Source organism: Chenopodium album, chromosome 23 (assembly GCF_948465745.1).
Source record: "Chenopodium album chromosome 23, dcCheAlbu1.1, whole genome shotgun sequence".
NCBI lineage: Eukaryota > Viridiplantae > Streptophyta > Magnoliopsida > Caryophyllales > Amaranthaceae > Chenopodium > Chenopodium album.
This window is the reverse complement of record NC_137856.1, coordinates 25,734,081-25,806,169: the sequence shown is the minus strand read 5'-3', so window position 1 is coordinate 25,806,169 and position 72,089 is coordinate 25,734,081. Positions and strand designations below refer to the sequence as shown.

The following is a 72,089-nucleotide window of genomic DNA, read 5'->3' as shown; positions in this document are numbered from 1 at the left end:
GTAAAGTCACCGGCAGCGAACACCTTGCTCCACTCACGGCGACCTATTTTCAAAAATCGTTTCTTTCGCCGGACTATGCAATTTGGTACATACGTGTGTATATCGTCAGGAGGATTAATAAGCTTCAACCTCTCCATGAGCCATATCTGCAAAATATGTATTACAATGTAAAATAATATTCTGTAGTTCTTGGTAAATTAATAATAGCATTTTTTTATACCTGTAATAAAATTGGAGAACCTCTTAAAGGTGCTCTTGAATTCTTTCTTAGTGCATCTAACCATAGCATAGTCTCTCCAACAATTAGTGGCATTGGATTTCTCCCAGATTCAACTTGTTCTATAACAGATACAATCATTGATTGGCCTTCATTATCATTACCACTAACTAAGAGCAATTGGTTAAATAAGCAATAAAGAAAAGCCCTTCTCTTATAGACACGGAAATCGGGATTGGGATTATCATAAAAATAATGTGCAAATTCTGTCAAATCAACTATGTTACCATGCACTATATGTTTTAAAGCCGTACCCCTCAAATCAAAAAAGTGTTCAAAATCCTTATAAAAATATTCATTGATTCTAGGCATTACCGCAAGATCTGTGGAATAATAACCCATAATGGCTCCAAATTCTTCCGGTAAAGGACATATTTCATCATGAAAAAATCTAAAACAATGAGTATCAATATCCCAATAGTCTATGGCAGAATAAATAAAGTCAATATCAAGACTCATCCCCTTGGAGGGCCTGCCCGGGGCACTCCTTGGAGGTCTTATGTTCTCCTTGAGCAGAGCTACGAGGAGGACCTGCTGCCGTTACTGGCGCCGGCTCCTGTCCGTTCTGAGGAGGCAGCGGTATGTTTTCATTTATTTAACTTATGTTTCTTTAGGTAGCCCCCAAGTATCTTTCTAATTTTCATTCTTAGCAGGCTTGTCCTAGGGAGTTCATCCCTCCGAGGATGTCTATACGCTACCAGGGTACGTATGGGCCGATCGAGGAGCTTATTCCGCCAGCTCCAGAGGGAGAGCAGTTTGTGGAGCGGTCTATTCCTCGTCACCAGACTCGAGTAAGTAGTTTTTTCCATACCATCCTTATGTTGGCTTTTTAATTGTTATTGACTTTGACTATTTTGGCAGTTCTCTCGTGAGGTGGTGACGGCTATGGCCAGGTGCATAGACGCCTTTCCCAGCCAGCTTGTGAGGTTGCGGAACCGTGCTACCTGTCGTAGCAATGACGCTGAGGAGGTATTACTTTTGCTTTTATTACTTTTGACTTTATTTTCGTTGCATTTGCTAACTTTGATTTACTTTTACAGGGGCAGCCTATTCCTTCTCCACGCACTCGATCGAGGCCCGAGCCTAGGAAGGAGACTACTAGGTCCGACTCGAGGCGTCGCCGGACTACTTCCGGTGGTCGAGGTGGTCGTTCTGAGGCCGCCGCTGTAGAGGATTCGGCGTCCTCACCTGAGGACGTTCCGACCGGGCCGACCGTTCGAGGTGGGATGGGTGGTGGGACATACGAGTTTGGCTCGTCGTCGCAGCAGCCTTTGCAACCCCAGCCTCTTTCCGTCGAGTTTTAGGGTGAGGTTAGGTGGCCTGGCCCTGAGCTGCAGTTAGCGTCGCCTGGTGGTTCAGGGGACGATGATGGACATACTCCGCGGAGTAGGACATTTTTTGATACATTCGGCATTCCTCGCGACTTGCAACCTCCGGCGCCATAGTTGTACCTGTGTTTATTTTTTGACTTTTGTAGGACTTTATCTATTGTGTTCATATGACTCATGTACTAGACACTTGTATATATATATGTATTTTATTATTTTATTTTATTATTTTATAACGAATGTGTTGTGCATGTAAGTGTGTGATGAAGTGTAATTTTTGCGAAATTTTTTCGTTATTTTAAATATTAGTGGAGGGTACCGACTCTCTCCCCCAAAAAAAGAAATGAAAAAAGGAAAATGAAGGAAGAAAATATGATAAGCTTAAAATTAATTAAGCTTTAATGTGATATAATGATAATAATAATAATAATAGTAGTAATAATAACGATAATAATAATAATAAAGATAATAATAAAAATAATAATAATATTAAGGGTATGAGAAGAGGAATAGAACAGTAAGTCAAGTCAAAGTCGAAATCAAATATGTAAAAACACGGTTTCCTACGCGCAATAGGTGTCGCTGCAAAGAAATAAACTGGCGCCGCGTAAATCATCCTGTTGCCACGCGACAGCCTTTGTCGCCACGCGACAATTTTGTCGCCTGGCGACAGACGCGCTTTCCTATTTCCTACAGGAATTGAAGCCCGTCATAAAAAAAGGTTATAAATAGCCCCCGAATCATCCGTTTACTGCATAATTTAACCAGCTTATTAATTAGTTAATTAAATAGAAATCATGCCTTTAGCTAAAAGAACTTTTTGTGGATACATGGATGAATGGTGTCGTCATTTAACTGCTAAAGACAAAAAAGCATTAGATATTTCTCATATGGGGGGTATGTTTGGAATCAAGGGGATGAGTCTTGATATTGACTTTATTTATTCTGCCATAGACTATTGGGATATTGATACTCATTGTTTTAGATTTTTTCATGATGAAATATGTCCTTTACCGGAAGAATTTGGAGCCATTATGGGTTATTATTCCACAGATCTTGCGGTAATGCCTAGAATCAATGAATATTTTTATAAGGATTTTGAACACTTTTTTGATTTGAGGGGTACGGCTTTAAAACATATAGTGCATGGTAACATAGTTGATTTGACAGAATTTGCACATTATTTTTATGATAATCCCAATCCCGATTTCCGTGTCTATAAGAGAAGGGCTTTTCTTTATTGCTTATTTAACCAATTGCTCTTAGTTAGTGGTAATGATAATGAAGGCCAATCAATGATTGTATCTGTTATAGAACAAGTTGAATCTGGGAGAAATCCAATGCCACTAATTGTTGGAGAGACTATGCTATGGTTAGATGCACTAAGAAAGAATTCAAGAGCACCTTTAAGAGGTTCTCCAATTTTATTACAGGTATAAAAAAATGCTATTATTAATTTACCAAGAACTACAGAATATTATTTTACATTGTAATACATATTTTGCAGATATGGCTCATGGAGAGGTTGAAGCTTATTAATCCTCCTGACGATATACACACGTATGTACCAAATTGCATAGTCCGGCGAAAGAAACGATTTTTGAAAATAGGTCGCCGTGAGTGGAGCAAGGTGTTCGCTGCCGGTGACTTTACCATAAACTGGATTGTTCCTTGGTGGAAGATTGAGGCGATGATTGGTTGTAGTAACCAAGCATATTGTCGTCTCCCGAGCTTGTCGAGATTAACTTTTTATTTTCCTTGTAGAGTTATGAGACAATATGGTCTTGCACAAACTATCCCTACAGGAGATCTCCGCCGTCCTTACGAATTTCATGTGTCACAAGAGATTGAGCGCTTTGATGGATACTGGAGTGGTAGGCCCCTATGGGAGGTGATTACCCATAAGGAACCACCTTGCTTGTCAAATAAAGTGAAGCAATGGCTTGATGGAAGATTCCAAAAATCTCAAGTCAAAATTGAGAAGACCAATGTGAAGATCGTCTAGGTGACAAAAAGGTCCCTGCTAAAGAACGTCTAGGGGAAAGAATTGAATTCAAGACTCCTATTATGCCTAGAAAGAAGAGTTCTAAGAAAAATCAAGGAAAAAGAAAAGTCGACTCTACTAAGAAGGAAGCTTGGGTAGAGAAGAAACATGGAGTCCTAGCGGAGGGAGAAACTATCTATACTAAAATAGAGTGTAGATCTTCTAATGGTTGTCTCCTAGCAAAGGTTATGGATCAGGAGGAAGAGAATGAAGACACAAATTGGAAAAGAATCAAGAAAGAGAAAAAAGATTAGAGCATTGCTTTTCCTTTGATTTATTAGACAAAGTTAATTTGTTTTAGTTAATTTTTCAGCTTTTATTTTATCAATAATGTACTTTCTTTATTAATTAATAAAATTTCAGCTTTTATTTCGATTAACTTTCAATTAAACCAATGAAAACAATTACAACATTTATTTTTCGGGGAATTAATTCGAATACGGAAGTCGAATAAATTTCCAGAATATGTGAAACTTGTCTAGACACTCGCAGAAAGCTGGCGCTGCTATCTGATGCACTGTCGCTGACGATTTGGCTCTGTCGCCTGGCGACAAAATTGTCGTCTGGCGACAAAGTCTATTTTCTGGCGCCGGTCTTGAAATTTTGCGGACATGCATTTTTTTCTTCGGGGATACTGAATTTAAAGAGATTAAAGTGGCCGCACCCTGTATGGGTTGCCTACGTATCCTTTGCTTAAGGAATCAGGCCAAACGTAGCTCTCTTGAGTGTTTCACTCAAGTACTTATGGGTAGTATTTCTTAAGTTGGTCAAGGTTTGTCATGTTTGAAAATTCATTGCCATCCATATCAGTTAGTTTAGCCGCGCCTCCTGACAGGATTGTTTTAACAATATATGGTCTAGACCAATTAGGTCGGAATTTGCCTCTTGGATCTAAAACGTTTTTTCTTAATGCTTTTAATACCAAGTCCCCAACCTTGATATTTCTAGTCTTAACCTTTTTATTGAAATGTCTAGCCATGCGGGTTTGATAACATTGGGTATGATGTAGAGCTTCTAGTCGTTTTTCATCGAGTAGGATTAACTCTTCATATCGTGCTCTAGTCCATTCAACTTCATCGAGTTTACTTTCTGACGCAATGCGTAAAGAAGGTATTTCTAACTCTACAGGTTGTACGGCATCCATTCCATATACTAAGTTGAATGGCGTATTTCCTGTTGACGTTCGGATTGATGTGCGATAACCCCACAGTGCGAAGTGAAGTTTGTCAAGCCAATCCTTATAATTTTCAGTCATTTTTTCAATGATCGTTTTCAAATTTTTATTAGCGGCCTCAACTGCTCCATTTGCTTGAGGTCTATAAGGGGAAGAATGGTGATGTTGAATACCATACTTTTGTAGCAATTCTTCACATTCTGCTTAAAAGTGAGTTCCATTGTCACTTATCATTTCATGTGGGACTCCGTATCGACAAATTATGTTTCTTTCGATAAAGAGTGCTACATGCTTGGCGGTGAGTTTGGCATATGATTGTGCTTCCACCCACTTTGTGAAGTAATCTATTGCAACTAAGATGTATTCATGACCTCCTGTTCCGGTAGGTGTGATCTTTCCAATTATGTCTATTCCCCATGTAGAGAAAGGCCATGGTGAAGTGTAGGTGTAGAGAAGAGATGGTGGGATATGTTGCAAATTTGCGTAAATTTGTTATTTTGGGCATCTTTTTACATATTGATGACAATCTTTATTCATGGTAGTCCAGTAATATCCTTCTCGCATTATCTTTTGGACTAGCATTTTGCCGTTAACATGTGTTCGGCATATACCTTCATGGATTACTCTCATAGCTCTTTGAGCATCTTTTTTGCCTACACATAATAAAGCTCGACCCTTAGGTACCCTTTTGTGTAGTTCATTTCCTATGAATACAAACTGGGAAGCTAAAAGTCTTAATGCTCTTTTCGCTCTTTTGTCAGCATGAGGAGGATATTCCCCTTTGGTGACATAATTTAATATATCTATGAACCATGGTTCCTCCTCTGGCTCCTCTTCTTGAATTATTTCTTCATCTTCTATAGCTTGGATATATGCTGGTTTGTGCCTTTTTTCTATGGTTAAAGGCATTTGCTCAATTTCCTTAGGTATTATAACCATTGAGGATAGTCTTGCCAAGGCATCGGCGAATTGGTTTTCTTCTCTAGGTAGGTAAGTGTATTCCACTTTTTCCAATTGATCGGTGAGAGTTTCCAAATACGTTTGGTAAGGAGCTAAGCTTTCACTCCTAACCTTCCATCTTTTGGAAATTTGATTAATAATTAGGGAGGAATCTCCGAATATCCGGAGTTTCTTTACGCCTAAGGCTAAAGCGGTTTCGAGGCCTACCACACATGCTTCATATTCGGCTGCGTTGTTGGTGACGTCGAAATCTAATTTGATGGATATAGGGACATGTTCTTCTTTTGGTGATACTAACAAGACTCCTACGCCGCATCCCTTTTGGTTTGAGGCTCCATCAAAATATAGAGTCCATGTATCATCCTCTGTCATCATTAAACTTTCATCTGGGAATTCATTCTCTTCTAAGGGTGTTGAATCTTCTTGGGAAATCTGCTAGAAAATCCGAGACGACTGATCCTTTAATTGCCTTTTGAGGCATAAACCTTATATCGAACTGGGCCAAATTTACTATCCATCTTGAGATACGCCCGTTAAGCGTAGATCTTTCGAATAGATATTTAAGGGGATCCATTCGTGAGACTACGTAAACGGTATGCACGAGCATGTAATGTCTCAATTTAGTTGTGGCCCACACCAACGCGAGACACAGCTTTTCCAATGGTGTGTAGCGTGTTTCGTACTCGAGCATTTTCTTACTTAAGTAGTAAATAGCATTTTCTTTGCTTTCTACCTCTTGTGCAAGCATAGCTCCCATTGTTTCCTTTGTGACAGTTAAGTATAGTCTTAAAGGTATTCCGGGGAGTGCTGGAGCTAATACGGGAGGATTCGAGAGATAGGCTTTGATCTTCTCAAAGGCTTTTTGACACTCATCGTCCCATATAATTGGTACATTTTTCTTAAGCTTTTTGAATATTGGTTCGCATATCGTGGTTAATTTGGATATGAATCTACTTATGTATTGCAACCGGCCAATAAATCATCGAATTTACTTTTCGGTTTTGGGCGGTGGCATGGACATGATTGCTTTAATTTTGGTGGGATCTATCTCTATTCCTCTAGAGCTTATGACATATCCCAAGAGTTTCCCTGAGGTAACTCCAAAAGCACATTTGGAGGGGTTTAATCTCATGTTGTATTTTCTTAATCTTTCAAAGAACTTCTTTAAGGCTATTGGGTGTCCTTGGCGGTCTTTTGATTTTACAATCATGTCATCCACATAGACCTCCACTTCTTTATGCATCATATCATGGAGTAGGGCAGTTGCTGCTCGTTGGTAAGTAGCACCCGCGTTTTTTAACCCGAATGGAATTACCGTGTAGCAATAAGTACCCCAAGGTGTTATGAATGTTGTCTTCTCCATATCTTCTTCGGCCATGAGGATTTGATTGTATCCTGCGTACCCATCCATAAATGAGAGAAGTGCATGGTTTGCTGTATTATCTACCAAAATATCGATGTGTGGTAAAGGGAAGTCGTCCTTTGGACTTGCCTTATTTAAATCTCGATAGTCGACACACATTCGAACTCTACCATCTTTTTTCGGAACCGGGACAACATTGGCGACCCATTCGGGGTATTTGGATACCCTGATAAAACCTGCAGTTATTTGTTTTTGTACTTCTTCTTTTATCTTAAGGGCCACGTCGGGTTTCATTCGACGTAACTTTTGTTTTACAGGTTTCATTCCTGGAATTAATGGTATGGTGTGTTGAGCTATTTCTCTATTAATGCCTGGAATATCTTCATATGACCAAGCAAATACATCGATAAATTCTTTAAGTAGATTAATTAAATCGGTTCTTTCTTCTTTGTTTAGTGTTAGCCCGATTTTAACTTCTCTTTTAATGGTTGGATCTTTTGAGATATCAACCGTTTCTATATATTCAATTATTGGTGTCTTATTTTCAAGTGTTTCCATTGCTTTAATTATTTCTTTATCATTTTCATCATTAGTTAAGCAATGCTCGTCATCTTTAGATAAAGAAAAACAAGAGGAATACGGGGAAGAAGACATATTATTAAATTCAAAAATCATTACATCAAACAAAGAAATGTCCGTCGGGACTTGATTGCTAACTATCCTAGGAGTAGAAATAGAAAATGAGGGTGCTACAACTAAAGACTTAGAAGACTCGATAGGGGAAGACTCTAATTCCGACTCTGTCTCAGACGATTCTTCGAACATTGGTCCTTGTCCTGTAGTTACTGAAATCTTCTTTCCATTCGTAGTGATTATCTTCACCGTCTTGCGCCATCCACGCTCTTGATCTTCTATTGGAGTGATAAGTTCGGAGGGGTCAAAATTTTCACTTTGGAGAACCGCTTGGATAAGTGAAGAATCATCCTCCGTGTATCTTGATTCATTCTTTTCCCTTCCAAAGAGGAGTCCCATGACATTAAAGTCGAAACAAGGAGATGCCTTTTCCTTATAGATTGGAGCTGGGATCTCGTCTAGGAAGTAACAATCCAAAAAGATTTCGAACCCAGGCTGCCTTATACCATTCACGACAAAGGGTTCAGGAAATTCATGACAAGGGTAGTCCTCTCCTTCTCTTATAAATTGTCCATTTAAGGTGATAGGATATTGATCCATGGGTATTTCCTTTTTTTTTGTGCGGGCATTTCTTCGTGCTCTCGATTTTTCCTGGGCCCGTTTAAGGTCTTCGCGAGTTGGTTCAAAACCAAGTCCGAAAGTATCCAATTTAGGGAGGCCAGGTAAGCCCATGTGTTTAGCTACTCCTTTCTTCTTTCCTAGAGTCATTCCAGGAAAGTGTCCTTGCTTTCTTAGGATAGCATTTGTTGTCATGTTTGAGTGGAGGTCATAATGAAGAGGGGTCCTTTCATCTTCCTCTATTAAGGAGACCTCTTCGCTAAAGCCCCACAAATCTTCATCATTTTCATCGTGTTCCACATTAATTAGTGGATTTTCTACTGTTTTGATCCTCATAGATGAAGCATCAATGGTAATTGGAATGCCTCCAACTATAGCCTTTACTTGTTGATGAAGAGACGAAGGGACGGCTTTTAAATCATGAAGCCAAGGGCGTCCCAATAGCAAGTTAAAAGATGCCTTGATATCTACTACTTGAAATGTAGTGGCATGCTCAATTGCACCCGCCGTTATATTCATGGTAATTGTCCCTAGTGCTTGACGACGCAAATTATCATAAGCTCTTATGCCCTGGGTTGACGGGGATAAATCCTCATCTCTTATTCCCAACATTCTTGCGGTTCTAAGTGGGCACACATTAATTGCTGAACCGTTATCCACAAGAGTCATAGGGACGTTCATTCTTTTGCATATGACTGTGAGGTTTAGAGATTTATTGTGTTTGTCACCTTCCGGTGGTAGATCTTTATCCGAAAAAGTGACTAAATTAATTGGACTTGGGAGGTCACTCGTGAGGAAGTTAGCAAGTCCCTCAGGAGTGGTGTCCGAATCTATGCCTACTTTAGCCAGCGCATCCATGACTGCAACTCTATGTTCTCGAGATGTGGCTAAGAGTTTCCATACATTCTGTTTCTGTCTGATCCCAACTCCTCCAGGAACTCGGACCGGAGATTCTGATACTCCTATCGGCAAGCTGAGAACCTACACAGTGAGAAGAAGTTAGCTAACCCCGGGGTGATCCAGGGATAACCACTCCGATGATAAAGTCAGAAAGTATTTGAGAAGAGAAGATAAGTAAGAGAGAGAAAATAGAAAGAGAGTAGAGAGAGAGTAGAGAGAGAGTAATTAATGCCCCCATTAATGAGGTCTTACCTACTATTTATAATAATTTACCTTGACAGGTGGCTCTCATCCATGCAGAGTCTTTTGCGCCAAGTGTTGAGCTTCTGTTGCCACGTGTTGAATTTCGGCGAGCCGACATGTCTTCATTCTGTGACATATCAGCATCTTCCTCATAATTACTAAAACTTGGTCATGTTTTCATGAGATATAGGATTTTTCATAAGATATCGGTCATGTCAAATATCATCCCATACAATTAGCCCCCCAAGTGAGGACGTATGATTATTCATCATCGTGCTCAGTTTATATCAATAGCGAGCTGATTCCGACGAAACAAACTTTGGGTTCCATATCTCATTCTTCAGAGTTTTCCTTGTGTTGTAAATTCTATTGTGGCAACGTTTCTTGTACTCTGTCAAGCACCACTTGTTAACAAAGTGTTACTACTGATCTTGTGGTCTTGGCTTTGTCACAATTCATCTTACTTGTTTGCTGGATTTATATCCAGACAAAATAGCTTGCACATATGTATTGTAGGTTTATATTTAAGCTCTATGTTCTTTTGCTGAGAAGTTTTATATTTGTATAAACTCCGTTTTCCCCCCCTAGTGACCTTGTGTGCCGATAGCAGACAAGGTCTACTTGTTACAAAATACCTGGGAGCGGAAAACTCCGTTTTCCCCCCCAAGTGACCTTGTGTGCCGATAGCAGACAAGGTCTACTTGTTACAAAATACCTGGGAGCGAAAAACTCCGTTTTCCCCCCCTAGTGACCTTGTGTGCTGATAGCAGACAAGGTCTACTTGTTACAAAATATCTGGGAGCGAAAAACTCCGTTTTCCCCCCCAAGTGACCTTGTGTGCCGATAGCAGACAAGGTCTACTTGTTACAAAATACCTGGGAGCGAAAAACTCCGTTTTCCCCCCCAAGTGACCTTGTGTGCCGATAGCAGACAAGGTCTACTTGTTACAAAATACCTGGGAGCGGAAAACTCCGTTTCCCCCCCCCCCCCCAAGTGACCTTGTGTGCCGATAGCAGACAAGGTCTACTTGTTACAAAATACCTGGGAGCGAAAAACTCCGTTTTCCCCCCCTAGTGACCTTGTGTGCTGATAGCAGACAAGGTCTACTTGTTACAAAATACCTGGGAGCGAAAAACTCCGTTTTCCCCCCCAAGTGACCTTGTGTGCCGATAGCAGACAAGGTCTACTTGTTACAAAATACCTGGGAGCGAAAAACTCCGTTTTCCCCCCCAAGTGACCTTGTGTGCCGATAGCAGACAAGGTCTACTTGTTACAAAATACCTGGGAGCGAAAAACTCCGTTTTCCCCCCCAAATGACCTTGTATGCCGATAGGCGTCAAGGTCAATTCATTATATGGATCCTAAGTGGTCGTTATGGTAGCGTGACCGTTTTTCTCTCTTTTTTTTTTTTTTTTTTTTTTTTTTTTTTTTTTTTTTTGCGTAGGCGGGAAAATTTTTACACGTGGCCCGAATCCTGCCGCTGCTTTTTGAAAAAGTTTGGTAATTAGCAGCCGTCGGATCCCTGAACCGCCTTTCACTTCAATTGGCGATTCGGTTTCCTTTTTAGATCAAAATTTCGTCATTTTGGCATTTCTTCTCATTCCTTCACATTTTTTTTTTTGCTCTCGAGAAAATTTTTCGACCAAAGTTCTTTCATCCCTTGTCTTCCTCACGCTTGGTGTGTGCATTCCGTTTCGTCAGGCGTACCTTCTCCTTCTTCGTCGCTTTTCTTATCAGTTAGAGGCACTAAATCAACGATTTTCACCAAAGGTATTTTCGTACCCTAACCCCTGAATTTTCATGCTATTTTTGTTTTTGTATGTTCAATTAAATGTCTGAAGATAGTATTGAAGAAAATTTTCCTAACCTTAGTACCGCTAGGCGTCGTCTAATTAGGCAATCTTTAGGCAAAGAAACCGGTAGTAATCAAGGTAATTCGTCCTCCCTTTCCGATAATATTGACTACCCTTTTGAGACGTTAACTTCTGAAGAAGAAAAACGCGCTTTTATGATACATAGAGCCATTGCCCACCGTGAAAGTGCCCTTCACCCTACTAACCCTGATATCCCTGCCGATACTGAAATTCTTGACGTTGAACCTGTTAGTGTCCGTTATCACTTACGAAGCTTTACTGGGAGACGATATTTTAATCAATACGGCACTAACGTTGGCAATATAGGTATAAACACTATGCCAAGGGTAAAGAGTACAAGTTATCAACCCCGAGCCGCCGCTCGTGAAGCCGCTGAGGCTGCCAAAGCAGCTAAAGCCGCTGAGGCCGCCAAGGCAGCGGAATCTATTAAAAGACCTGGACAAGGTCAGGTTGTAAGTTCTTCTGAAGAAGAACTTGAGGACGACATCCCTTTGACCCCTGAAGAAGGTCCGTCATCTCCTGTCCATGATTCTGCCGTCAACTCAGTTTTAAGAGACGACGACGCTCAGGAAGATAGCGTAAACAATGAGAGTAGGGATGACATTGTCGACTTAACGGCTGAAGTCATCCAGGAAGAGAGTTTGGATGAGGGGTATAGCTCTGAGACTGATAAGGCTGAGTTCCGACAACCCATTGTTCTTGCCAACGATGGAAAAGTTGCAAAGGAAAAGATAAGTGAAGCTTTTAGGAAAACGGCAATTACAAAGGACTATTGTCGTCGTGCGAAAAAGTTCTTTAACTTACCTGATGGGTACGAGTTGTCTCTCCCTCCATCTGGAGCTTCAGTGTTGGATTGCCCAGCCGGTTCCGTGGCTGTTTACATGAAGCATTTGGATTTCGGCCTCCGTTTTCCTCTGCATCCCTTTGTTGCTAAAATATTGAAGGCTTGGAATGTCTGCCTGGTTCAGTTAACCCCTCAAACTATCCGTGCCGTTATTGCTACAGTTTGGGTTATGCTATATCGGAACTTCCCTCTAACCCTTAATGTATTCAGACAGCTTATTACCCTAAAGAGAGATGGTCAATCAGATGGGTGGTGGTCTTTATACACCCAACCTCACAAATACACCGTCCATCCTAAGCTATCCAGCTGCAAAGGTTGGAAGGATAAGTTTTTCTTTATATCAGTCCCAGAGGATTTTCCTTTGAGGAGGACTTTTTTCAAGCCTCATCCCCATTTTGATTCTATCCCCGAGAGAGATCTCGGGAAGCATGAAGAAAGGGCTGTCAATCACTTTGACATCTCCGAACATGATGAAGGCGACGGCAAGGTCCGTCTTATTCCTGCGGTGTGGGTGCCGAATGTGAGTTACATTCTGGGCAACGCGCCGCTATCTCGCGTCGGTCTTTGTTGGACTGACCAGCATGGTATAGCTTATCCTTCTTGGTTTTATTATCCTCATTCACTAATTATTCATGTTTTTATTTTCATAATGAAAACGGCGTAGCTCACTTGCTTAGTGTTACCTTCCTTACCCTTTTATTATCATTGTATATTTTTTATTTATTCGCATTTAACTGATTTAATTTACATTCCCTTTCACTAGGTATTGATAAGTTGGACAACAGACAACTCGGCCTATCTTCTGACGGAACAAGGGTTATCAGGCGCTGCCCCAAAGCTTCCGACCCCTACGACACTCTTGCTTCCGTCTGTGGGCGTGCTCCAGTTATCAGTGCCAAGAGAAGAGCTGAGATTATGGCCGATGATAATGCTAAAAGAAGGAAGCTAACGCCTCTAGCCAATCGGCGTGGTGGCATTGCGGTCTCCAGTTCCAGGCAGCCTGAAGGTCGAGCCGAGAAGAAAAAGGATCAACCGGCGCCTGAGAAGAAAAAGGACCAATCGGTGCCTGAAAAGACCCCGGCTGCTAATAAAGCTAAAAGCCCTGAGGCCATTGTGAAGAAGGTTATTCAGGGTATTGAGGTCGAAGATCTCACTTCTGCTGAATCTCCACGTCAACCTCAGGCAACTACCGCAATTGCTCCTGCAACGGCTGGGTCGGATTCCAGCATTCCTGCCTTGACTTATCGGTCCAATCAATGGATTGAGCGGGTTTCCGGAAGATTTCCAGATGAGGTTCTGAAGGGGTTTGCTGTCCCTCCCGGCCATTCCGGCGACCGTTGGCAACCTGCTATGGATGTCGGCCGGAACGAGTCTATGATAATTGATGACCCAATGCAAGGTGGAAATCTCGGTTATCGGCTGTTGAGCAATTTGACTCTGCCAATGGACAGACCTGCTGGTCCAATCGGCCCCCTTGCTGCTACCCACATGCACAACTTAATGAAGGTATGTATACATATTATTGCTGTTTTTCTGTATATATACGTTTTTGCGTAGCATTCTCGGCTTCCCTGTCTCTTTTTTTTTTTTTTTTTTTTTTTTTTTTTTTTTTTTTTAATTATACATTTCTATAGGCCGTCATGTCTGGCACAGAGCTGGTTGAGATGTATCGTTACTATCAGGAGAAACATCATCAATCCTCTGCCAGCGAAAGTGCCATGCAGGAGGTCATCAAAAATGCTGAGAAGGCCCTTGATGACCTGAGGAAAATAAAAGAGAAGGACGACAATGAGATGTCGGAGTTGAGGGTCAAGGCTGAGAGGGTTGCCAATCTCGAGTTAGAGGTGCAAAGTTTGAAGACCCAGATTGCTGAGAAAAACAAGGCCGTTGAGCGGCTTCCCTCAGTCGAGAAGGATCTCCAGGATGCCAGGATTAAAATTACAGGCCTTGAAGAAAAGGTTCAAATGATGGAAGCCGACAAACCTGGTATCCGTCGGAGAGCGGTCGGCCGTTATCTAGCCTCTGATGAATTCTGTTCCAAACTCCAAGATCGTTTTGATGGAGGTTGGACCGCTGCTCAGAGATGCATCGCCCATGTCGCCGGTTGGAAGAAGGATGATTGGGCAAAGATTGAAAAGGCCTTCGGCGAGGAGGCCTTCAAGATCCCTTCCGGCTTTGAGGCGCAGCAGTTTTCTGATGAGGACTTGTATAACCTAGCGCCAACTGTTGATGACGGTCCCAGCAATCCTAGCATTTTGGACTCCCCAGTGCCTGAGAATGCTCAATCTTGAAGGGGCGGGCAGTCATCACCGAAATCCTCCTGCGGGTCTTGCGTCATCGGGCCTTACCAGCCGTAACTTTTTCTATTGTTTTTGTATGTATGAACATGTTTTGTCGGCATATACCCCTCTTTTGTGGTGATGCCTGTCGGCTGTTAATTTTATTTGTGTAAACTTATATTTTCTAGTTAACTGTCGGCATATAACTGTGCTGTTCTTGACTTATCATTTTCTATTTTGTCTGCTTTTTTTCTTAAAACAATGTTATGACTTAACCTAATGGCTTTAAAAACTTACCAGCATATTATGGATACCATTAACGCATACTTAACGCTCTGAGAACTCGCTTTAAAAGCTTATCAGCATATTATGGATATCATACCTAATGCTTTAAAAACTTACCAGCATACTATGGATACCACAAATTTTAAAAGCTTATCAGCATATTATGGATATCATACATGCTTTAAAAACTTACCAGCATACTATGGATATCACAAATTTTATGAATGCCTTTGGATATCACAAATTTTATGAATGCCTATATCATTCCTTGTCCCCCTCAGTGTTCATAGATCACGGTAGAGCTATGGACACTGAGCCGTGAACATAAAAGCTGATGGTTGTTGCTGGTTCAGATTATAACACTGGTCACCTACTGCTGTGTTGTTTTAGCCAGTTAGGTACCCTCTCGGCGATCATTTTCTGAGCTACACCTCATGTCGGCGTATACTCGAATTGATTTGGCCGGTAATTATATTTTGAACCAGCAACCTCATGAGTTAACATATACAACTGATCAGGTTGTATAGATGTTATCTTCATGGAAGCGGTTTTTAGCTGTCCGTCCCACTTAACGGTGTTCTGTTAAATGGAGGATGCCTCTTTCAACACGTATTGTCTGAATACTTCTTCATTCATTACCGATAACTTGTTCATTACACATAGTATTTTTTCAATACAGCCGAGTTCCATACATTCTTTAGAGGTGTCCCATCCAGGGTTTCTAGATAAAATGACCCTTGGATGACGACATCTCTTATTCGATAAGGCCCTTCCCAATTCGCGGTCAGCTTCCCGTCTTCATTACCCTTACCGGTTGCTGCAGTTCTTCGTAATACCAGATCTCCTTTATTCAACGATCTATGTGACACTCTTCTGTTGTAGGCCCGTGACATTCTTTCTTTAAATACAGCTGACTTAACTGCTGCTTTTTCTCTTAGCTCTGGCAAGAAGTCTAACTGTTGTCGTAGGAGTAAATCATTTTGATCTGCACAGTAATGCTGAATCCGGAATGTGGGCAGTCCGACTTCTGCTGGTATGACTGCCTCTGTTCCAAAAACCAGAGTATATGGGGATTCACCCGTGGCTTCTCTCGTCGTTGTTCGGTTGGCCCATAATATTTCTGGTATCAAATCTGCCCATAAGCCTTTTGCGTCTTCAATCTTTTTCTTAATAGCCGTTATTATCTGCTTATTCGCTGCTTCTGCCTGGTCGTTGGATTGTGGGTGGCATACTGCTGCATAAGCAAATTTTACCTTATACATCACTAAGAGATCCTTGACTGGTTTACAGTCAAATTGAGTTCCATGATCAAAAACCATCGCCATTGGCAACCCGAACCTTGTGAAGATGTTCTTCCATATAAACTTTTTTACCTCCGATGCCGTTATCTTCGTTACTGGTTCTGCTTCTATCCACTTAGTGAAGTAATCAATTCCCACTATCAGATATTTTCTTCCGCCTGTGGCCGATGGAAACGGGCCTATTATATCCATTCCCCACTGAGCAAAAGGGATTGGGTTCAGTATCGGAGTCAGATCGTTTGGGGGCAAGTTGATAACTGGAGCAAACCTTTGGCACTTCCCACATTTTTTAACATAAGCCCTTGTATCTGCGTTCATTGTCGGCCAGTAATATCCCCTTCTCATCGCTTCTCTGGACAAAGCTCTTGCTCCAAGGTGATTACCACAACTTCCCTCATGCAATTCCTCTATCAATCTTGCGGATTCAAAATCCGTTATGCACCTTTGCAACGGCAATGAGAACCCCCTTTTGTATAGCTGGCCTTGGTACATAACGAACCATACACTGTCCTTCTGCAACCTTCTCAGCTCCCCTTTATCCGTTGGCCCTACACCATGAACAATGTATGCCAGTATTCTATCGTACCACTGAGCCTTCACTTCAACACAATTGACATCTGCCGGCATCTCATCTATGCTTCTCTGCTTTAAAATTTCAACCATGACTGTTCTTTCCAAGTCGTTAAAGCTTGAACTTGCCAATCTTGCCAGCGCGTCTGCTTGAGCATTTTTCAGTCTCGGAACCAGTTGAATTTCAAAGTATTGCAACCGGGCTGCTAACTGTTTCATTTTCTCCAAATACCTCACCATTGCTGGCTCTCGAGTTTCATATTCCCCACTAAATTGGCTTGACACCAGCTGAGAATCAGTTGTTAAAACTAGACGTTTTGCCTCTGCCGCTATTGACAGCTGCATTCCGGCCACTGCAGCTTCATACTCGGCCTCATTATTTGTTGCCTTGAACTTGAATTTTATGGCGTATTCAAATATTTTTCCATCTGGGGCCGTTATCACAACCCCGGCTCCTGCCCCCGTTGTTGTAGCTGATCCATCCACTGATACCTGCCATGTCCCCAATTCCTCTTCTTCATCTGTGTATGTGGTTTCGACAATAAAATCTGATAATGCCTGAGCCTTAATTGATGTTCTAGGCTTGTAACTTATCTCATACTCCGACAACTCTACTGCCCATGCAAGCAACCTTCCAGACGTATCCATTTTTCGCAATGACTTCTCCAAGGGATGATTGGTGAGGACTTCTATCGGATGTGCGTCAAAGTAAGGTCTCAACTTCCTGGCCGCTATTAATACAGCTAAAGCCATCTTTTCTATAACTGGGTATCTTCGTATCGCCGCATTCAGAACATGGCTGACAAAGTAAATCGGCTGTTGATGTCTCTTCCTTTCGACCAACAAAACGGCCGCTACTGTTTTTGGTGATGCCGAGATGTATAACTGCAATATTTCTCCCTTCTCAGGCCTGGCAATTGTGGGAAGAGATTTGAGATGGTTCCTTACTACTTCCAAGGCATCACCTTGTTCTTTTCCCCACTCAAATGCCTTATTCTTTCTCAGCACCATAAAAAACGGAAGAGCCTTATCAGCTGATTTGCTGATGAATCTGGTTAACCCTGCCATCCTGCCCGTTAACCTCTGTATATCACGAAGGGTTCTTGGTTGTTTCATTTGAAGCACTGCATTCACCTTATCTGGATTCGCGTCTATCCCTCGTTCACTGACCATAAAGCCCAGAAACTTCCCCGATCTCACCCCAAAAACACATTTTTCCGGATTCAGTTTCATTTGATACTTTCTCAAGGTTTCAAATGTTTCCTTCAAATCGGCTACATGGTCTTCTCTATTCTTGCTCTTTACTATCGTATCATCTACATACACCTCAACATTCCGCCCTTTCTGTTTCTCGAAAATCTTATCTACCAACTTCTGATAAGTTGCCCCAGCATTTTTCAATCCGAACGGCATTGCCTTATAACAATACACACCTGCATCCGTTATGAAGGCCGTTTTGTTTCTGTCGGCTTTATGCATGCTGACCTGGTGATACCCTGAGAAAGCGTCCAGAAAACTAAGCATTGCATGACCGGAGGTCGAGTCTACCAGTCTATCGATCCGAGGTAATGGGTAGCAATCCTTAGGGCAAGCTTTGTTCAAGTCTGTAAAATCCACGCACATTCGCCATTTCCCTGTCGGCTTCCTCACCATAACTACATTTGCCAACCATTCTGGGTATGTGCAGGGCTCTATAAACCCTGCCGCCAAGAGCTTATTCACCTCGGCCTGGATCGCTTCTATTTTCTCAGTCGAGAAGTTGCGCTTCTTCTGCCTTATCGGCCTGAATTTTCTGTCAACATTCAGCTTATGTTCCATTACCTCAGGATGTATACCTGGCATCTCACTGGCCGAGAACGCAAAGACATCAGCGTTCTCGCGCAACAAACTTATCAGATTACACCTAGTCTCCACATCCATATCAGCCCCAACTTTCACTGTTCTACTGGGGTTGCCTGGCTGTAACTCAACCTGGACGGTTTCCCCTCCTGGCAACGGCCTGGGTGTTTCTTCGGGCCTTGCATCGAAGTTTTTCATGGCCAGATCTTGCACTGTCGGCTCACTCTCCTTTGTTGGGTTACATGGAACTGCAGTGTTTCCAACTGGGTTCTTCAACGCTGTTACATAACAGGCTTTCGACATAACCTGGCCTCCATATACCTTTTCCACGGCTCCCAGGTTTGACACATAGGCTATAGCCAAATGGTATGTCGATAGCACAGCCTGCATGTCATGAATTATCGGTCTGCCGATAATTGCATTATAAGCCGACTTGACGTCCACCACTAAAAACTCTGCCATCACATCCCTTGCTTGCGGCCCATCACCCATCCTTACAGGCAACACAATACTCCCCTCTGGCCTCACTGTCGACCCATTGAAACCAATCACGGGGTATGATACCGGTTTCAAGTATTGTCTTCCGATATTCATCTCATTAAAAGCTTGAACAAACAGGACGTTTGCCGAGCTACCCCCATCTACCAGTACTCTTTTGACATCAGCACCATTTATCCTGGTTATCAGGACTAACGGATCGTCATGCGGGAATACCACACCTCGTGCATCCTCTTCTGTAAATACAACTTGCGGTATTGACGCCGGCCGAGGACGATTGTCTACATCTAGAGCGCATACCAGATGTCGGTGCTCCGCCAAATGCTTCTTTGCTCCACTAATCGTTCCTCCATGAATCGGCCCGCCCGTTATCACATCTACTCTTCCTGTAGATAACGGCGGCACTCCCGTGTCCCCTTGTCGGACTATCCTCCCTTGAGTCCTTTCGGGCCTCGCTTCTATTTGTTGCCTCTCAGCTACTTGCGCTGGCTGTTGATTTCTGCCGGTATTCAACCGATACTGTGTTAAGTGCCCTTTTCTGATCAACTCCTCAATGTTATCCTTCAACTGGGTACATTCCTCTGTGTAATGCCCCACATCCCTATGAAACATACAATACTTCTTTACATCTCTGGACTTCGCCTTCATCGGAATCGGCCTTGACCAATCTTCTCTATTCTGATTCACCGAGTAGATTGCAGCCCTTGGTGCATTCAGGGGGGTGTAGGTGCTGTATCGCATTGGAAGTCTTGTCGGCCTGGTATCTTGCCGACTTCCTCCTCCCCTTCCTGGGGCAGGAGCTCTTGACCTGTTTCCTCCAGATGAAGTCCCTTCATACTGACTCGGTCCTTTTCCAGCCACCATACGCCTACTACTCGTCTTCATCAGCTCCTCGCTCTTTATGTAATCGTGAGCTTTGCTGAACGCTGCCGCCAATGTCGGCAGACTCTTCCTTGTAAGATATCTTTTGAAATCTGAATCGACTAACCCGTTCATCAAAGCCATCACAGCTATCTCCTGTTGTAACTTCGGAATAGAATTTGCTTCATTATTGAATCTCCTGATGTAATCCCTCAAAGATTCATCCGGTTTCTGCTCCACGGCCATCAATTCTTCAGAAGTTCTCTGCCTCACGCTATTACTGACGTATTGCCCTACAAACATCTCAGTCAGTTTTTCAAAGCTATCTACTGACCCAACTTCTAGGTTGTTAAACCAATCGGCTGCAGCCCCAATCAAGGTTGTCGGAAAGACCTTACACCAAACGGCATCTGAGTTTGTGTACAGCATCATGTGTCCTTCATAAGACGTTATGAATCTTGCCGGATCCCCTCTTCCATCATATCTACAAGTTGGCATTTTTACCTTCTCCATTGGTTGATCTAAGATCTGCTGGGCAAATGGGGATGCCCTTAACTGCACTACCGTGCGTACTGCTTGACCCACTACCTGCGAGCTCCTTTGTTGCTGTGTTCTCGTACTCACAACGCGACTCGAGGACTGCTCATCCTGCCGCAATGTTGTATGCGTCCTTACTGACGACTCATGCCGGGGTCTCCTTGACGAGTTCTCCAACTGATTATGTTGTTCTTCCTGGTGACGGTGCGATATTCCTCTATCGGCCTGAGCAGCTTCTCTTTCAGCCCGTGCGGCCTCAGCCTCCTTTCTCTTTTTACTCATTGCACTCATCACCCTTGCGGCTGTTTCCAATTCATCTGGAGTAAATGCCGCCATAGGATCCTCTGCCTCCCCTCCTCCTGTTGGGGGAGTTATCGGCATATGGAACTGATTACCCTCTAGGGTATGGGTTTCGTCTACTATCTCCACCTGAGGTTGTCCTACCCAATTGTTTCCAGCCATGATTATTATTGTTGTGTATGTATTTTGTGTGAGGTTCTTAGGCGATAGAAGTGATCAATTTTTTCCCCCTCCTTCTAGCGCCAAATTGTTTCTGTCTGATCCCAACTCCTCCAGGAACTCGGACCGGAGATTCTGATACTCCTATCGGCAAGCTGAAAACCTACACAGTGAGAAGAAGTTAGCTAACCCCGGGGTGATCCAGGGATAACCACTCCGATGATAAAGTCAGAAAGTATTTGAGAAGAGAAGATAAGTAAGAGAGAGAAAATAGAAAGAGAGTAGAGAGAGAGTAGAGAGAGAGTAATTAATGCCCCCATTAATGAGGTCTTACCTACTATTTATAATAATTTACCTTGACAGGTGGCTCTCATCCATGCAGAGTCTTTTGCGCCAAGTGTTGAGCTTCTGTTGCCACGTGTTGAATTTCGGCGAGCCGACATGTCTTCATTTTGTGACATATCAGCATCTTCCTCATAATTACTAAAACTTGGTCATGTTTTCATGAGATATAGGATTTTTCATAAGATATCGGTCATGTCAAATATCATCCCATACACATTCATTTCCACTTTAGTCTTTTTTAACTGTTTGACAACATCGTTGTCTTCTATAATAGGCACGGGAATTTGCTGAATAGAAGGTATGGGTTATGTTAAAATGGGAGGTTGTATTCTCCCGGATCTAGTGAGGACATCTATGGGCGAATCCTCCTCGTCCCAAATGTCACTTACTGGGTATATTGTTGATAGAGGAGTTTCTTCAATGTCTTTAAGGTAAACATCCTCATCGTCACTGTCCCATACTCCATTAATCATGGCATCTTGTGGAAGTTGAACTAATTTCTTCTCATCAATCAAACGTTGAACCAAATCCTTAAACTTGAAGCATTGCTCTATTGTATGTCCCCCTGATTGATGATATGCACAATAGTATTTGTCTGTTCTTTTCAGCGATTCAAATGGTCTTGGTTCGAGAGGTTGAATTTTTCCATTCTCGAAGAGCATCTTGAATATATTTGTGTATGATGTCCCAATTGGAGTATATTTCCTGTTATTCTTTTTGGGAGTGTCAATTACTTGGAGAGAAAAAGGTTTCTTTTGTTTAAGTGGGGGTTTACTTTTAAGTAACTCATTTTTCTCTTTTATAGGCTCAAAGGTTTGTGAGATTAGCTTTTTCAATTCCGACAATACTAATGTCAATGCCAATACTTCTTGCTTAGTTGCAGGTTCCTGACCAGGGAATTCGAGAGCATCTTCGAAGACTTCTTCTTCAATGGTCTCGATAGGCTCTATGAGGCTAGATGGATCCTCTTGGTTTTCTTCGTCGGAAATAGCCAAAGAATCTGATAGCGGTGCGGTATTGATATTTGGCTTCTTACTTGCAGGAGGTAATGGGAGCTTGTTACTATCGATCAAGTCTTGAATGGCTTCCTTTAGTCTCCAACAATTTTCTGTAGGATGACCCCTACCTTGGTGATATTTGCAATGTGCATTTGGGTTCCAGCTAGCCGTTCTCCTTTCAACAGGTGGGTCCCCAAATGGTCCAATAGGAGTTATAAGACCTTTTGCATGTAAGCGATCAAATGCGGTGTCATAACTCTTACCAATAGGAGTATAATTCTTCCTAAATGGTTTCTTTTGTCCTTGATTATTATTCATTGCCAATACTTCATTAAGAGGAAAAGTGCTAACATTATTTGAGCGGGTAGATTTGGATGAAGAAGGATTGTCGTTCTTCTTATTTTTCCAGCCACTACTTGAGTTGTTATTAGCAACTTTCTGTTTAGCAAGGTCATCTTCAATATTAATTCCAATATCATATACAGCTTTGAAAGTGTTTAAGTTGCTTTGGTATTTAAGGTGCTTAGAGTATTTTTCTTGAAGGTTCTTAATGAACATCCTCACGGATTCCTTTTCACTAGGCACTTCAACCATTTTTGCAGTAGTTTCCCTCCATTTATTGAAGAAGGAGGTGAAACCCTCATTTTCTTTTTGTTTTAGCATTTCTAATTCTCTATGATCGGTTTCAACTTGTATATTGCATTTATACCTTTCAATGAAAGCGCTCACAATAGATTCCCAACTAGAGGTCTTTTCTTTATCAAGTGAAAAGTACCACTGTTGACATACAGCTTCTAAGGATAATGAAAATACAGAATGAAATGCTTTTCTATCTATCCCCTTAATACTCATTACAGTTTCAAAAGCTCTTAAATGAAAATAAGGATTGTCCATAGCCTTGAACTTAGGGATGTCATTGGGATTGAACTTTTGTGGAAGAAGGTCCTTATCCACCGAGACCCCTTGGGAGCTAATCTCTTGAAATCTGAAGTCGTTGGACAGTTTGCCCAAGCTTTCTTGGATTAGGTCCATTTGTTTTTGTTTTTCAGGATTACTTATTTGCAGCGATAGGTTTTGCAACATCTCAGCCAAGTTGGCTACCTGTCCCTTGACTTCATTAAGTTCTTCTTGACTAGCCATTGCCTTCTTAGGTTTCCTTTTCCTACCGATTGGTTTGTCAAAAAGTAAAACTTGAACAAAAGTGTTGTCCTTGATTAAACGCCCTTCCTTTCTTGACCACGCGCTGTAATTTAAACCATATTTGTTTTAATATTTGACTCTAATTAACTTGACTTTATGTTCAAAAGATTAAAAGAAAAAATGGGGTATAAAAATGGGGTATATATTTTAAGGGAAATTGAAAATTGGAGGATTAATATCCGACTTACCCCCCCAAAAAAAATGACGGAAGACACGCATTCAAGACTCTCTAGACATGGTCATAATGTGACAAACATGTTATGTGTGTGCTTTATGTGTATGTGAGTGACATGCTTTGACTACTAGTGTATGACCATGGGACTTTTAAGTGCCTAAACTCAATTAAAGACTTAAACATGGTTTGAAATATTAACAAACTGATTAATCCGACTAGTAGACTGTTAATTAGACTCGTCGTGGTGACTCGAGCAAGAAAACTGGACTGTCGCTAAAACAACAGGACTGTCGCCACTGTTTAGAGCCTGTCGCCAGACGACAAAACTGTCGCCAGGCGACAGACACTAGACTGCAGCGTCACAATCCAAATTCCTGCGCCATTGCTGGAACATTAATCTGGACTGTTTTCAGTAATTTTACTTTAAATGGACATGCCTAAAGTCGTACTAAGTTGAATTGATTAATATATTAGCCTTTAATTAATTCAAAATTAATTAATTAATTAGACAAAGTCCTTTTAGTCATTAGTCAATTTATTTAGTCTTTAAAACACAAGTCAAACAAACGGTTAACACATATATAATATATACAAACAAAGTAGACAAGTAGTTCACATAGTCACAATATGATGAGTTTGCAACCTAACCATGGCTCTAGTTCTCTAAAGTTCGAGGATATGGGTTAAGTCAAAAAGGTCCATGGTTAAGAATCCATATGCATTACACACAAGCCTACCGAGAGGGTTGGAGCGAATGGACAGGATTCCGCGAGTTTGTGATGAAATCGAACTCGACGTCACGGTTTGGTGGATTCACAAACATTACACGTACCCAAATCTGAACTTTGCACATGATAGTGGAATATTCCATTGGGCAGGTGAAGCAGGAACCCCCAGAGGGTTATTTCCATATGTAGAACACATATGGGTTCAGAAAAGTGAGAAAATGACTCAATCAATAAGCAAAATCGAGCCAACAACACTAGAAATGGTCAAAGCAAGAAGACAGACCCGTGGCTCGGTATTGGAAGAACTTGGCGCCAGACTACAGGGACTGTCGCCGCAAAAAAGCTCATGTCGCCAAGCGACAGAACTGTCGCCAGGCGACAGAAACTTTTTACAGGCGACAAGCCCTGTTTTTTAGACGCTAGTTCCTACATGCCTTGGCAAGTTTCTGTGTTCTTGGAATTTTCCAGATTTCACATCATTTTTTCGATTCTAGTCATGAAAGATATTTCTCAAATTTCCTACGTGTAAAATTCCTATGGATTGACTCATGGGGTGCTCCCATGAGGACCTTTTAATGCATATGACAATAATGTTAATCAAATCACGCACATGAAATACTTAGAATTTTTCGAGTCTCATCCGCTCATTCTAAATAATTGCCAAAATTAAATAAATTTCAGGAATATAAATAGAAATCCTCCCCAGTGGAGTCGCCAAAAACTGTAGGGAATATTTCAAGCATTATGATAACCCCAAACTTGAACCCCACTGTGATCATACACTAAAGTACGGTGGCGTTCCAAAGGGAAAGACAAAGAGCAAAAAGAGTTGCCAACAAGTTTTAGGAACTTGTAAACCCAAAAGACAATCCAAAAGGACCATCAACTACTCCATAAGGTCTTGAACCAAACAGGATCCGGGGATGAGGGTACGAATCCAATCTACAAAAGAAAGGACCCGCCCTATAAAAATAGGCATCTACTTTGTTCTGCTCGTATTCATCCGCGCTTTTCGAATAACATACAAACATTATATTAAACCTACCCTGTTTATCTATGTTGGTTGAAATTAATGCACAAATAAGACTATTATTGGCGATCACTTGAGTTAAAATCACGTTAGCCTAAACCAAATTATTAATTATCTTATTAAGCGTGATTTCAAGTACAAATTCCCTTTAAACATGCATAAAAGGCGTGATCAAGCAATAACAATAAAATAATATCAAGTAACATAAGGATAAAGAATAATAATAATTATGATAATAACGATAATAGCATGATAAGGTGTAATAAATCTTGATAATGATAGCAAGATCCTAGGCATGATACTAATAAGATTAATAACACATCCTAGTATGTCACTAAACAATAAAGATCGAAGCTTTAAACCTAACATGGCACTAACATGATATTAGAAAGAGTAAAAGCACCCTAAACATGATACTAGAAAGCATTAAATAACATCCTAACATGATACTAGAAAGCATTAAAAGCATCCTAACATGATACTAGTAATTATAAACAATAATAAACATGCTTTCTACATTGAAAGAGAGTAATAAGATTACATACTTTGAAGCCTCGTACCTCTTTCTAATAACAAAATACACAAGTTAGTAAACTTCAACGAAAATAAATAAAGAACAATTAAAGAATTAAATTGAAATCAAATTCAATAAGGTTTTGACTAGTTTTGGACCAAACCCTCAAAAATTGTCAAACCTTGCACGTCTAGGGCGAAGGCAACTTCGAACTTGGCTAGATGACTCTAAGTCTAGTGAATGCGGAATATTGTTTAAAAAAAGCTAGTTTAGAAAAAGAGGGAGAAAGAAAGCATGTATTGCTCAAGAGAGAAAAGAGAGAATTAAGGAAGAGTTAATGAGAATTGATGATTCTGAAAACAGGGATTCGGACGATATTTATAATGAAAATAGTCCGGAATATCATAGAATTTGATAAGGAATAAAACTCCACGCTGTCACCAGGAATCAACTCTGTCGCGACGCGACAATGTCTGTCGCGAGGCGACAGACTTGTCGTTTGGCGACAGCCTGTATTAGCGCGTTTTTCTTCACGCGGAATCCGATCTTTAATCAACTTGATCTACGGAATCCGTACAGAAGATAAAATATATATTTTTAAGATAACAAAACAATATTTATTCCAAATTAAAATCTATTTTAAAATAATTAATTATTAAATCTAACAATATTAGAATTAAAAGAAAATTTCCAGAAACTTCTAGAAAACTATAATTAATCCTAATAATTTTAGGAATAATAATTGATATTGGGCCCTCCCCTAGATCATTGGGCCGTATTAAAATAATTAACCGGGCCCTAGTTTAGTGTTTTGGCCATAACTTCCTCAATATTCATCGGAATTGGGCTTATAATATATCGTTGGAAAGGTCTCTTCGAGCCCCATCCATCTATACTATTATTGGACCTTAATCATGGACCAAACTAAACTGGTTCGGCTATTTTCAAACAAATAAAGTCATTTTCAAAAACAGAGAGAAAAGAATTCAATTAAAACTTAACCGCAACACTTGGCTTTCAAATCACTTTCACCTAATTCGATAATAACACAACGTGCAAGGCATTCATCACTGGGTTTGGTTTTGGGGAGACACAAATGGGTGTCTACAATTGGGATCAATTAACATTGAATAAATGTTTTAAAGTTACCAATTTAATTCGCTTTTGGTACTTTAAATTTAATAAACATAATTGAATTTTGCGTTTACTTATAACTAACATATCGTTCTAATTTTATTATTATATATAATCTCCTCGATTGAAAATAAAGTTGAGAAACGTTCTCAAAAGTTTAAAGATAATCCATAAACCTATATTCCAATTTTGCTAAGATTGTTCTAAAAGGCAAGTTTTAAAAATTCATGTCACATGTCTAAGGTTGGTTTTATTCAAAATGTTTGAGTAAAATGCCAACACATCTTCATTTTGAAAAATGTTTCAAGGGATATAATGAGATGGGAGGTGCAAACCCTCTAAAAGGCAAGTATAAAAGTCCAATAAAATCTCTTATCTTCAATATGATTGAATACAAGAAAATAATTGGAAATCTCTATGATCAAAAGTTGATCAAATGACACTATTCTTCATCCACTTTATATTAAAGTTTAATACTTGATTAAACTCAAATATAAATAATGATAGAATAGACTTAGCAAAATCATGAAAAGTGCTTAAAGTAGTTGAGCAAGGTATCATTTTGAACCTAAGAGTAATGTTCTAAATGGCTCAAAGGGAAAGATTTAGGAATATATGAGGATTGCATTAAGAAGTTATAGGCCAAGAATTGCAAACAAGTTGTTACTTCTCAAACCTAGAAGTACTTACATGCTAAAAGTTGTTATGAACAACAAATGTTTCAAATTAAATGGACCAATTCCAATTGATTAGATACTACCTCATATAGTTGGAAGGTAAAAGAATGGAAATGTTCCAATTTAAGAATTATATTATAGAAATTGATTTAGCATATTGCTACTTCTTGGACATATAATGTCTTGTTTAGATCACTCATTGCACAATGTGATTGAACTAAAGGAAGAAGTTATTGCTAAAGGAGAAATAAATCTACAAGTTTAGAAGCAAATGTTGCTACTTCACAAGTAGAATCTACAAGTTTGGAAGCAAAAGTTGCAACTTTACAAGTAAAACCAGTATTTCACCACTAATAAATGGCTAGAATTAAATAAATGTTATTCATTCTTGCCATTATCAAAACACCATTCAATGTTAGTAATGACTAAGCATCGAAGATTCAAAAACGTGGAATAAATGTTATTCTATGCTTCTTTGAGTCATAATGTGTTGTGAATTACTAAATAGGTTTAAAATTCTATATGATAGAATTAATTAAACAATTTCTATATATATAAATTGTCTCTAAAATGTCAATTAATTCGAATGAAAATGAACATTGCATGCGAAAGATCCAAAGGGATGGACTTTCAATATCATTGGATTATGAATCCATTGATATATGTAATTATCATTCTAATTTGAAATTTTGACTAAGTCACCATTTAGAGAAATGATGATGTGAACTCAAGGTCGAATACATATCGATGTAAGAAAACCAAAGGTTCAAAGACTAGAGATGGACAATGAAACTTCATTTGTGATACGATCACTACTTGTGCTTGGTTGAAGCATAAAAGTGAAGATTTTGAAAAGTTCAAAATGTTCAGTATGAAGTTCAGTATCAACTTGACAAGAAAATGATTACATTACAATATGATTGTAATTGTGAAAATTTAAGTCAAGACACATGTACTTGGCAACACATTCGAAATATTGCGATATGATCGTAATAATGAGAATTTAAGCCAAGACATTGATAAACATCCAAGATTTATAAAATCGTTTTACAACAAACTCCGAAAGAAAACCTTGTGAAGTGTTTATGAAGGAAGCCATCAATCTATATGAGATATATTTTGATAATGGATATAAAATACCTATCTTCCAACCATTGTTCAAGGGATATACTTTTAAGATAAGCTACAAAACTAAACAAAAAATTACTTAGGTCAAAAAAAAAAAAAATCAGAATGTAGCAAAGGCTTCATATGTGATATGGTTAAGAAAAGTTCTTATAAAGTTTTTCTACAAAGCAAGGAATAAAACATGTATTAAATCGTTTGATGCACGTTCAATTCCTATATAGAGCACAGGGTACTACTACACAACCATACTTAGCACAAAATGTTTGTTGCTCAAGTAGGTGCCCTTACGGAAATTGTTCCAAAAGGTCAAGTGGGAGTAGTGTAAATCTCAAAAGAGTTTGAGAAAAGCAACAAACAAACATGGTTCAAAACCATGGTTGATTCACCCTATGCTAAATATGCCTCCTCAAAAGGTAAGTGGGAGTATAAGAATCTCGAAAAGTTTGAGAGCCTTGAAAGAGTTCAAGAAAAGTGATTTCGAAAATCTTGAAGAAATTCGAGAAATAATCGAATAAAAGCAACAATATGAGCATGATTCACCTCATGTTCCAAATGACAACGCGTGGTCTCATTAAGTGTAATGGGATTAATAACCATGTGTCGAAGGCAGTACATTCCAAGTGCACATCCTCTATTGTCGTTTCTCATTGAAAACTAAACAAAGTTGTTGTATGAGTTTCAATTGTTGCATAAGAACCCACAATGATGACTAGCATATGTAAAACTTAGTCAAAGAAATATGATTTCATATTGACTAAGAGTTCTAAAACATTTATTTTGGAACATTATGATTATGCAAGTAATAAAGATGATTTGACAAGTTATAACTCCAAGTGGTTTAAAATTATGAAATCTGAAAAAGATTCTAAGTCTGTAAGAAACTGTATGACTATGACTACGATGAAACCCATTGTAAGCAAAGCAGACAAGAAAGGAAAATGTTTTCTAACTAAAGCAAAGACTTGTTAAAGGATTCAACAAATTCATAGTATGACTATGACTACGATGAAACATTTACATTAGTCATATTGCAAAGATCTATTAAAGATACTTTAGTGATTTCTACCTTATAAGCTAGATTTGGTAGATGGATTTCAAAACACTTTCTTGAAATTGTTCATGAAATAAGATTTGTATATGATACAATCAAAAGTTTGAAGATCCAATAGTCCTAGGGATGCATAAAAGATCCATAATGGATTGAAGTTAGCATCAGGGAGTTAATGTTCTTAATTTTGTGAGTTAATCAAATCGTTTGATGTTCTCGAAAATGAAGAAAAGGTCTTGTATGTACAAGATGTTTAGTGGGAGCTATGAAGTCTTCTTGGTCTAGTATAAAGAGCAATTATTCATTGCTTAAAGAGTCAAGTGGTGGGTAATGCATTTTGTATGAAAATCTTGAAGAAGAAGATGAGTACATTTGGGATTCAAGATCTATATAGATAGGTCTCGAAGGATGTTTGAGTTTTGGTGAAGAAGCTTATATTGATAAGATTCTTATAAGGTTCAATATTATATTGAAAAGAGTTTCAATCCCATGTGACATGGCATGTTGCTTAATGATTCAATACCTTGAGAAAGGTTGATGAAATTAAGACTTTGAGTGATGATCCTTATGAAATTCGCAAAGGATGCATTATGCATGCCATGGACTATACTCGTCTATTTGATTCACGTGTTTTAAAGAACAAGTGATGATAGATTTCAATCGAAATCCAATGTAACGTTGGAATACAAATTAAAAATTCCTAAGTTCAGTCCTTGCGAAAGGGCGAAGGAAAATTCTTAGTGTATGGAGATGAAAATGATTATAAGATTTAGAAATTGCAAAATTCATGTTTATGAGAATGTCTCATGAACTCTACTTACTGAACCCCTTCCATGACCAAGGTATGAGAGTCATACTAAGGTTTTTTGGATTGAAGCAAGTTATGTGATTTTAGTTGTGTATGTTTTGAGAAAGCATATTACAAAAGTAAATACATTAGCTTGCGGAATTATGTTTGTCAATTGAAACAAAGTTTCAATCTTATTTAATCGTGGTTTCAAGATTAGATAAAATGTCCAAAATAATTATGAATTGATGGGCTCACTAGGTTAATGACCTTTTGAATGAAACCCCACAGGTGAACTAAATTCATATATTATTTAAGTTCCTAGTTCGGAATCATTTAACTGGACATAAATGATTTCCAATAATGGACTAGCATGTTAAGATTGATTGGATAGCGCAGTTTCATGGGCTATAGGAGCGTAGTGATGCTCGGTCAATCACATGGATATACATGAATGATGCATGATCGAACTATAGACCTACTTTGAAGTTCAAGTATAGAGCTTCCGGATATATTAGTGGATTCCTTTTACATGAGTGGAACATTGATCTCATTCAATGGATGTTATAACTGTGGTACATTCAAACGTCTGTCCGTAACTGGAGATTATAAAGGGTGTTTCCCGGTTATTTCAGAAGTTGAGTGGGAGCTTTGGTTGCCACAAGATTGGATAGAGTCTACCTATTTAATTAGGAATGTGTCTTGGCCCCTTGAGGAGGGAGAATTCAGAAAATGCATGGCCATGCTCAAATGGATTACATAATAATCATTTGTTTTGTAATTCTAACTCAGATTTCAAGAAAGATTTGTAGATTAATATGATTACGACATGAGATGCAATCATATCATCAAATCGACACACATTGACTTAAGGAATTTGAATATTGCGCACTTGTCTCAGACAAGTGGGAGATTGAAGGAATTATGACAAGTGCAATTACTAGATATATCAAGGATCACTATTATGGAGATAATAAGTTCATTCTATAGGGTCGTCAATATCTGGTGCTAGATATGATAATTGATCTTTGGGTTAGTTAAATAGCCCAAAGCCTTATAGAATGGATCCTATGAGGTCACACAACAAGGGTATTGGGTTAAACAAGTAAGAGGCCCATTAATGGGCCTCATGAGATTATGACATACCATGTAGAGTGTTGGGCTAGAGTAGTGTGTTTAGGATAAGGGTTTTGGGCTTTTGACATGGGCTCTTATTTAGAGATGAGATCTATAAATAAGATCCATGCCTAGGGTTTGGAGTAAGCAGTCATAATTCACACACTGTGAATTTTGACATCAAGGCAACCAATCCCAAAACCCTAAACACTCTCCTCACTCACGGCCCTCTTCTCTCCCCTTCACGTCCTATGTGCGGTGCCCCTCATGGTGGCTCGTGGTGTTCGTCGTGGTGGTTTGTGGTTAGCTCACGTCTCTCTTCTCCGTTGAAGGTTGATTGAAGCGTTCAATCACGACTAACTAGCATTAGTGGAAGTTTAACTTGTGCCCGTGGACCAAGTAGAGGAATCACGCTTGGGGTTCTTTATCTCTCTTTGTTCTTGCTCGATCGCACGTGGAATCACGCTTCAAAGGTACAATTTTTTGTTCTTTAGGTGTTATGCATTAGATCCTTGGATTAGGTACTGTATGAATATGATTCATGTTTATTTCCGCTGCGTAGTACCTATAAACTCGTACAACCCTAAGACGTATAACCTATAAACACACAAGTATTTAATCTTAATGTGAAATGCCGACCGGGAAACGGACTGGGAACAAGTGAACAACTAGACGTCAAACAATCTAAGATTTAGTAGCGACAAGGTGATGATTTATAACTTACGAAAATGACAAGTTTGATACATAATTAAAACAAAGCATTGCTATGGTTACCGCCGATGCTAATGTAATGTGATTTCTACCCACTAATTTAGATTTATAATGACTCATTTAATTACTGATGGGCATGAATGGGTTAACGAGATTCCTCTTTATACTTCGTATTATACTTTGTTAATTGTTTGTATCAATTTTGTCCAAATGTGTTGGTTATAAATTTAAGAACCGGAGAAAATAGATGGATGGTGATTGGGTTCCTAACTAAATTCTCCTATAAGTGAGGAGACGATATTAAAAGTGCTTGTTTGGCATCATTTTTGGTTTTCAGTTTCCTGTTTTTTTGAAAACTAAAAACCAAAAACAGGAAACAAGAAAAAGGTGTTTCCACTTTTTTGTTGTCACTTTTCAAAAGTATTATGATTTTAATAAGTTTAAATAATTTTTGATTAATTATGTGACATATATCATATACTTTTATACAACAAAAAACCAAAAAACAGAAAACCACAACAATGCCAAACGAACAAAATCAAATCAAATCTTGTTTTTTTTATTTATTTGATTAAAGTTTTTGGGATTAGTACTCAAGATCCAAGATTAATCTATTTTTTTTTTAATTTTTATTTTTTTTAGGAAAGAACCGAGATCAAATCTTGTTTTTTTTTTATTTATTTATTTTTTTTTAATTTTTATTTTTACTTTTATTTATTTATTTATTTTTTTATCACCCAAGTTAATACTTCAATTTCAATTAAATATAAAATATTATCAAGTCATTAATTTGACTTTTTGATCCAATACCGTTAATTTAAGTCTACAGACTTGTATCAACAAAATTTTGCAAAAATACTCTAGTGGAGAGTATTAATTTTTTTGCTATACATAAAATAAATAAATAAATACATAAACTGTTACTTAAATTCATCTAGAGTTCAGCTTAGGCCACTAAACTTTTAGAATTAAGTGTTGCCCAACTTCTTAGTGTTCAGTCCGAGAAAGGCTGTGAATCCATGCACAAATGGACCAGTTTTCTTTGATACTGCCCATATAGCTCATACGTGGCAATGACTTCTTCATTTTCCAAACTAAGCTCAGGCAAGATTGGAAGCTGGTCTTTACTGGATGATTCAGTCCCTTGTTCTGAGTCCTCCATATTAGCAATAATATCAGTATGAATTTCACGACAAGTAACAACGAACATGGCTGCTGTGTCTGGTTGTTGGGCTTCACGAAGAGCAGTTAAAGCTTCTCGAAATGCACCAGCAGCAACATACAAAATCAGAGCCCTGAAATGAACATAGCTGCATATTAGCTCTTGTAGTTGTAGGCAGGGCATTATGAGAAGATAAGACGCTTCCTGCATTTGGAGTTAGTTGTCACAAGGTCCCAACCTCTGGTCGTCATTATAAAGAAAAGAAAAAGATTTTAACAATAAATTCCCACTTTACATAATCGTTTTTTATTTTTTTGGGGTTCCTCCCTATCACAAAATCCAACAAGACAAAGTAAAATATTCAATAATAAGCCATAATTACTTTAAGAAGATAATATGCGATAAGTTAAGAAGAAAACCATTGCCATACCTCCAGAGATTGTGCTCTGTGTGAAGCACATGGTCAGCCCATCTTTGCAATACCCTAGTGTATCATAGAAAAGAAACAAGCAAGTGAGCATTTGTATATAGTAAGACTTGGAAAACTTTCTTAGGCATAAACTAAAATAAAGAAGACAGTGGATCAGTGAACTGCCAATTAGTTATATCTACTGCAAATGCTAGGTGATAAATGAGTCATGAGAGCTACTTTTCAGAAGAACAAAAAACTGAACTCAATGGTATCTAGTCAAACCAACACTGGTTATACATATTATAGTTTCAGGCATATTCTTGTCATGGTATGATGGTATTATAAATCTGTGATGTTATGACTCATCTATTGCAGCTCAAGTATGGTTATAAACATTTCAATATTGGCCACAGGAATAATAATATAGATACTTTTCTACTCCTATATACATGTATAAGTACTCTAATTGTGTGTCACGCACTCACACCCCAATCAAATCTTTGAACAACTGTGTCCCCAAATCTTCAGGATTAGAAACATTCAAATCAAACTTAGATCCATATTTGAATCTGACACTTGAATCCGAGTCTGAACATCATAGAATAATCATGTGATATGAGAAGAGACAGACCTTGAGTAATCTGAAACTTTTAAATGTGTTCCAGCCAAAGTTGCAGCATCAGTCCAGCATCCAGCATCTTGTAGCTGCATTGAAGGATAAGATAAACTTCAGTGTAACAAATAATTAAATCAGTATTTCTACACCACATTGCGCCTTACAGTGTAGCTTGAGAGGGTTCCCAAAATAATATCAGAACTAGTCTTACACTCCAACAGGTACAAAAAACACTCTCAATTCAAAATGATCACAAAATGGAAAAAACTTTAAATCTTGAGTTTGACGCATTTCTTATGGGATTAAGGCTTTGATTGAGTGATTGAGTTTGAGGCATTTTTTGACATTTCTTCATTTAGACAATATATAGAGATTATAAGCTGAGAAAATGATGAGAAAACTGAGAATTTCCTGGCAAAGCACCAAAACCCCACATGTCATAACATAATCTTCCAATTTGGCTTAGATTTTTAGTAGATCATCACACAAATTCTAAGAGCAACCCATCATATTTGTCTGAACCAAAACTTATCAACAGCCACAGAGCACAAACAGTATTGCAATAAGCTACACTCGAGCAGCACTTGTCTCCTCTTGATTTAATGCACTTAATAGACTAGAGGTAAATTTTTTTTTGCACAAGTCCTACTGGAAATGCAGCAACGGAAGTCTATTTAATGTATTACTGGAGCACTGCATAATACAGTATATTTTTAACTGCTCAAAGCACAGCAATATCATCATGGTCTCATGGGCCGAAGCCACACAGCATAGAACAGTCAGACAACCTGAGAGCCGTATAGAAGCCTAGGGGGACGAATATGAGGAAGCACACATCCTATGCACAGAAATAAGTGGTCCTACTTCCCCCATCCCACTTTTCATGACTGATTTTGGTTCAAGTTAATTTGGGTTTATAGACAAGGAAAAAGGGACAGCATTGCATATATGAGAAAGCAGACATTATGTGCACAGGCCACAGCCATACACAGTTTTATTCCGTTTTACCCGTCTATAGCTACCCTAAGAAGGGGAGAAAATTGACCTGAGAACAAGCTTCTTGATGCCTTCCAACAGCACAAAGAAGATGAGTGCCAGACAATGATTTATCTGTCCTTACCATATTAGCTGCAACAACCTAGATAAAGGTGACAGTGATTAGAGTACACATAGACCCATAGGAAAACTACAGTTTAATTCAATGCGAGTCTGTTGCTATACCTTAACAGCAAGTTCAAGAAGAGACTTTGACACAGCAGAAGCAAGGGCAACTGCACGCAGAGCGTTTGCATAAAAGTAATGGCTTTCAGGGGAAGTGGATAGTAATAAACTAACTGCAGCTTCTAAATTTCCAACTGAGACAAGACTGTCCATAATTCCAAAGAGTCATTCGAATAGATGTATGCATTATCATTGGCTTAAAGCAAGTCAAATGTATCAACAAGGTACAATTGGTAGCCAGGAACGTGGAACTTTGAACAGGACTACATATGAAAAAAGAGTGGGAGCAGAGAGAAAGAGAGATAGCTGGGGTAGACAGTGACAGTTGAAATTATGAAATTTCTGATAACACAGTTGTAAGCTAGGAGCCTGAGTGTTTTTCTTTCAAGTGTCTTTTCTTTTGAGAGAATATAACAAAGCTATCACAAAGGCTTCCACAGAGCCCAAAACATTAGATCTGCCCATGAAATCTGGACTAGCTAACAGTTATTGTGTTTTGAACAACTGAGAAGTACCTTATTTAATATTTTTGATTTGTAAATAATAATAAATCTAATAAAATTAGAAACAGCAAAGACTTACTCATGTACACGGTTTTGGATAGCATCTTCTCCATTCAGTTTCTCATGCCAAAGTATACGTTCGTTAGCAGTCTCCCACAATTCTTCTTGCTCAAAGGCCATTAATCTAAGCTGGCCTTGACTCTACAGCAAAAAGAATCCAGATTACAAACATAAACATTTTAAATAAAATAACCTCCTATAATCTACCAGTGATTCTCTCTGAGTGGCGGATCCAGGAATTGTACCTAGGGGGTTCGAACTTCATCAAACACCCGATATCCAAATGCAAGAATATAAATCGGGTATTCAGGTATAAAATAGAGTGTTCAAATAAATACTAATACACAAGTACACAACAAAATAAGTCCAAATTCCAATAAAAATACAAAATAAAATGATCGAATAAAATAATACATAACTTTAATTAAGATAATGTCAAAATACAATATATAAAAAAGATGTAAATTACAAAAGCATTTTTTGAGTTTTCATACTTTGAAAACGTTCCAATACATCATTGTGACGAACGTTCCAATTCATTAATCAAACAAGTAACAAAATTAACAATTTAAACAAATAACAATTAATAAATAGATTTAAAAATTAAAACAGATTTAAACATTTAACACTACAACAATTAACATTTTTAACACTAAAAAGAAAAAAGATAGACTATATAGTAATCTACAGTACAATTTAAACAAGTAAAAAACAAGAAATTGAAAAAAAAAAAAAAGAGAGAGAGAGAGAGAGAGAGAGAGAGAGAGAGAAGCAGACCTGCCGAGATTGAGTAGGGAAAAGAGGTGAAAACTGAAAAGAAAAAAAAATACTCAAGAAGCGTCCTTGCTGACCATCGAACAGAACCCTATCTCCATGTATAACTACCCTATCCAACTGAGCTGCATGAGTAGCATTGTGTATCTTTGTTTCAAATAATAATTATATAGTTTTTCTATTTTTTTTTTTTTTTTTAAACAATTTTCCCATTTTTTTTCCCGGATCTAACGCTGAACCCCCACTGGATCCGCCCATGTCTCTGACCCAGGCAATGAATTACCATTCGATTTTATTTCGGTCAGAAGAGCTGCTTCATCAACCTGTGGAGCTGGATCTGGCATAGACTTTCTCTGAGGCAGCTTAATCGGTGACTTATTTATAAGATGGTTAAGTGCACGAGGAAGCTGTAGCCAAAAAAGTGCCTCAGATGATTCACCAAGGATCATTGCAGCAAAGGTAAGCCTCACAGCAGAACCTTTATACATTATCTTCACATATAGTCTTGCCCTCTCGTCATCAAGAATGCACACTATAATAAGAAAAATGAAGTCATGAATAAACTACATTCACGCATGATTAAAATTGTTGACAAGCCTGCTTAAAACTAAAAACTGTATAGTAGCGACTGAATATATATAGAAGCACCTTCTTGACGATAGGGTTCCAACACTTTGAGAAGCATTCCTGGGATCGCAACATCACCAACAGGTGGAGTGTCAATAATGTAACTGCGGAGATCACCTGCTGATTTTGGAGTTCCCGGGAATGGTGAGGCCTTTTATCAATCATTATACTGCCTGTGTTAAACCAAGAGGGTTTTACACCCAGTTGCAAAATCATTCGCAATGCCTGAAGAGAGAATAAATAAAATGAGTACATAAAATTGTTCGGATGCACTTCCATCTTCATGATTAATGTACTACAATAAATGTCAATCTACATTCACGGTCACTCTCTTGGAAAACGCTTGGCACTACTAGATTGAGCAGTCAAACACTCAAACTAATATGAAAGACAAAAAAATATCCAGACTCTAGCTACACATTATATAGTTCATATGTAGTGTAGTGCACTCACTGTATTTGTAGAAAGCTGTTCATAAAACAAGAGAAACTTTGCTACTATCACATTAGATATAAGTGGCAGAGTGGCCTTGTTGCCACAATCCACTGAGATTCAGCCCTATGTCGCTTCAATTTGTCCCTCCCACCACCTTATTCCCTAAAAACACCTACTACCTCCATTAAAATATTAGTTTCAACTTTGGGGTATTATTAGTGAGATATAAAATATTCCAAAGTTACAACTAATACTTAAAGGAGGTAGTATATTTTGGAAAACGAGGTTAGCAATGCATATTATATGCTAAAAAATGCTAAGCACGGGATCAAGGCAAGTCACAAAGCCTAAGTGTTGGGATGTTGGATGGTACAAGGGGAGCGTGTGGCGTGTGGCGTGTGGCATGTGACATGTGCACAAGACATGTGCACCCAAGGACAAGGCATACTTGGTTCCGGGCACTATTTATGACTCCCAAGGCCCTTAAAACAATGATAATTAAGGATGAATGAGATGGTTTCGGGCACTATTTATAACTCCCAAGGCCCTTTAGGAACCCATGGAAGTACTTGGATGCATAATCTCACCCGGTGAAAAAATGATACACGGAAGCCAAATACGAAGGCTATTATAATACACGAAATCAGAGCAATTTAAGAGGTGTCGGGACTCGGTGTCGGAAATTCACGGAACATTACGGGATGCATCCTAGGGGCGTATAACATTGTTTCAACCCATATATGACCATTATTCAATTATATAAAGGCCCCGTGAAAGCTTATAGCCAATACAAGAAGCGTGTACAAAAACGGGTAAATTGGATGCTTAAAGGCAAATTGGATGGTTCCACCCACCCAACTGGGCTCTCGGAGGATATTAGGGACCATGGTAAATATCTCGGCAATTTTTATTTCCAAGCCAAAAAAAAGTTAAAAATTTCCAAAATTGAAGGCTATAATCCACGCTTTTTGAAGAATTTTAAAGGTTTCAGGTCCCGGTGTCCAAAAGTCTGGAGATACTAGGAGATACATCGTGGAGTCATATAATGTCGTTTGAAACCATATATGATCATTATATGTTCTCATAAATGTCCATGGTAGACTTGTGTTTATGAAATCGGTGTAAGTTGTAAATAGGTAAATTAACCTTTTAAAGGCAAATTGGATGGTTGCACCCACCCAATTAGACTTCCAGAGGTTTTTAGGGACCATGGTAAACATCTCGGCAATTTTTAGTTCCTGGTTAAAAATAATGGAGAATTGTCTAAAATTGAAGGCTTTAATCCACGCTTTTGAGGTTTTGGAGGTTTCGAGACCAGTGTCGAAAAATCTTAAGATACTAGGGGATACATCTCGGGGTTATATAATGTCAATTGGAACCATATACGACCATTATATTTTGTTATAAATGTCCATGGTAGGCTTGAGTTTTTGAAATCGGTGTAAGTTGTAAACGGGTAAATTAATCGTTTAAAGGCATATTGGATGGTTGTATCCATCCAAATGGACTCTTGGGGTGTATTAGGATCCACGGTAAGCATCTGAGTAATTTTTAGTTTCGGGTCAAAAAATGGAAAATGGTCCAAAATTGAAGGCTATAATACATGATTTCGAGTCAAATTTTGACATTTTTAAAAAAATGAACCGAATGTGTGGGGTGACTCTTAGGGTCATATAAAGTAATTTGAAACCATAAGACATCGATAAAGATGTCTATAAAGTACCAAGAATGAGTTTTGATTGTATTTTGAAATTTATGAAATTTTGAAATATGATGATGTCATATAAGTATAATAATGTTATGTGACTTGACTATAATGATGTCATAAAAATATATAAAGTGATGTGACTTGACTATAATGATGTCATATTATGTAATTATATTTATAATGATGTGATGTCATAATATGATGTGACTTAGACAATAATAATGTCATAAAAGTATAATTATGTTATATAAGTGATGTCATATAGGTAAATTGATGTCATATAACCATAATAGTGATGTGATTTGCAATAATAATGGAAAAGAATACATGATATGACGTGATGTGATGATTGATTTGACAATAGTAATTATGGATAATCATATTACTATTCACACATGTGTTGATTGATATGATGTGATGGGTTGATTGATAGATTTGAACAAACTATTCATCATGTTTGTAATGTAAGTATCACATCTTATCTTATGAAAATAATCAATTACCTCATTCCATCATCACCAGCAACACAAACCAGGGGTGACCATAACACGAACCCCGTTAAAATTCCTGGAATCGAAACATGTTGCAACAAGTTCCACAAAGTGGGAACTGGAACCGGAACTTGTGAATAGGTTTTCGGAAATTGGGAACCGAATCGGATCTACAAGTTCCTGTTCTCATTCAGGTTCCCTGTCTTTACTCACTGACTTTTTGCAGATTTTTTTCACAAAAAGCTGGTTGGTCACTAATTTACAATGTTTACAACTCGCAAAAAAAATCAAACTAATAATTGTAGTCTAACAAATTTAATACACATATTTATGATTGTAATTTTGATACTTATTTAAAACATAAGTTAGAATTGATGAATAATTTGAAATTAAGTGATACTTTTATAAGGTGTTGTTCTCCATTTTGTTACCCAGAATCAGAACTTCTTGTATAGGTTCCGATTCCGATTTAGGGTACCCTGATTTTTTGCTCACCCCTAACAAAAATTGTCCCCCAATCACATCAGCCTGTTGTTCTCCATTTTGTTACCCGGAACCGGAACTTCTTGTATAGGTTCCGGTTCCGATGAGGGTACCCTGATTTTTTGCTTACCCCTAACACAAAATGTCCCCCCATCACATCACCCTTTTCTGGGGTCAATCACCACATTCTCGGTCCCGGCCCCGAACCTCGAAAAAAGAACTAATAAGGGTAGTATTGGATGCAAAAAGTATCAAAAACCCATCCCCTATTATTCCCAACCTTTTCCCCATCTTCAAGGCTCGTTCAACAAATTTTCCTATTTTTCCAATTACCGCATTTTTTCCCGTATTTTCCCTTTTTGGGGCCCACAGAAATAAAAGTGGAAAAATGTAGATTAATACCCACTCTTTGGATTCCAAAAAAAAAAGGATGTTATTATCACATATTCACAATTTTTGACCCATTATTGTGTTACTCTCAGTCACGTGTTCACTACATTTTTACAAGGGGTACAATATAAAGCACTATTGAGGAAGGTGGGCAACTCAATGTTGTATACCTATAATCAACCTTGAGGCCTCCTCACCTTGCGTAGGTAGTGTGCATTTCCAGAAGAATGCTAAAAAAATCTCACCGGGGGCAAGGTGGAAAATATGACGGGGTCATAACTCAAGGCCGGGAATGTTGACCCGGCCATATGACTGGAACAACACGGACGCGACGTCAAATCTATGAAAGTCGATATTGTTCGTCTTGCCTTCAATTAATCGTCCAACCGTTGACGTTGTACTTTATGTTAGTTTAGAGTGTTTTCAACTATATTTCTTGTAATGTCATTTGTTGTTGCAGGACTCATAGTTCGGGGATTCACTCGGCGAAGCAATGGTACAACGTGACAAATATTTGTTGATGGAGAACCTGTGTGAGTTTGGGGATTTCGGCCATTTTGGGGTAGGGAAACCTTAGCGAACTAATGGAACACCGTCTGTTGTCTTATTCAATCATCTACATAGGGTATCCGTGGCCGATGAGGAAGTAATGTTTCAGGACGGCTTGATGCGCACTATAATCAGATACGGGCGAGAACAAGCAGTATGCGTGAGTAGTCCAATTCTGGGTTGTATGCTCGGGATTTCTTGACATAGTGGTATGGAACACGTGTGAGTGGTAATCGGTATTTTTGGTTGGCGGGCTTTATGCTTGTGCATCAAACCGCAAACCTCTATATAAAATTGAAAGAAGACAAAACACCTCATATGGGACTAGAGCATAAACCTATTTAAACCATTTTAAATGAAAAAAAAGAAATGAACATCAATGATTCATCAACAAATAAACCTATCTTAAACCATAAGAGAAGTATGCTTACTATTTAACTAGAAGAAACAAAAGCCTGGGAATAAAAAAAAATGAAAAATAATAAAACATCATCATAATTTACCAGGGCATGTGGTGTAGGAAGTAAGATGGGAGCACACAGAGGCATTGGCCGAAACTTCTCCCTAATTGATCCATATGCAGATCTTTGGTCATTTCTGCAAGAGGAAAAGAAAGATTGAGGGGGAAGAACATCAATTATTTTGGAATAATCAAAGTAAAACTATATTAATGTAGATGATGTTATAAACACAGCACAATCTATAGCTTGGTAGGGGGTTTAAGCAATATCAGTCAACAAACTCTTCACTTGAGCAACAGTTAAAAAAAATGACCTACTCAAGGTAAAGGAAAGAAGAGTCCAAAGTAATGCAAATGATCAAAGAGTTCATATCAAAAACTATTTAAGAAAAGTAATGAGCAAACTGTAAATTACGTAACATATGTATATAAATTTTTTTGCCAAAAGTTTATTTAAACAAAAGGTAGCAGAGAGTTATGACAGGATTCAAAGTGAAGTTCATGCAAGGGTGCAAAAAGAGCCTAACACCAAATAGATTATGATAAACAAATAGTAATTTGAGTAAGCTTAAAATCTTATAGACTTTATAATTAAAAGGAGCTCAAATGGAAAGTATCGAACTAAACATAGAAAGAAACATACACAATAACCTCAACAAGTCAAAAACTACTATCAGCTCCAGCAATACACAAGCCTAGTGGATCACTGTTGTGAGTTCGCAAATGCAGCCAGTCAAGTTCCAATACAAGTGTTCCCGGAAATTGGGGTTGAGCAATGGAATTTGCTAATGGATCTGGCAAGTCCTGAAAATTCAACAAAGCTAATAGTTCAGTTACAGCACAGTAAGAAGAAAACACATGAATATTTTTTTAAAATATTTCCATATCTTTGGTGTAACATGTAAAAGCAATTATAATCTTGCAATCACCAAGTGCAGCAAGAGCTACCAAAAAAAAATTGTTAAAAAGATCATAACAATTCCTAAAATTTACAATGGGACTTTAAAGACATGAGTTGTTTTATACTTCGCACATGAATTGATAATAATAACCAATAAAAATATTAGAAAAAATTTACAATTCTTAAAATATATATGATTAGGATCTTGATTTTCAAATTTAAGAAGATGACGTAGGTTTGAACTTCAAAGTAAGTAGAAGCTGAACATAAATTGCTCGCCACTTATCCCTTATTTTCTAATAAAGTTAGCCATAAACATTGTTGCACTGGAAGACCTTCAAATGAAACAAAAAGAGCAATACTCTTGAAGATAATATTTGTTTTCCAGTGAGTTGCCTCAGCTACACTTACAAGGTCGTATACAGCAAATGTGTTATCATAAAACAGTACAGCGACACGCCCTCGACTTCGATCTCCAGCAACGACAGGTGAAAATTAATCCTCCTTATTCCTTCTCTATGGGTATTGAATGAGGAAGAGTGCCCAGTTGTCACGTCCCACCAGCGTATGTTACCAGATCTGTCCCCCATAACCTAACAGAAAAAAAAGGTATCCATTCATAATAGTAAAATGTTTGCTTCTAAAATCATCATAGCTTGGAATAGAAGTGTTGAATATACCACATGAGGAAGTCGGTATGCCATGGCTGTGATCAACCCATCACATGAAACAAAGGAAGAAGAAGGCCACTTTGGTCTGACGACAAACACACCACTTATGAGAATTAAAATATCAAATACAAGATATAACAATCTAAGGCATGTAAGCCAACACTCAGCAGCAAAAAAAGTTAAAATAACCCTAGTTAAGTAATTCAATATGTTCCATAACTTGGAGCAGACATGGAAGCATAGATTTCTAACTTTGTTAAACTAGACAAGACAAAGAGAATCAAGAAGCAAGAGAACACCACAATTTCACATATCAAACCTTGAGGGAATGCTTATATATATATATATATATATATATATATATATATATGCATCCATGATTACTTGATTAGTAATTCATGCTAAATATATAGTTATTACGGTGTTGCACAGAGTTTGTCATTATCAGAACCATCTCTTTTACTACAAACCAACAATAATGCAACATAATATAACTGAATGAAACTAGACTCATTCCCAGGACTTAGCAGACATCTTTATAGGTGTCTTATGGTTCCAAACCAAGTTATATTGACACTAGGAATCACCCCACACATTCAGTTCATTTTTGGAAAAAATTTCAAAATTAACCCGAAAACATGGATAATAGCCTTCAATTTTGGACAAATTTTTTACTTTTTTTTACCCGAAAAAAAATATAGCCGAGATGCTTCCCATAGACCCAAATACACTACGAGAGCCTAATTGGTGGGTAGAGCCATACACTATGCCTTAAAACAATCAATTTACCTGTTTACATCTTTCGCCAATTTCATTAACAAAAGGCCACCACGGACAATTATGACAATGTACAATGATCATATATGGTTCCAAACGTCATTATATGACCTCGGGATGTATACCCTAGTATCTCGAGATTTTTTGACATAGGGTCCCAAAGCCTCCCAAATTGCTTTGTTTTCGTGTATTATAGCCCTTCAATTTTAGACAATTTTGGACTTATCCGACGAAAAGGAAAGAGGTCAAGGTGTTACCCATGGACCCCACAACACCCTGATTTAAGTGGTCGGAGCCGTCAACTTTGCCTTAAACTGTTGTTTTGTACACAAATCTTGAATTAGCTATGGGCTTCCCCGACTCCCCGAGGCCTTTATATAACCGACTAAGGGTATATGGGCTTAAACAACATTATATGACCCATGGATACATCCCATATTGTTCTGTGAATATTTTCACCAGCTCCCGAAACATTCAAAATTGCTCAGATTTTGTGTATTATAGCCTTTAAATTTGGCGTCCGTAGATCATTTTTCCACCCGGCAAAATTATGCATCCAAGTCCTTCCTAGGGTTTCCAAATGACCTTGAGAGTCTTACTTAAGGCCCCAAACCATCTCATTCTTGCCTTGTTCCATCCTTAATCACCAATTCACCATGTCTTAAGTAAGGCAAGGTTATTTGTCATCATGTTAGATAAAGTTGGCAAGTTGCCAATCATATTTGTATGATAAATATTAATGTATTGTTGAGAAAGAATATATTGTAAGTAGCTAAGTAAGATTCACCCATTCTCCCCCTCCGCAAACCACAAACCACAAATCATAAAATAATAGAATCGCAAATGAAATAAGCTATGTATGAAAAAGCGCGCCTAAGGCGCGCCTAGGCGCTAATGCGATAGGCGTTTGGGGGTAGGCACTTAATTAATGCTAGGCGAGGCGTTTTGAATGAAGCGCAGGTAGGCGCATCGAAGCGCGTGAAGCGCAGTAGGCGCAGAAGCGTGCTTTTGTGCGCTTTAATAAAAAATTCCTTTTTTCAGTTTTTTTATCTTGTTAAATGTGTTCTGGTCCACACCATATAATATCCTTAATACTAAAAAGTGGACCAAGAGTATAAAAAAAAGGGAAAAAGAAGAAAAAAGAAAGAAGAGATGCTTCAGCCAGCCAAGTTTCAACAAATTGAATCTTGAAGAAAACCATCAGGTACGTATTCATCATTTTATTTTTCCTTCTCTTCTTTGTCTTTCCATTTCTTCCCTTTCTTTTTCTTCATTTTTCTTTCGTTTTTTTCTGGGTTTTTGGTTGAAATCTTCTCCATCTCTTTGAGTTTTTTTTTTTAAAAAAAAAATTTATTGAAGAACTCCATCTATCGTAGTTTTTAGAGGGATGAGAACCATATCCTTTTATAATACTGTTATTATCTTTAAAGTTTGCATGCAAATAAAATGTACAATTAATGAAAATATCAACCATCCTAAAAAGTCACATGCACCACAATTTTTTAAAAGACTGACATCACCACTAACCAAAACATTCAAATAAAAATACTTTATTAATTATTTAATCAATTTCATTCAGTTATTTAGTCTTTTTTTGGTATATATTGACAGATGTGCATTGTTTCAGATGATGATACAAGATTACAAGATGACAAGTTGACATATCCTTTTGAGATTATTATAATATTTGTGGGAAAGCAATATTATGTTCTTAAATTTATGTGTTTTTATATTATATTTCAGTAACATAAGTACAAGAACCTTTAATTTTACAAAAGTGCGCCTTACTTTAATAAGGCGCGCGCCTTGCGCTTGCGCCTTACGCCTAGGCTCTAGCACCCTTATCGCCTTAGTGCGTCTTGCGCTTTTTTATACACTGGAAATAAGTGGATATTTTATTCAGGTCATGGCCATGATCCACTCTAGAGTCATGAAAGCTAGTTAGGATCCACTCTAGAGTCATGAAATCCAGTTAGGATCGTCTCTAGAGTCGTGAAAGCCAGTTAGGATCCCACCCTAGCCAACATGATCCACTCTAGAGTCATGACCAGTTAGGATCCCACCACACTAAAGGACTCAAGGTCTGCGTAGTGCAAGATATAGTGACACAAACAACCTTACCCGAAGATTACTAGCAGTGGCATGTACAAATGTGCTATAGACTGCAGGCTAATTTCCGCTTTCTTTATTGCTGCTCTCTTTGCCTTTACAAGGTTGGCTCATACCTTGACTGGTACATTTTCCCACTTGCAACCTCACATACTCTTTCTCTCTCTCTCCTCATCAATAATTGTGCCCGCCCATGTGAACTAATCTGCACTAGCTTCTGAGGTTTGGGGCAATCTTGTAGGGACAGAAAGAGTATTCATCTAGAATTAACAATCAAAACATTGCACTAGCTATCCTCATATCTGTAACCACAAGTTATTTTGGTCCCTAATCCACCTACTCAGTGTCACACAATACACAACTCAGAACATTTCATCAGTACTCAACTGTCAAAGCTGCAATAATACGCTGTGAATGTATTATTGCATTCTTGTGGTGGACAAAGAGGGTCCATTCTAAAGAAAGCTCGTATTGTATGGCTTCTTATGGGTGTTAGGAAATGAAGCGCAACTCACGTATATTATACTTTAAGTCTTGAAGTATGTCAGCAAATAAGTCTTGGCAAAGGTCGGTTGACCAACTTCTAGAAATGTTAAGATCCTCTTATCATAATGCTCCCAAATGTTTTTTCACAAAGGACAAAAGTTTAGAATGATCTAGCATGCTCTAAGTTTCTGACTCACGAGAGCAGTAAGATGGGATCATGCAAGATTTTCACAAATGATCCAGCATTTACTAGTAAACTTTAGAAGCTAGAATGGGGCTAAATGAAATTTGGGGCCATGCAACCCAACATATAGTCAATCCAAAACATTTTCCAAGTCCAAATGGATCAGCACATATGAGAGGCAGAGAGAATTTATAAAATAAAAAAGCTAAGCATAATGCTCTTCTAGCCAGAATCTTCTCATGAATTTTCAAAACTCTGTTCCTCCATCATTGTTGAAAGTCATATGTACTCTTCTAAGGGAGACCTATCAATCACTCATATCATTTGAGAACCACCGTCAGCCTTTATCCTACAAAACCTATTTGTTTCGTCACAAGCCCAAATCTGACTTAATACTTCTTTCTCTTTATTAGATACTGATGATATAGTGATATTTCTTGCTTGCTTCCTATATCGTTCTACTTTGATGAAATTACAAAGTAATTTAATTTTTGGAACAGCAGGAAATTCACTATTATCTCGGAACGAAAGGCCCAGCCCGATGGAATAAATTCCTAGAGGATGTCACAGTTGGAACACATAACATCCTGGCTAGATTTTCTCTAAAAGGAAGATAGATCATTTATTCTCATATCAAGATCATCAAACCTAGTATGCTGTAAGTCGTGTTTTACAAGATGAAACCCTCAAATTCCTATGAGCCTAATGCCAAATTTAGATTCCCCAAGATTGTGTCATAGCTTGGTAGAGGGATAGGCTAAAGCCAATCTCTGATACATGGTCTTGTTAGTTAGCAAAAGAAAGTGAAATAAGCCACTAAATATTATGTGACTAGAACAAAACTCAGACTCAATGATCATCAACCACAAATAACAACACCTAATATAATAACATTATTATAAACCGAAGAAAAAGAGGAGTCTCAAATGACAACAAAGTTCAAAATCAATCAGATACAATTTCTGAGCAGCATCGAAAAATAACATATACCTGAAATCTTTTATCCTACGACCTTGGACCTCAAATACTCCAAGGGCGCCATTGACAAGTGCAAAAGAAAAACTCTCAGAGCTCTCATCCTGAGATCCCTCAGAACTCCCTGGCTCTGCAAATCAGAGCAGATTTCATGAGTAAATAGCCATTAGCAGTGCATATATATTATCTTTATCTTAAATATTATGGAAATGAAGCTTACTAGATTCTTCTAAAGTATCATTTGACGGAGATGATGTCCCCGTCTGTGTGCCAACAATACGGTCTTTCAATGATATTGAGGATTGCCTGGTTGGTGCAGCTGGTCAAGGAACTGTTGGAAGAGTCCACTCCAGTACTGTAAATGGAAGTGCTAGTGATCTAAGCTAAAATTAAAGAAATAGAGATGATAAGAATATAGACCAAGTAACACCAAAATTATAGAAATATCTGAGAAAATTAGGAATACAAAATTTGTACAACAGAATGAATTACATGCATTGAACATATTTAAAGGCATTAACTAGATCATTTTGACAAATAAACAAAGAAAAGGATCTTGAGAAACAAATTGTACCAAAATCATTTTGAAGGTCAAGAGAGTGCTAGCATTTCGAAAAGAAACACTAGACATCTTGACATGCTTCCCTTCATTCGACTAACTCTCTCCTATATACCTTGCCAATCTTCAGATTAACTTTTGTAAAAAAAACATTTTTTACTCTTTCACTTCCATATCAAATCTATACCACAAAAACTTAGCCAGCTTGCAATCCATAAATATATATGCCTCCCTGTCTCCCCATACTTACTCACACTAACTCACAGAAATATTCATATCACTCCACTCAATTTAAAGAATTGTCAATTTGTGTGGTATTTTATAATTCCAGAGCACCATGAAAAACAAACAAACTCTAGGCTCTGGTGAGGTTTTCTAAGACACAAAGAATCCAATGCCCGTAACTCCTCATCCTATCAAGAGCATGTGAACTACAGTTAAATAGCAGCATAGGGCCAGCATTAAATTTGTTGGGCAAAGCAATTAAAGCAAAGCTCACATTTACTTCATTTGTATCTGAAATAAAATTTCTACTTTGGTGCTGTGTTATTAGTAATTCTTTTTCTGTTCAGAAAGTTACAACTTTATTCACTACAGTGCTTAGCAACAAAGAGTCAAGTTTACTAATTTCCTTTCCTACCATTTTTGTTTAATGTGTTGATTAAACTCCAACAAAAGCAATATACAAGCCTTCTTTTTTTTATTATTTAATTTTGGTTAATTTTATAAATATGTCAAGTTATATCCTCTTTTCTAAGGTTTTAAAACAGATGTGGAGAAAGATAAAAGGAAAGAATTGATTTTTGGAAGCTTGGATAGATTAAAGTGTGAATCTTTTAGATAAATGCCAGTTGATGAACACCATAAAGGCACATGACTCAATTGCTTAAATGAAACTCTTATCAAAGGGCACTAACGTAAACAAATGTTTACATGTCAGGACTCCAAAAAGGAATCAGTGAACACAAGGCACCAAAGTGAAATAATACCAAAGCTTCATAGCTTCATTTAGGACCTTGTACCAAAAGCTGGTGTAGGCTTCAAATGAGCATTTTCTTTAATTCTCTCAAAACCTTTGTTTGGCCAAGTTTCTATCTCTCACTCCTAGGAACGGCTCTAGGAGCCTGGCCAAGCACATACTTATTAGCATAGGGATAAAGAACACGTCATCCTAAATATTTGCAAGTCTTGACAGTTTTGGACACTAAACGTTGCTAAACCCACAAATTTTAATTCTGTAATAATACCGTAAACTGTTTCCTCCTTTTGTAAGGAGAAAAAACTGCTAACAATCATATAAACATATAGTTACAACTAGCTTTAAAATCAGTTCTGACATGATAAAATTAATCGGTATTTACTCATAATGTTAATGTACTCTGCAGAATTCCTGGGGTTTAGTTTGGTTTCAAACACTTACAGGATTTTAGAGAAGAAGTGAGGTATCCAGTCTTAAAGGGGTCACAGGCAGCAAACTTGATGCTATGATTGCATTTACATTCATTAATTTTTCTACAGGCCCAGCAATCATTATGTTCATATTCTACAAGTATAGAACTCATCCATGATCCTCAAAACATTAATTTAAACTATGTAAAATTTATAACTCGTCTAAAAGGCAATAAGAAATCCTGAAATATAGTTGCAAGCAATTAGGATCATACAACTCCACTAGTAAAGGCAAATAAAAGCACTTTCAGATGGAAAAGTAAATTTAAACGTTACAAAATATACATTTATCTTAGTTTCTAACTGCAGGATAATAAGAATCAAACTAGCCCAACATGTATAAGAATTTAACAGCTGACCATAATTGGGTTCTTCGTCATCGCCCACACCTCTACAGGAGCATAACAAAATAGAAGTAGCAGATATCTGCATAATAAAGCCAACAATTCAAATCAAATCAAATCAAATCAAATCAAATCATTAGCACATATTTCTTTTTCCTTTTGTTTTGTTTTTTTTTTTTTTTTTGGGGGGGGGGGGGGGGGGGGGGGGGGGGGTGAGACTGGGAGAATGAAATGCACTTGTCAAACAGAAGTACAAAAGCATCTTACTATTTTCAAGTTGTAAAGTATCCCATACTACAACTAACTAAGGTAGTCTTGATGCAATAAGAAACCAAATGCAATTCAAGCAATAATATGTTTGTTGTCCCTGCTTGTTCAGAGAGTATTTAAACCACAAAGGAAAAGAGTTGCACAGAAAAAGAGCAGATATCTACATAGCCATGTGAGATTTGAGATTCAGTGTTAACCTTCCGGATGAAGATGCTCTGAAAGCTCGAATGGGTGCCCTTTCTGGCTTTTGAAGAACCCGAAATGCCCGATTAAAACCACTTCTAACACAGGTCACAACAAGCCTGTTAATGTAGCCTCCGGATTTTTCATTGGCCTGCAACCACCCAAATGCATTTTCTTTTCATTAAACAAAAATCCATGAGCGAGGACAATGATTCTAAGCAGAGGCCTGCCACCTCATCTGACTAATCCAGACAGCAACAGGTATAAGCAAGGAAGTCCACAACTTAATCTATGAATATCATTATGCAATCTATTACCTGAGTGTAAGAAAATGACACCAGCCGAGAATTTCCAAGCCATCTTAATCCCCTGACAATCCCATGGTGAACAGAAAAAGAAGTTGTAACTGCGTTGGCAGAAACATCAATGATCTCGATTGCACCGCTTTGGGTACCCAGAGCAACCAGAGGAACAGCCACAGCAGGATGATTACCACCATCTTCAGAGAAAACAAATGCAGAATTCAGTAATGCCAAAATATAAATAATATAATCCATTTTAAAGTAGAGAATAATCAGAAATGAAACTAACGGGCCAAAGTAGCTGTCAAAGAAGGGGATGGTACAGCAAGCGTAGTCACAGTTGAAGATATTAGATGGAGCTGTCCTACTAAGATTATCTGCAGATTTCATTGTTATGTGAGTGCGTATATGAATCTATAATAAAATATTATACCATAAATTACCAAACTACAATACCAAAAAAAAAAAAAACAAAAAAAAAAGAGAAATAGATAAGACCCAATTCATGTAACTAGTAAACAATAGAGCAACCTGGAAATAAATCTAGAGTTTCTGGACAACACAATTGAGCACATCCTTCTGCTTCATTCGCTGGACCAACCAAATACAGATTGAATTTTGCTTTTCAAAAACCATCAATCACAAGATATAACTAATATTTGGCCAGTTACCAATAGGTTCAATTCTTGTATGAAACCAAAAGCTTATAAAGGAAAAAAGAAACATAATATAATACTATAATTAATTAACTTACCCAAGGAAAAAGAATAGTAAAAAAGAAGTGTGTCTTCAGGATAGACAGTCAAATTAGATGAACGCTATCTTCCCTTCGTACGTTCAGATCTTTGGCTTGTCAGAGATCCCTCAGAAGTGTCATTACCAGTACTCATATCTGAAACACGTGATCCATTTTCATTCACATGTTCTTTCAACTTTGACACATCTTTGGGAGTCACCTCAGGTCCTTCAGCAGTTAAGAGCCAGTTCCATACTTTTCCATCATCAGAAATAGAGATCAAATGAATTTTTGAGGAAGGAAGTGACTCGTCACAAAAATCAAAAGGATTGTCAAAGTCCTCGTCACTAAAAGGAGTATGAGGCACATCAGAGTAAATTTTGCCAACATTTTGGAGAGCATAATCAGATTCACATACTACAGCAGCAAGAATGGAGGGAGAAGGAGCAGACGAGCCAACAGAGGGCATCAACTCTTGTGTTGAACAAATCGTATATGCCTGTTCACCTCTGTGATGAAATATAAATTAGGATTCTTCCCAAATCACCCAAGAAAAAAAGAAGGATGTGAATACAACAAAGATGGCATGAATGAATCTGATATGTTTTTATCAAATTATGCTAGCTTAATCGGAAAAGGCTATCTTTAATTATTCACAAAAAACAAAAAATTCTATTATACAACTAACCAAAAGTATCACTATGCAGAACACGGCCAACTCATAACAATGTCAATCGCAAAAGTCCTTCACCAGTTTACCCTTTACTAGAGCTCACATTAGCTTGAACTTGCTTCTGGTCAGTTAATTAACTTAATCTTCTGTAATCAATTTTCATAATACCCACCAATTTGTTCCTGAATCTGTTCTCATAGATGAGTATGGTTTCCTAATAGTTGCTCACCTTTGATGCCACATCTACACTCTGTGACCAAACCCAATTCTTCCCTCCTACAGTCCAATCCTATGTCTTATTTACTTTCTCCTGTAAACAAGCCATCTACGATTAAATAAATAATCAGTTATTGATTTGTGTAAAACTATTGTCAAGAATAACTAACATGGTTTCTGATCCTTGATTTTCAATAAAACCAATAAGCATAACAAGTTATTCTATCCTATACTCCTTCCAACAAGAAATAGTCACATAGCCGCAATCGCTTATAATATAGGATATGATATGATTTTACCATCTATTGAACAAAACATTGTAGTATATAGAATAGACACGTAATGTTCCTTGGGAGCCACTGGCTGCCTTAATAAGGCAATCTCTATGGCCTCAACTCCACCAGACATGATTACATCGAAGCATAGACGAAATGTAGATATTCATCCTTAAAAATAAAATTCCATTGTCATTGGAAAAATCTCTAACCTTCCTTAAGAGTTATGAGTTATAACATGCATCAACTTTCCATTAGACCAATCTATTCCTCTCAAGCTAAAACCATTCAAATTAAAAGAAAGAAGATCAATTCTTACAGTAGAAGATGAAACTCCGAAACGGCGTCGTATTTGAAGAAGCATTTCCCAGTAGAAGATGAATACAAACACAAAAGATGAGGTCCAGTAATAAGAGTAGATTTAACCCAGCAAATATCCTGAATACCCAATTTAAGCGAGTTGTGATCTGAATCAAACCAAAGAATCGGAGCTCGAGATTTAAAATCGAGAAGCGATAATCTCCCTTGACGATCACCGACAGCAAGAAGAAGGTGAGAAGAGGAGAGAGAATCGGAGGAGAGAAAACGAACGGAGGTGACGAAAGGGGAGAGAGAAGAAGGTGAAGGTGGAGGAGGGAGAGGAATGACGGAGAGAAGTTGCATGGATGAGAGAGACAGAACTGCCGGAAGCGAAGGCGAGGAGGCCGGAGGTGGTGACGTCGGAGGCGCTGCCATTGTTGCGGCCTGGTGGACCTGGAAGCATTGACTCCCAAGGTTTTGGGTCGGAAGATGGTGAGATCGACCCTGTCTTAATCTCAGGAATTTTGGATACTGGAACATGAATCGAAAATCGACTCCAATCAAGAACATCACTGAAAGGAAAGGAATAATTATCCTTATTGACTACAGGTACACAATCTGCACGTATAGCTTCCATTATAGGTGAACTTGCTACTTCGTAGCCACTAGGGCATAAGCAAAACTTGCTTTTTCCTAACATTTGGAAGTAATTTAGATGCGTTGGAAGGTGTTCATGGAGTTGGATTTCGTCTGTCATTCTCCCATTGCTCGAATAAGAACTTTCTAACATGGCCATGGTTGGTTGGTTCAATTGACTAGCTGGGACATTTATCTCGGGGATTGGTACGTCTCGCATGGGTTGGAATCTCTCGGATGTATTAGCGTTACAAAGTGCTCTTATAAGATTTTGCAACAATTTTGGGTTGCCAAATGAAATGTCCGTGCCTGAAATACATACAAGCATAATTATATTAGCTAGGAAATAAAATATAGGAAAGACAAACCTCAAGATGATATCACTTTCGTTTTAATTTAAATAATTGTCACGTGTACACGTAAATTCACAATTACATTATAAGATAAATGGATTAAATTACACTATTCAACGTGATAGTTTGAACAATAAAGAGAGTATAAAATAATGACTCACCCAGTCATGGCAAGAGAGCATGAAATGATCAGCTCCATGACTTCTATTCCAATAAGAATACTTCTCGACCACCACATTAACATAGTCTAATGTCACTCTATTGAGAGGTCCACTATCAAAGTCGAGGGGCTTGTAAAATGATATCCTTATGTTTAATATACTAAAGGAAAGAAAGAAGACATGTGCCTCGTTAGGGTTACTAGCCATAAACCTGTTGATCAAGCTCATTCCATCTTCCATTTCTTGAATGAAATGCCCCTTCTACGCCGTAGAAATAGCTCATTGGTCCTTGGTGCACCAAGGGTGGCTCCCCTTCTTTGTAGGTCCATATCATGAATCTTTTTACCATCTCTATATAACTCCTAGTCATGTTTTCAATTTATCTTACAATTAGTTAAATATAGTATATACGTCAATAACATTTTACGTATCAGATCACAGTGACATTTGCATGATGGATGTGTGTAACACATCACATATATGTAAAAAGTATTTGATATAACAACCTCTAACAATTAGATTACTAAACAAATGTATGTAACCGTTATTCTCAACAACTAGTTTTGCCGAACAAACTAGGCCAATGTATGATTAAAGTCCTAACAAATTGCCGATATGCACGAGTCATCACTCATGCCATAATCCATGACCGATAACTTAACCCATACGAGCTTGCGCATAGAATGATATGCATGCAGCATACAAGTGCATGTGTATTCAGGATGTACAACATATAACATATTTTACCCTAAAATTCATACTACTTCTCTTCCAAATTACTCCACCATTAATCATAATTTGAACCATCATTAATTCCAATTATAGGATCTTGTGCCATTTCAAATATAATGTACATACGACCAATAAATTATGATCAACACCTCTAAGAAAATTATACTCGCTCGTATGTACTAGGTAGGTAGTAGTACTATGTATATTTGTCTGAATTTAATATTTTAATTTGGCATATCATCAACGAAAAAATAAATTATAATTACTTCAATTTAAGAGTAATTAGTTTTCAAATATAAGAGAAATGGCTTACTGATGGAAAGCAAATGGATTCCGGTAAACGGAACCTCTTGGAATGAAAGCCTTTCTTCTTCTGATGTATAACTCCGACTCCGGGATGCTTCCCGGATTGCGGCACGAGCTCGAGTCAATACATCCTCAATCTTCTCCAAACTACGATGCTCTTTGTTGGTGTTGGTGTTGTTGTTGTTGATGTTGTTGTTAATTTTCTTCTCCTCTACCTCTTTCTTCTATATATGCATGCACAAATTAAATAAAGGTAATTAAGAAAAAATTTATCAAGACATTAGAAAAAATAAAATTCAAAAACAAATTTAAAGCAAATAACCAATATAAAGAACTTACAACTAGCATGGAAAAAATTGAGATGTTATTATGATGAGAATGGTCTGTATGATTAATTATTGATTATATAATGGTGGGTATCAAGACATTAATTATGTTAATGGGAGGATTATGATTATTAGAAGAAGGTGGAAAGAGATTAGGAAAAAGATTGATATTTATATTAAACTTGTTTTGGTGAAAGAAAAACAAGCAAAATAAGGTTAGTATAAGAAAAGAAGGAAGAATTGACAAAAAATTTGTGGGTGTGTTAGCCATGGAAGAAGTTTATAGTGTTTTTAAGTGCTTTTATAATTTTACCTCTCTTTCAAAATCTCTTCTAGTTTTTTTCAAGTAATAGTATTTATATTTCTTTGCTTATGGAGTGAATAAAATAAACGATTTTAATTTTCAACATATACAAAGTACAAGTGGACATACTAGTACTACGTATTAATGTATTATATGCTTGATTATTATATTTTTTTTGAAACAAATATGCTTGATTATTATATTGTTACACTTATGCAAATTAATTAATTAGTTGATTTAAATATATGGAAAAGTCAAAGTTTTGGGAGGGTCATATGATGAAGAGTTTATGAAGTATTTTACTTTCCTAGTCCTCTTTTGATAGTCCCTTATGGGCAAATTTTAGTCCCAAAATGTTCACCCCATTTGCTTTTTCTAACAACCATTAATATTAATTTTTTACTAAAATTCTCTCCAATTTGCAACAATACTTGTGCAAATTTAAATTTCCCATGTAAATTTTGTTTTCCAATGTGCTTTTATTACTTTCTCTCTCTATTTTTTTGCATACCCAATGTCAATTTATTTTTTCAATGTACTTTAACTATTCTTATTTGTGTTTATTAATTCCCGTGAAAAATGCCCATAAGGGACTATCAAAAAGGGACGGAGGGAGTAGATTATATGCATGGACTACTAAAAAAGTATACCTTCGTTTTTTTTTTTTTTGTACTACCTCTGTTTCGTATTAGTTGCAACTTTGGAATATTTTATATCTCACAAATAATACCCCAAAGTTGTAACTAATAAGAAACGGAGGTGGCATGTTTTATTAGAGTATACTTCGCATTTACTAGCTCTTGTTTCTAAGAGAGATGAGTAAATGTAAGAATAAAGGTGTAGATAAAAAATTACTTCATACATACCTAAAGTTTTTTCTAATTTAGTGAAAAATTGTATTAATAAATTTATACAAAATAGTTGATTGGCTATCTTAATTCCAATATGTAACTTTTTTTTTTTTTGAGGGGAATTCCAATATGTAACTTGATATAAGCTAATATAAGGTTAGCTTATACTAGAGCTGTCAATTCGGGTATTCAAGTTGGGTTTGGGTCAGGTCAAATTAGGTCTCGGGTTAAGTTAGGATCAGGTTATGTCGGATCAATCTAGCTTCAGATCAGGTTCAGGTTTAGGTCGGGTAAATGTCAGTTCAAGTTATAATGGGTCATTCACCTTTTCGGATATAGGTCGGGTTCAATTCGAGTTAAAATCGGACCGGGTTTAATTTCAGGTTCGGGTTGTGTTGAGTCAGGTTTGGATGGGTTAACAAGATGGTACATTCGGGTTCCAGTTAGTGTTGAGTCGGGTTCTGGTTCAAGTTCAATTCTAATAAATACCGATGTGGCCAAGTTGAATTATATAATTACGTCTTCCATAATTTGATCAAGCATCATCAAGATTTTATTAAACCTATATACGAGTAATAGAGAACAAAAGTTATATAAGCTGAACAAAAGATTTTATTAAATCGGATTGAGGGTTTATTTACAGAATTAAACCAATATATAAGCTGAATAAAAGGTATATAAAATTTTATTAAACCCTCCATGACTCGGGTTCATGGTTTAATTGTGTCGGGTACTAGTTCAGGTTCGAATTGTTTTCGGGTCAAATAAATTAAATCGGTTGACGGTTACCATCAGGTCAGGCAGGTTCGTGTTCATGTCATAAAGTATTGGATCAAATGGGTTTTTGGTTAAGATCAGGTTACAGGTCACTAGTTTCACCCCATTGTTCGAGTACAGGTTGGGTTCAGATCTTTGTCCGTTAAGGTCGGGTTCATGGGTCGGGTCAGTTTTGACAGCTGTAGCTATAATCAACACTTTTTGAAGTAATTTTGAGGTTTCGGAGCCTGGTGGCAAAAATGTTGAGACCCTAGTGGATATATCTCGAGGTCATATAATGTCGTTTGAAACCATATATGATCAATATATGTTGTCATAAACGTATGTGGTAGGCTTGAGTTTACAAAATCAATGCAAGTTGTGAACGGTTAAAATGACCGTTTAAGGGCATATTGGATGGTTTCACCGACCCAATTGGACACCCAGAGGGTATTAGAGACCATGGTAAACCTCGGCAATTTTTAATTCCAGGCGAAAAAGGTCAAAAAAGTACAAAATTGAAGGCTATAATCCAAGCATTTTGAGGTTTTGGGGCCCAGTAGCGAAAAACCTTGAGACCCTAAGGGATACATCTCGGGGTCATATAATGCCGTTTGAAACCATATATGATCATTATATGTTGTCATAAACGTCCATGGAAGGCTTGGGTTTACGAAATCGGTACAAATTGCAAACGGGTAAAATGACCGTTTCAGGACATATTGGATGGTTCTACCGACCCAATTGGACTCCCGGAGGCTATTAGGTACCATGGTAAAAATCTCGGCAATTTTTATTTCTGGGATAAAAAAGGTCAAAAAATTACAAAAACGAAGGCTATAATCCACGTTTTTTGAGGAAATTTTGAGGTTTTGGGCCCGGTAGCGAAAAACCTTGAGACCTTAAGGGATACATCTCGAGGACATATAATGTCGTTTGAAACCATATATGATCATAATATGTTGTCAAAAACGTACGTAATAGGCTTGAATTTACGAAATCACTTCAAGTTGTGAACGGGTAAAATGACCGTTTAAGGGCATATTGGATGGTTCCACTGACCCAATTGGACTTCCGGAGGGTATTATGGACCATGGTAAACATCTCGGCAATTTTTATTCCCGGGCAAAAAAAAAGGTCAAAAAATTACAAAATTGAAGGCCATAATCCACGTTTTTTTAGGAAAATTTGAGATTTTGGGGCCCGGTGGCGAGAAGCCTTGTAACCCAAAGGGATACATCTCAGGGTCATATAATGCCGTTTGAAACCATATATGATCATTATATGTTGTGATAAACGTCCGTGGTAGGCTTGAGTTTACGAAATCATTTCAAGTTGTGAACGGGTAAAATGACCGTTAAAGGGCATATTGGACGGTTCCACTGACCTAATTTGACTCCCGGAAGATATTATGGACCATAGTAACCATCTCGGCAATTATTATTTTCGGGCGAAAAAAGGTCGAAAAATTACAAAATTGAAGGCTATAATCCACGCTTTTTGAGAAAATTTTGAGGTTTAGGGGCCTATGACGAAAAACCTTGAGACCCTAAGGGATACATCTCGGGGACATATATTGCCGTTTGAAACCATATATGATCATTATATGTTGTGATAAACGTCCGTGGTAGGCTTGAGTTTACGAAATCACTTCAAGTTGTGAACGAGTAGAATGACCGTTTAAGGGCATATTGGACGGTTCAACCGACCCAATTTGACTCCCGCAGGATATTAGGGACCATGGTAAATATCTCGGCATTTTTTATTTCCGAGCGAAAAAAGGTAAAAAAAAAGTACAAAATTGAAGGCTATGACCCACGTTTTTTGAGGAAAATTTGAGGTTTGGGGCCCGGTGGTGAAAATCCTCGAAACCCAAAGGGATACATCTCGGGGTTCATATAATGACTTTTGATGCCATATACGATCATTATATGTCGTGATAAACGTCCGTGATAGGCTTGAGTTTACTAAATCACTTCAAGTTGTGAACGGGTAAAATGACTGTTTAAGGGCATATTGGACCGTTTTACCGACTCAATTTGACTCCCAGAGGATATAAGGGACCATGGTAAACATCTCGACAATTTTTATTTACGGGCAAAAAAAGTTCAAAAAATTACAAAATTGAAGGCTATAATTCGCGCTTTTAAAATTTTGAGGTTTAGGGGCCTATGGCGAAAAGCCTTGAGACCCTAAGGGATACATCTCGGGGACATATAATGCCGTTTGAAACCATATATGATCATTATATGTTGTGATAAACGTCTGTGGTAGGCTTGATTTTACAAAATCACTTCAAGTTGTGAACGGGTTAAATGACCGTTTAAGGGCATATTGGACGGTTAAACCGACCCAATTTGACTCCCGGAGGATATTAGGGATCATGGTAAACATCTCGGTAATTTTAATTTTCGGGCGAAAAAAGGTCAAATAATTATAAAATTGAAGGCTATATAATCCACGCTTTTTGAGGAAAATTTGAGGTTTCGGGCCCGGTGGCGAATAACCTTGAAACCCTAAGGGATACATCTCGGGGACATATAATGCCGTTTGAAACCATATATGATTATTATATGTTGTGATAAACGTCCGTCGTAGGCTCGAGTTTACGAAATCACTTCAAGTTGAGAACGGGTAAAATGACCGTTTAAGGGCATATTGGATGGTTCCACCGACCCAATTGGACTCTTGGAGGGTATTAAGGACCATGGTAAACATCTCGGCAATTTTTATTGCCTGGGGAAAAAAGGTCGAAAAATTACAAAATTGAAGGGTATAATCCACGCTTTTTAAGAAAATTTTGAGGTTTTGGAGCCTGGATATGAGTAATATGGATCTAAAGGTATACAAGCTGAATCAGATTGTGGGTTTACAGATTTGTACCAGTATATAAGTTGAACAAAAGGCACATAAATTTTATTAAACCTTCCATGACTCGGGTACAGGTTCTAATTTGGTAGGGTACTAGTTCGGGTTCAGATTGTTGTTGGGTCGGATTAAATCGGTTGACGGTTACTCTTAGGTTGGGAGCAGGTTCGGGTTCAAGTCAAAAAGTTTTAGATCAAATCGATTGTCGATTAACATATGGTCAGGTTCAGGTCGGGTTACAGGTCACTAGTTTCACCCCATTGCCCGGGTACACGTTGGGTTCAAATCATTGCCGGTTCATGGCGAGTTCTCGGGTCGGGTCAGTTTTTGACAACTCTAACTTATACTCAATCAATTAATAAAATGCTACACTACATCGAAGTTTATTATAATTTTTTTTCAGTTCTTCTAGTAACGTTACCTATCTTAATTCTACTACGAGGAGGGTCCGTTGACCAATTTTTTCCGGCAAAAAATAATCACGACAAAATTAATAATATTCACTAGATAGTGATAGATTGTACTCGCGCGCTCACGCTAATTATCAGTCAAGGCATGGCGGATTAAAAAAACAATACTCGTATCATACTAAAGCATATAATATAATAGTAGAATCCGATTAAAATAACAAATTTCGTCAAGTCCAAAAGAAAATAAATGGTAGCAAGGTAGAAATTCAAAGAGATTCTGCATTGACATTACACATCGTTCCAAAAAAAAAACATAACCAAAATTAACCAAAAATTGGTTACTGATGCACCTCAAACCTCTATCCACGCTACGGTAAACAACTCATCAGACATCACCAATTCACCATCCAGCAGACGTCTCAGTCAGATCTCTGCAAATAAATTAACCAAAAAAATAAATTAAAAAAAAAAAAAAAATGTAATAGAAATACATTGATTAAATTCTTGTCAAAAAAATTACATTGATTGAATATTAAATAACCTTTTTTCCCTTTAGTAATTTTGCCCCGATTTTCCAAACCCCACCGTCAGTCTCAGCTTCCAATTCTCCAGACAGCGATTCCATACGAATAAGCTCCCAAATTACGTACACAGAAACTGCAGCAATATAAACATTATTAAATGTGCACTTCTTATAGAAGTATTGTACCCATGACTCCGACTTATCAGGGTCAGGAGACTCAGAACGACGACCCCGCTCTTTGCCGGAAGAACTAGAAGGCTTTTGATCACCACCCAACACCGGTTTCTTAGCTCTGCTGAAACACTTAACGACCTCACCAGCACCAGCAAAATGTGCATCAACATATTGTTCCATTTCATCGGCGGAAATATCTTCCTCAAGAAAAATAAGGTATACTTCGCCATCGGGAGACGCCTGCAATACATCGGGACTGTCAGATGATCTATCGGTAACGTAGAAGGTTACTGGTGTTTTCATTATGAGATGAAGAAACTGTTAATGGCGGTTTTAGAGAGAGAGAGAGAGAGAGAGAGAGAGTGTGTTTGTGTGTGGAAGGGAAGAGGGAGTGAGGGGGTGCAAAGGGGATTAATCCAGGGAAAAAAAGGAGAGTTTGTTACGTTGGTTTTTTTTATTTTTTTTTATTTGTTTTTTTAATACGTGGTAAAAGAATAAAAGGAATAATGTGGAAAGTGAAAGGAGTATGAGATTTTTTTATTACCATGTTACATTTCGAATTTTCAAGCCAGGCCCACACTAGCTGACTTACCATTACATATTTACATGGCCTTATAAAACATGAACTTATTACCATCTTACATTTTAAATTTTCAAGCTAACCTAGGTAACTTACCATTCCCAGTCCCTCAGCAAGACAAATATAACATTGAAGCAACATCACAGCTGGTGGGATGCGGTAATCCTTTGAATCCATCCCCGAATATCTTTTCTTCTTCCCTTTTCGTTTAGCTGCTAAATTAGGATACAAATGTCAACTGCAATGGGAATTGTTTATACAAATGTCAACATAACACCTTTTCGTTTAGCTGCTAAACAATAAACGTATATTGTTTATCCTAAAGGTCTTAACAATTAGTGCCTTTAGGATAACCAATAAACATAGCAAGAGTATATAGTCACCATTTGTAAAGGTTATAATTTAGGCTAATAATAGCAATTTCTAGATTTTATGTATCCACACTTATTTTAATTTCCCAAAAAAAAATAAAAATAAAGGGATGCATGATATATAGTTGGCTATCCTGAAGCATTCTCCAAATTTTGATATCAACTACGTGTACAAGCAAGCAAGCAACTCCTCCGTGCTGCCTTGGGAAGATTTGGCATCTCTATGTCATTTCAAGTGGTAAATCCCAATCCAGGATACTAACCTTGCTCCCCCAGTGTGATGATTTGATGAATCAATGTAAACTTTTAAGACTCTAGCATTACTATGACATTTTTTGGAGAAAAGCCTCTACTATTAGTTTTCAGCATGACACTGTACCAAATAATAAGCATCAGTCTCTCAGCTTGTCAGGTAATTTAGCCACACCATACTTCATAAGTTTGAAATCTCACAATAAGAAACTGCATTCCAAATAATAGACCTTCGGAGTCATCTTAAGGTTCATACATATACTTTATATAATGCGACATAAGGATCTAATATTCTCTAATGTGATTAATTTGATCTGCAACTTAATTTGAAATTGCTCTCCTGACTCATATCACAATACATTATGGGTGGTTATGTCCGTCTTATGCAAGCATTCACTAAGTTGACTACTTCCTCGGTTATCATTACTCCATATCATGCATGCATCCTTCAGGTTTTCATCGAGAATTTTGCCAAATAAGGGGACAGAGCACTGTAAACAAGTAAATACTCTCTTTACCCTTCACCACACAGCACAGTAGGTCAGAATCATGTAAACTTATAACGAGTGCAGCAAGTATTACTTCATTGTGCTAACGAGTGGAGCAAGTATTACTTAATTGTGCTAATCAAGCAGAGAAAAGAAGGCATTAATAAGCAACAAAAATTGTCATCCAAATAGATAGAGCAAAAGAGATGTTTAGTGGCATTAGTGCTTTACTTCATGTGCGCAAGCCTCTGAAACAACAGATATGACAACGTTGCAAGTTGCACGAAATAATCTGCAAAAAGAATGTAACAGGGGATGTGATGAGGTACGATCAAGCCGCATAAGGTAGATGCAAGAAAAGACAGTTTGTGCCAGTGAGTGCCCCTTATGCCACGTAGCCTGCCATTATACAAGGACAAGGACAGGTATCAAACAGATGGAAATATAGCATGCACTAGTCCATATACTAAAAGCCCAAGCCACATTGAGTGTACCTCACAAGCAAGGAGGTGATCCATAATATCTAGAATGCATATAACATCCATAGTTTTATCAAAACTTAGCGGAACTGGAGCCGCACCACTCTCTATGGCCTCGTCAACAGAATGATATCTGCCATTATCCATGCCCGAATCCATCTTTGGGTCCATTATCTAACAAAAGAAATACAGAAAGGTATTCTTTTCAGTTAAAGGATTCCACAGTAAAAAAAAAATGAAGAAACCGCACATCAGCTATAGGCCTCCTTAATGATAAAATTTACAATACTGATTGCTGTAATATCTACACAAACCAACCACTCCCTGATTCAATCAATAACAATCGATGCCACATGTTAAAGGAGCTCAACAAGAAAACTTCAAAAAGTTACAAGCAGGCCTCCCTCTAAATATCGAAAAATTGAAGCATTGAACTTGAAATGCAGTCTACAAGAAGCTCCCCAAGGGAAAGCAGTATGCAGGTAATAAGTACTAATAAAGCCTAGGTGCATCACTATAGGTCAACAATATTGACAAACAATGTCTTCGTATTATTGTGAAATGAATACTGTTGCCATACAATGTCTTCATATTTGTGAAATAATCGATATATTAACAAACAACGCCATCGTATTATTGCAACATACTACGTATGTCAAGACTCAAGATCAATATCATAATCAAGACAATAGTTGCCAACATAAAAGAACAAACTTGAGACAAGTATGAGTACCTCTAAAGCCGACATGGCGGCAAATAGACTAAAATTATCGCCATGTATCAGCTCGCCGTCACAAAGCTCTGCCATACACAATTACACATACAAAATTTAGCATTAAAATAAAAGAAAACATTAATTTCACCGTAACACTAAAAAATTCTAACATTAAACCAAATAATTAACGAATTAAGCACCAAAATAACAACAATAACATAATAATCACTTCTATGATTCCACATTTTCAGCTAAACCATACAATATAATCAATCAATTCAAAATAATCAAAGATCTTTCACAACGACAAAATTAATTCGATAAAGTTTATAATCAAATTACGGTCTGAAAATCAATAAATAAAGCAGAAATGCAACAATGAAGGATCTTAATTGAATAAAGAGAAGAAAAAACCATTGCAGGCTGAAGAAGATGATTGGAAACGTTCGTCCAAACAGTTCCGTCGCCGGAAGGTATCGCAGCCGCAGCAGACGCCGTCGTCGTAGTCGGAACATTGAAACCTCGATCGTCCGCCATTGAAGACGAAAGAGGAAGGAATTAGGTTAGGAGGAGAGAGAAAAATTGAAGAACAAAAATGGCGGTCTCAGTTGTTGATATCCAAATATGATTTGAAAATTTCGGATAGCCGAAGATATCGGATATTCGAATATTCAAAATTTTCGGATTAGATGATTCGGATATCTATTATCCAATATTAAGTAAAATTGTTATGATTATTTAATAAATGTCACTAATTCTAGGGTTTAAATCCTCTGTCCCATCTATTATCCAATATTAAGTAAAATTGTTATGATTATTTAATAAATGTCACTAATTCTAGGGTTTAAATCCTCTGTCCCATTTTTCATGTTCCATTTGTGTTCCACTTAATCTCATTAGTTGTAATAATTACACGGTCCCACTTCTCAAATTTTAAAAGGCAAATAAATATTTTAAGAACCAATCATATTTAGTGAAACACCAGTGGGACACAAATTATGGGACATATGATTTTCTCCCCTAATTCTACCGTTTTTTATCGCTTAGTTGTACAACATATTTTATCAAAAATAGTAGTCCTTTTGCAATAAATATTACTCCGTATCATCAAATATATTAAGAATATTATAATAAGTTAATAATACAAGGTTAGTTTTATATGAACAATTTAAAATTTTTTACATATATTTCACTAGTTAGGCTTTATATTTCGGATATCTTTCGGATATCGGATATTCGAAATTTTGAAAATAAATATCCAAATTTGCATCCGATATCCGCTTTTTCGGATCGGATGTCCGATCCAAAATGAAAACTCGGATCGGTTGCGGATCGAATTTTCGGATTCTCGAATAGTTTTGTACAGGCCTATTGCTAGGTAGTACAAGTAATTTTATTTCAGTTGGTACTTGGAAGGGTTTTGGACTTTTGGTTTTGGGGGAATTTTTCGTTTTTTTATTTATTTATTTATTTATTATTATTATTATTATTATTATTATTATTATTATTATTATTATTTTACCAGAGTAAAAGAACAAATTTGTCCCTATAAAACTAATCGAGTAATTCCTGTGATACTGATTGAGCAACTCCTGTAGTACTGACGAATTAATCCATGTAATATTTACTGAGTAACCCATATAGATGGAGATAATTGTATATTAGAGATGGGATCGAGTGATTAAAGTATAAGCTAAACTAAAATTTAATTGATCACATTGAACCTAATGAGAATGAGGATTTGTGTGATTGGTATAGATTGAAATTTCATGATGATGTAACCTAAACTTAAGGAATTAGATGTATGGATCGGATGATCAATAATAAATAATGATCCAAATTCAGATGACTCAAATGCAATTATGTATTCCATAACAAATATATAAACATATATACTTAATTATGATACACAATGGAGGAGAGTTTGACTACATATACGCCTACTATGGTTCTGTACTAATACAATTTTGGTATTAAACTGTTAGTAGCCTACTAGCATATATTATGTGTCTTCCATCTTGCATCTTCCCTTTTAATTTCAATGTATGTGGGATAATTAATTTTGACTTACCTTAAAATAAAGTTACTATCTTTGTGACTAGTTACTATTTTTGAATTACTTGAAACTTATATTTCTAAACTTAGTAAACTTAAATAGATGAACTTTTGACTAGTTAATACTTTTAAATTACTTGAAACTTATATTTCTAACTTGGGCCCCGTTCTTTAAAGCTGCTATGCTCTGCTCTGCTCTGTTGAGCCCTGCTCTGCTTAAATTAAATCTGCTCTGCTCGGCTCTATTTTCAAATAATAATTAATAATAACAACAACAATGATTAATATTCAATAATAATATTAATATTGTATTGATGATAATAATTTATTATTTTGAATAATTATAATAATTATTAATATTAAAAATAATTTTAATATTTATTAATATTAATAATAATTAATATTTATTAATCTATAATAATTAATAAAAATAATTATCAATAATAATATTTAATAATTCAAACTATTAAGAATTAATATTTAATAATATTATTAATTAATAATTTCTTATGGTTATAACAATTCTTTCAAATAAATAATAATAATAATAATAATAATAATAATAAATAATCATAATGACAATTAATAACAATTTCTTTTATAAACATTTGATATTGGAATCACAATATGTAGAAACATTTTATGTGGGTATTGATGGTTAGTTCATAGAGTTAAATTAATTTTCAAATCTTTCCATAAAATTTAAGAATTAAAAAAAGAGGTTGTTTTCAAGTAGTACTTTGTATATTATTATTATTTTAGGGTTCAAAATATACGATTAGGTTAAATTTATAAGTAAAATCATTATTACTCATTAAATCATTATATTTTAAAATTTTTGTGAAATAAATATAAGTAAACCGTTGTCTTTTATCTTTTGACTAATAATGATAATGATAATGATAAGGATGATGATAATAATAATAATAATAATAATAATAATAATAATAATAATAATAATAATAATAATAATAATAACAATGATAATAACAACAATAACAACAACAACAACAACAACAACAACAACAACATTAATAATAATAACATTAACAATAGTATTAATAACAAATGTTGAAATCTGCTCTGCTCTGCTCGGCTCGGCTCTGCTATGCTATTCTGAAATCTGCTCTGCTCGGCTCGGCTCTGCTATGCTATTCTGAAATCTGCTCTGCTCTGCTGAAATTTAATCTGCTCTGCTCTGCTGACCCCTGCTCTACTTTGCTTTGCTCTGCCCAGAAGCTCAAAAGAACAGGGCCTTAGTAAAGTTAGATGAACTTTTGAATATAATGTATTAAAAATGCTATCTTCTTGTATTTGATGGGAATCTATAATCCCGTATACCAAAATAGTGCATTAAATGGTTGTTTGTCCCAAAAGTGTTTTCAAAGCGCATATTCTTTATAGTGTATTCATCGATTAGTAATGTAAGGTTCGTTGTGTTTTGCACCCTTTTTAATTTCAATATTGACATTTGTCTACTCAATAGACTTAAAATTAAATGTCAATATACATACTGTTGCCATGACAATAATTCTAATTCCATTCAAAAAAATAAAAAATCAAATTTGCATGAATAATATACATTAATACAAATTTTTTACAATTGGTGATGTTTGATGATTTTTCAAAAATATTATTGATATGGTAATCTTAGATCAAGCCTCCTTAACCATATAGAATGTAACATCATATGAATTAAGTCAAACGGCTTAGAAGGCCTATTCACTAGTGGAAAAAAGGCCATCCGTAACGGGCAAAAAGGGCCCATCCGTAACGGACAACGTCCGTTACGTATGCGGCCGTTACGGATGGCCATTATTATTCGTAACGGGCACCGTCCGTTACGAATAACTACTTATTCGTAACGGGCACTTACATTGTCCGTTACGAATAAGTAGTTATTCGTAACGGGCATTTATTTTGCCCGTTACGAAACCCATTATTCGTAACAGGCATTACATCTGCCCGTTACGAATAGTGTTTAATGCAATTAAAAAAATATCCAGCACGTGCTAGCACATGCTGGATCATTTTATCAAATAATGAGATAATTTTTTTTTACACAAATATAATACAGAGATAATTTTTTTTTTATCTTTTTATTTCACAAGTATAATACACAATTAATATACTAAAAAATACATCTAACTTTTTTTTCTCAAAAAAAAAAACAAATACATCAACTTTTGCTTCAAAAAAAAAAAATACATCAACTTGTCATATAATGTCGCAAGTTTCTTAAGACTAAGACTAATAAAAGAGCAAAAAGAGCAAAAAAATCGTAATTGGAATAAAAACAAGTTTTTTCCCCGTCTTTAAGCTCCCTTGTGTAGATATTATATGCTCCACCTACATTCAATAATTTCAACAAACCAAAATTAACATAATTGAAAAAATTATAACAGGAAAATTGGGCTTCATTAGACAACATTCTTTATAATTAAAGTGCAGCTTCCATAAGATGTTACGAGTTGCTAGCCACATGAACCGTAACGAACCTGATGAATCCCACTTTCATGCTTAAAAGCATTAGCTCCAACTATAGCCTTGTGAGGCTGTACAAGCAGTCCTGAATACTCCGCCACCTAAAAAAATAAAAATGGGAGAATTAAAACTATATGCAAGCTGCCTTGCACCTGCACTTCCAATGAAGCATTTCCAGCTCTTTCACCAATTCCGTTAATTGTTACCTCCAACTGCCTTGCACCTGCACATGCTCCCTGAATTTCAATACAATGTGAGGTCTTTTCTTTTACTATGTGTTCCGGGTAAGTTCCGATACCGAGATTCCTTGGGGTTGGTAAAGGTTTACCGTCCAATACGATACCTGCACAGTCAACACAGATGATCTAGCCCGGGGGTTATCCGGGAACAACCACTCCGATGCTAAAGTTAGTAACCTGAGGAGGAAGGTTTTAAGAGAGAGAAAGAGTGTATATAGAGAGAGAAAGAGAGATTGTACCTTTGAACAGGAAAATGTGGCTGGGTATATATAGAGGGATAACCAAGCAGGTGCCACATATCCCTATAGGTGGCGCACCGACCTTGTAGGTGGCAGGTGCCTGCGTGGTTTTAAGCTGCTCTCCACGTGGCCGAGAAACCGGCTTCAATATTAAGGTGTTTATCGGCCTAATGGCGACGCTGTCGGTACCATCCCGTACAACTAGCCCCCCAAGTGGGGATGTTGGACAAGTAGTCAACGTTCGCACTTTAACCGCAAAATGCGTATTTGCAGAATTTAAAACTTTCTTCTGGCTTCCTAAATGAAGCATAGTAATTAACGCTATGCTCAATACTAAAAATAAGTGCTGCGGATAAAAAATCTACGATTTACCAGTAAGTTGAGCAAAAAACCGATAGTACTTACGCTTAATACGAAAATAAGTGTTGGAGATAAAAAATCTCCGATTTATCCCCAAAGTGAGCAGATTACCGATAGGAAGCTGCTCAGTATAAAGACAAGTGTTGGAGATAAATAATTTCCGATTTATCCCCAAAGTGAGCAGATTACCGATAGGAAGCTTTGTGTAATGTTGTATTTGGAAATTTTTATGGGCGGGGAAAATTGAAAATAAGCAAAAAGTACAGGGGCACGTGTCAGAAGTCTACCGATATTTGATGAAGAGGTGCTTTAATCCTGGTCGTTGGATTTCATGCACCAAACGTCAAATCAAATTACTGTTCCTATGGGGTATAAATAAGGAATACGAACAGTTCCCATTTCATCTTTCCTTTGCGAAAAATTTCTCAAAAAACTCCCAAAAATTTTCTCAAAAATTCCCAAAAAGTTTCCCAAAAAATTGCTCTGTTGCTACTCCAAGTGATTTTTGGTGCGAAGATTTTCTTGGGTCATACGTTGGTAAACGGAATTTAGCTACTTTGAAGACTTAGTTCCTCCACCGTACTTTTGCGATTTATTGAAGTTGTTCGCTTCGGGTAGAGGTAAAAAACTTTGAACTTCTCTTTTTAATTTTATTGTTCGATGTTTGTGACTTGTATGTAGTGGGTTTTGATGTTCATGTGTGTGTTGAGTGGTTATGCGTGATTCTATAAAAAATTCTATTGCGGGTGAGGCCTGTGAGGCTGACCCGTTTGTGCACTTGTCCTCAGCGTCAGAAAAGGAAGTTGAAAAGCCTTCTCAGCTTGTTAACATTGGTATATTAGAAGTCATTGATCTTGTTGAACTTGAATCTATCAGTGTTATTGAGGACACAGAATCATATATCTTCCTCGACGAATACGGGTCTAATTTTGGCAAAATCGGCGTCCAGAAAATGCCGAGAACTAAACGTCCTAGTGTTAATCCTAACCAGTCCGAGAGCGCTGATAAGCGTCCTGGTAAAGAGCCCCTTGTTGATCCTGAAGCCGAAGCGTCAGGTCCTAATGAAGAAGACATGGGGTCTACTGAACGCAACGCAGCATCAGGTGGGGATGAGATCTCAGATGAGGAAAGTAGAGGTAGTGAGAATCAGGGAGAGGAAGAAGAAGCTGGCGGAAGTGGACGGCAGTCTGGGTCTGATAATTCAGAGACTGACTCCGATATCAATGATGACATTAACCTAGGCGAACAAATCATTGCCGAGGAAGCTCTAGACGAAGGTTACAACTCAGAAGAAGATGATGAGCAACACCGACGTCCTCTAGTGATGGCCGATACGCTAAAGGTAAAGACTGTCGTTATTGACGACAAATGGTTAGCAACTGCTGCCGAGAAGGATTATTGTGGTGTTGGGAAGAGGTTTTTCGGGCTTCCTGATGACTATGTTCTTACTTTACCACCTTCTGGTAGTACTGTATTTAACTGCCCAGCTGGGCATATTGCCGTGTATGCTAAACATTTGGAGTTCGGACTCCGCTTTCCACTTCATCATTTCATCGAAAAAATGTTTAGGGCCTGGAACATTTGCATTGCCCAGTTAACTCCTCCTGCTATTCGGAACATTGTATCTCTGGTATGGACGATGATTTAT

The 72,089-nt window shown here is 37.4% G+C and overlaps 1 protein-coding gene and 1 pseudogene across 1 annotated transcript; both read right to left on the bottom strand.

The window, feature by feature from the left end:
* Positions 1 to 33,232: 33,232 nt before the first annotated feature.
* On the bottom strand, positions 33,233 to 56,315 carry LOC145607202 (uncharacterized; annotated as a pseudogene).
* Positions 56,316 to 61,661: 5,346 nt separating this feature from the next.
* Positions 61,662 to 64,574, bottom strand: LOC145609443 (uncharacterized). Its single transcript, XM_081664929.1, has 5 exons — positions 64,365 to 64,574; positions 64,102 to 64,269; positions 62,856 to 62,971; positions 62,024 to 62,419; positions 61,662 to 61,913 (listed from the first exon to the last, which is right to left on the bottom strand). The coding sequence occupies exons 3-5, from the start codon at positions 62,934 to 62,936 to the stop codon at positions 61,902 to 61,904; spliced, it is 489 nt and encodes a 162-aa protein (XP_081521055.1). The 5' UTR covers positions 62,937 to 62,971; positions 64,102 to 64,269; positions 64,365 to 64,574; the 3' UTR covers positions 61,662 to 61,901.
* Between the last annotated feature and the right edge of the window lie 7,515 nt (positions 64,575 to 72,089).

Coding starts and splice junctions, on each gene's coding strand:
- LOC145609443 (XM_081664929.1), bottom strand. CDS start 62,936: ATGGATTCAAAGGATTACCGCATCCCACCAGCTGTGATGTTGCTTCAA. Junction 62,420..62,855: donor TTGCTGAGGGACTGGGAATG/GTAAGTTACCTA, acceptor GATGTATTGCAG/GCGTCTCCCGATGGCGAAGT.